Raw genomic sequence first — 72,089 nt, forward strand, 5'->3', positions numbered from 1 at the left:
ATTTCTTTCAATTTATAAATGGTTTTACTTTGTAAACACCATTTCAAAATATATTTTCTATTTTAAATATACAGTACAAATTAAAACAGCATGGAAAAAGACAGTACTTTGCAACAATGTCTTGTGACATCACTATAGTTCTGCTACTCCTTTCTGCAATCCTCAAATGCAAGAATTCTGAGTCCTGAACATTTCTGCCATTGTTTCGGTGGGAATTAATTGGGTCGCAGTATCTTCCTGAAATGATGAATTATTTATTTCAGTTGATGTGAGTATTCATGTTTTGTTTGATTAAAGGGTGTGACCTCAGACCATGATGAAAGCATTATATACACAATAAAATGCAATTTACACTTAAATAAATAAATCTTTGAAGCCTTCTTAGCTTCAGATAAGGGATTGTGAACCAATTTTATTACATTTTATTTGCTCTAGCCACAGAAGAATTCACATTCTGTATTTGTAATCCATATATATATATTATTTGCTTTGCAGTTGGTCAACTGTTCACTTAATAAAACGGAATGTGCTCTGAATCAAATAGGCAAAACATTCTGTGGCTGAGGATTACAAAATTATAAATAACTATGCTTCTAATAAAAAATGTCAAGGTCTTTAAATAGAATTAAGGCAATACATGACAAGTGTTTTTCAGAACTAAACTTGGTTTAACAAAAATAGAATCAAGTGCAAAAAGTTTTTATTTATTATCAGATTCATTTTTGTGTAACAACTGATTGATATAACAAAAAAACAAACAAATAAATAAATAAAAACGGCATGCTGGAAATTTTATTTCATTTTATTCCCCAAACTCCTAACTTCACATCTCTTAGACTAAGTCCTACAGCCCTTGCTATAAACACTATAAAGGTGCTATTTACAACAAAAGTAACCAACTAAACAATTTGCTTTTACTTTTAAATTTTATTTATTTGTTTAATTTTGGTGATGTTTACATAGTTGATCAGGGTAGGAAGGGGTGAGGATTAGGGGAAAGCGGGTGAGGCCATTGTTTCCAAGATTTCTTTTCTTGCTCCTGTATCTTGGGGAAGGGGAGGAGTCATAAGAAGAGAGACCACACCCAGCCTCCCCAACACCCTAGTGCCCAGAGATGGGGGAACAGCCACCCAGTGTCATCCCAGGGTCCCTAGTATGGCACGTGCTTAATGGGTTCTGCTCAAGTGGTTTCGATAGTTCTGAAATGCTGTTGATTTCCTTGCTCCAAGAATCAGGAAATCCTTCTAAGGTCCACTGGCTGACAGTCTACCTTAGAATCTCCAATCACCCAGATATTTGTTGTCAATGCTTGGCTGGGGAAATTGACCAGTTTGTTCTGCCTTCCCTACTCTGCTATAGTACCAGCTGTCATCTGCAGACCCTAATGGACTGCCATATCTGCCTTGTGCATTTGGGCATGCCATCCAAGACTGTCTTAACCACTGAGGAGGCCCAGTTCTGACACATGCACTCCACACTCAGACAACAGATCCTGCTTTTATCCCCATGGCTGGAGTTGAGTTCAGTGGTTCAGTAAGGGGCAAAGAATCCCCAAAGCAACCTTGTCTGAGGTGATCCCAGACCTGACTCTGGTATGTACTTGCCAGTACAGGGTCTGGTTCAGTCCATCACTCACACCAGCCTACACACCGTGGTAGTTTAACTGCTGAGTCATTTCTGTCTCCAGCCCCATTTCTTATGTAAACCAACGGATGTTGTGACACAGCCCATCCCTACCCACCACACACTTGGCCCTCACATACACCAGCAGGAGCTGTAGTCTAGTCAGAGTGACCCCCAATAACACCCACCAGGCCCACCCCCATTTCTGGTTCCTGTGCTTGCCAGCAGCAGTTGGTCTAGTCTGTCCCACATTGCATTCAACTCTGGTACATATCAATGGGCATTGGAGCCTAGTTCAGTGCAACCAACCCCACTATCCTGCCCACACTCACGCGAGTGGGTGTCACACAATGTTTAGCCAGGCCCAACCCCAGCCCTGGTTCTCATGCTCACTAGTAGGAGTTGAAGCCTATCAGAGAGGTGCCCACAGCTTCCCTACTGAACACACTCCCAGTCATGGATCTTATACTCTCCAGGTGGTTCTGCAAGTCTAACTCGACAGGATTTTCCACCAGTTGCAGCACTTGCTAGCTGATGCTGCAGCAAAGCCTGACCAGCCCGAACCTACTCTGGCCCATGCCTGAACCAGCAGATACAATCAGTTAGCCCAGTCTGGCTCTCCTCCCAACGGAGCCCACATGCAGGCCAACAGGCATGTACATACAAACAGTATGTTTGCAACAAAAACAATTAAACAATTTGGTTTCCTAAAAAAAAAAAAGAAAAGAAAAACTAACTTTTGCAGAATTTTCCAAAACAGAAACAGTGTGCCTTCACATTTTGAATGTTGCCAATGCTCTTCAAATATTTGTGTGATCCCAAAAGTCTCAAATATCCAATGTCATATCTACCCACCCACAAAAACCAAAACCATCATAGATATCAACAGAAAAGTCAGCAGTAAACAGGTAGGTGAACAACAATCATTTAAAATTTGTTTCCCAATCAATACAAAACTAAGACTAGCAAGAATTAAAAAGTAACTATTTTAAACAGAATGTTAAATTTATCCATTTTTTTTAGACATTTAAAAATCAATTCTAGGTTTCAATATGAAGTAAATATGTTATGGGACTGTATTTCCCAAGATGCCTAAACTTAGAAAATATCACCAGACTCTTCATACACTGGTTTAAATTATAAGACAAATTAAAAAAAATGTTAACCTAGGAACAGGCTTTGGCTTTGGTGCAGCACTTAACATTGCAGTGCCTACATTTTGAGTTCCAGGTCTATATACAATTCCAGCTTCCAGCTAATCCCCATCCTGGGAGCAACAGGTGGATGCCTCAAGCACTCAGGTCCCTACCACTCTCGGGGAGACTCAGATGGAGTTCCTGCTTCCTGGATTCAGCCTGAACCAGCCCTGATTATTGGGAGCATTTAAGGAATAAACCAAGAGGTATAAGACTCTATCATTCAAATAATATAAAAATAAATCAGTTTTTAAAAGTATAAATCTGGGCCTGGCACGATAGCATAGGAGCTAAATCTTCACACTGCATCAACTGTGATCCTGTATGGGTGCCAGTTCATGTCCCAGCTGCTCCACTTCCCACCCAGCTCCCTGCTTGTGACCTGGAATGCAGTAGAGGATGGTGCAAGTCCTTGGGACCCTGCATCCACATGGGAGACCCAGAAGCTGCTCCTGGCTCCCAGCTTTGGACCAGATCAGCTCTGGCTGTTGCAGCCATCTGGGGAATGAACCAGTGGATAAAAAATCTCTCTGTCTCTCCTTCTCTCTGTAAATCTGCCTTTCCAATAAAAATAAAATTAAAATTAAAATATAAAGTCAAATAAACAAACCTTTGAAAGTGTAAATCTGTAAAGTTATATCTTTTTCTTCAGCTGGCAGGAAGTTTGGTTATTATTTTCCTATCATTTCCTGCATCTAAATTGTTGCAATAACTGAGCAGGCACAGGTTTAGGAAAAGGCAAAGATCATTCTTGCTTCCACTTTATCTACTCCAATATCCTGAATAATTTTAAGTGACTTCTTTGTTTTCAGGTTTACAGCTGTCGTATTACTTTTTTTTTTGCTGGCCGTATAGGAACAGTTCTCCATGACTGACATCTGGCTCTAATCCATGGCACCATGGGAACTCTGGCAGACAGAGGTGCCAGAGCAAAAGCGTTAGTAGTTACGGACTTGAAAGACAACAGAGCCGACTGCAGACCAGAAAGAAGCAAGTCAATTCATGGTACAACCAGATTCCTCTTGGCTCTCAGGGCATTTTCAGTCACCTTTCTTCTAATTTCACCTAAGGACCAAGCCATACGGGATGGCCAGCCTAGAGTTCACTGTCTGACTTAACCTATAACAAATAACCCAAACAAGGCTGGGGAGTCAGTCCTAGAAGTTTCACAAGTAATGAAAGGAATTTTAGACATAACATCCTCAGAGGGAGGTTTCACTACTTCTAAAGCTCTAGGCTTAAAATGGTAAAAACAATATTACCGGGCCCAGCACGGTACCCTAGTGGCTAAAGTCCACACCTTGCATGTGCTGGCATGCCATATGGGTGCTGGTTCTAATCCTGGCGGCCCCGTTTCCCATTCAGCTCCCTGCTTGTGGCCTGGGAAAGCAAGAATGGCTTTGGGACCCTGCACCTGTGTGGGAGACCTGGAAGTAGCTCCAGGTACCTGGCTTTCAGATTGGCTCAGCTCTGGCTGTTGCAGCAACTTGTGGATGGAATATCTTCCTGTCTGTTCTCCTCTCTGCATATGTGACTTTACAATAAAAATAAATCATTGTTTTTAAAAACAGCATTACTAGTTATCACAGTTCATTGATGTTCATGTCTGTTACATTAAAACTGAGTATGCACTGCTTATATATCTTCTTGTATACTTTAACTCATCTCTTAATTGTTACATTACCTAATACAATGTGCATTCTATTTAAGTAGTTGTTATTCTTAAATAGTAACAGTTGATAATGACAAGGAAAAAAAAAGATCTGAGCATCTAATACAGACAGAACCATCACAGGTCTAACTATATTTTTCAGTTGGAGGTGAGCTGAATTCACAGATGTAGAAAAGGTGGCAGTCCATGTAAAGCACCCTGAAACAGAAGCCAAGTTACATGCTTGCCCTTTTTCACTCCCTCTAACCACCAGATCTGTTCTTAAGTAAAAATGAGTCAATGTTTTTACTTCTAGCTGATACTTCTTATCTAATCTTGAAGCCAAAGAGCCAGCTGACACTCTAGAAGGGAAGTAGCCTGCTGTCCCCAGAAGGAACTGAATGTCCAGGGTAAAAAGTCACTGCTCACCAGTGATAATCCATCAGAGGCCAGAAAGTCACTTGTTCTCAGAAGGTCATCTGCGGTTTTCTAATCTGCTCAGTCCACACGCTCTGCAGTGGTTTGGATGTGGTGTGTTCTGTAAAGTTTTATGTTCTGCAGGCTTGGTCCTCAATGTAACAGCATTGTCTGAGCCAACCTAAATTTGCACCGTACTGGGAGATCAAGGCACACTGATGAGTGCAGAATAGAATGTACCTGATTCAGATGCTTGAGTCAGCAAGCTCCATGTCTTACATGCAAACATTTAACCAAAAAGAATAAAAGTTAAGTATGTTCACAATCTAATATGTGACTGTATTAGTCATCTTTTTATCATGAACTACCCACAAAAGCTAATTTTATAAATAGAAAAGGCTTATTGGCACTATCTAGAGGTTCACCCAGCATTGTGTGGCCTCGATGTGTGAGTATCTGCTGAGGGTGCTCCAGCTGGCAGAATCCTAAGGCAGTACAGAGCACTGCACAGCCAGGAGTGGGAGTCTGTGCCTGTGTGGTCTCTCATGAAGCCATGAGAACTTCATCATGGAGAAGCCACTCCAACAACACAATTCACTCTAACCATGTTGCAAAGGCCTCACCTCCATACAACTGGATTAGCTTCTGTCATTTAGTGCCATTAAACTTGAGGCCAAGCTCTTAACATATGGGCCTTTTTTTTTTTTTTTGCTATGTTACAAATTACTTTTTTTAAATTTCATTTCCGTTTATGACACAATTTCATAGGCTCTGGGATTCCCCCAACCCTTTCACATCCCCTCCCCCCAAAATATGGGCCTTTGAGGGGCATTCAGCATCCAAACTATAACAGGGTAACTTAAAATGAAAGTTGTTGGGCCCAGCGTGATAGCCTAGTGGCTAGGTCCTTGCCTTGCATATGCCAGGATCCCATATGGGTACCGATTCCCATCCAGCTCCCTGCTTGTGGCCTGAGAGGGCAATCGAGGATGGCCCAAAGCCTTGGCACCCTGCACCTACATGGGAGACCTGGTAGAGGTTCTGGCTCCTGGCTTTGGAACAGCTCAGCTCCAGCTATTGCAGCCATTTGGGGATTGAATCACTGGATGGAAGATCCTCCTCTCTGTCTCTCCTCCTCACTCTGTAAGTCTGACTTTATAATAAAAATAAATAAATCTTATTAAAAATGAAAATTGCTAATTATATGTAATGAAAGCATTTTAAAAGAATTTTAGTTTTATTTTTAATATTGTTTACGTAGTTGAGAGGAATGCATGCCCATGTGGGCCTCTGATTACAGTGGGATTGGCCCAAATATGGAGGAAGGTGGGTGGGACTAATATTTTAGTTCTTTTCATTCTGTTTAAAGATTTATTGTTTTAAGATTTATTTTATTTTATATTATTTTATTTCAAAGTCAGATATACAGAGAGGAGGAGAGACAGTGAGAAAGATCTTCCATCCAATGATTCACTCCCCAAGTGACCGCAATGGCTGGTGCTGCGCCAATCCGAAGCCAGGATCCAGGAACTTCTTCCAGGTCTCCTACATGGGTGCAGGGTCCCAAGGCTTTGGGCCGTTCTCGACTGCCTTCCCGTGCCAAAAGCAGGGAACTGGATGGGAAGTGGAGCTGCCGGGATTAGAACTGGCGCCCATATGGGATCCCAGCACATTCAAGACGAGAACTTTAACCGCTAGGCCACGCCACCGGGCCCAAGATTTATTTATTTTCATTGCAAAGCCAGATAAATAGAGAGAAGAAGAGACAGAAAGGGAGATCTTCCGTCCGATGATTCACTCCCCAAGTGACCGCAACAGCCAGAGCTGAGCCAATCTGTAGCCAGGAATCTGGAACTTCTCCAGGTCTCCCACATGGGTGCAGGGTCCCAAGTCCTTGGGCCGTCCTTGACTGCTTTCCCAGGCCACAAGCAGGGAGCTGGATGGGAAGCAAAGCCGCCAGGATTAGAACTGGTACCCATATGGGATCCTGGGCACATTCAAAGCGAGGACTTTAGCCACTTGGCTACAGCGCTGGGCCCAGTTCTTTTCTTTCTATCCTCTTGTGTCCACAACAGGGAATGGGAGAGGGTTCCTGGCCATCACACTACATCAGCATCTGGAAATGGGGGACAATCATTTGATGACACCTTACAAACCTCAATGTGGGGAAGAACGTTCCAAGGGTGTTACTTGAATGGTTTTGATAGTTCTGAGACATTATCAGTTTTGTTGCACAAGGATCAAGAAAAGCTTTCCAACATCTATTAGCTGACCAAACCCACTTCAGTGTGCACCCATAGACCCAAGCTCTTGCTATAAAGCTTGGGAGGGGAAGTTCTCCAACCTGTTCTGCTTTCCATGCTCTGACAAGACATTCAACATCCTCTGCTGGCCTAGATGAGCTGGCTATCATGTCCCCCGTGTGCTTCTGCTATGCTGTCCACTGCAAAGGCATCAGGAACTAGGGAGGCCTAGTCCCACTCACGCATTCCAAGGTCAGACCACACATCCTGTGATTTTCTCTGTGGCTTGGCTTTGAGTCCAATGATCTAGTTGGGGAGTCCTCTGAGAAATCTCACCTGGGCTGACCTCAGACTTCATTCCTGTTTGCACTAGCTAGTGCAGTATCAGGTTCTGTTACCTGCACCAACCAACACACATACTGATAGATGAAGCTGCCTGGTCAGTTCTGCCCCCAGCTCCATCTCTCACATGAACTGACAGGAGCTGAAGAACAGCCCAGCCCAGCGCATCACAGGCCCAGTCTCACGCACACCAGCAAGTGACACTGCCCACTCAGGGTAATCCCCAGTATCTACCCTGTTTTTGCATGTGTCAGCATATGCCCAGTCTGTCCCTCATCCCATTTGGCACTTGTGCATACCCATGGGGGCTGCAGTTTAACACAGCCCAACCTGTCCCCAGACTCAGCCCTCACATATGCTAATGGGTGCTGCCACCTTGTCCAGCCTTGCCCGTCTCCATCCCTGGCTCTCAAGCTCACCAGTGGGAGCTGCAGTTCAGTAGAGGATGTCCACCATGCCCCCCACCAGGTCTGTTCCCAGGACTGGATTTTGTGCCTGCAAGGGGGTACTGCCAGGGGTTCCCAACATAATTGGCACCCAGTACTGGTAATTGTCAGTGAAGGCTATGGCCTAGCCCAGCTGGCCCACACCCAGGAAAGCAGCATTTAAAACATTAAATATATGGAGCTGGCACTGTGGTAAAGCTATCAGCCAGTGGGGTCAACACCCCTTATGGGTGCTGGTTGGAGGCCTGATTGTTTCACTTTCAATCCAGTTCCCTACTAATGTACCTGGGAAATTGGCAGAGGGTGATATAAGTGCTTGAGCACCTCATTCACAGGGGAGATCCAGGAGAAACTCCTGGTTCCTGGATCCTCGCTTCACATCGTAGTCATTTAGGGAGTGAACCAGTGGATGAAAATCTTTCTCTCTGTAAATCTGCTTTTCCAATAAAAATAAACAAATCTTGGCAAGGAGAGGAGGAAGGAGGCAGGAAGCACTCCAGCAGCTTCTCGCCTTGCCCTCTCAGACCCCTCAGCCAGGAAGATCTGGTGGGACAAGATGGAGATGGGGGTGAGGGGGAGGACTGAGTTTGGGACGTCACTCGGGAGAGGTCGCCAGATGATAGCTGAGACTGGAGTCCGTCCCTGAAGCTTGTCCTTGCATGGAGACATCGAATGGAGGACGAGGAAGGATACCCTGAAGCATGCCAAGCCTTCCTGCCACTATAGCTCCAGGTCTCATCTCCACCTCGCCCCACCCACTTAGCCCATCTTTCTTTCCCATCACTTCTTGGCCAGTGTGGAATCATTCTGGGCCCTCACCGTGCATACAGTGCCACTCATCACACGTCTTTTCAGGTGTCACTTCACTGCCTCATTTGTTTCCTCTTAATTATCAACCACTTCAGAAACTTAGTCACTAGAGAGGTGTTTGTCCAAGGAATTAGCTGTCAGTGGCTGTTTTCGAAGATTCCAGTCCTTGGTGAATATTCAGACTTGTCACCTTTCAAGAAGTTACTGGCCTAAGCTCAGTAACATATACCTCAGAGGAGGCACAGATTCCAAATCCATAGAGCTAGCAGTGGGATGAGAAAGACATGTCAAGAATAGAGTCCACATCCTGTAGGCTTGTCACAGTGTCCTGAAGAGTGGTCACTGCCTTCGCCTGACTCATTGAATTGATCACCAAGCGAGACCATTGCAGAGAATTGGGCTTGGGCTCCAGCATACTGTAATGAAAAATGTCTCTGTGACATGAACCTCTACCATCATTGCAGATGTCTTCATTAAGACTTTGAATTATATGCCATTTTTTCATTCCACTCTCATCTGTTAGGAAAAAAAAAATGTGTGCAAGTAGGATATTTTGGTCTGGAAACTAAAGTTCTAAAGTAGAATGGACCTAGATCGGGAGAAGCAGGCCGGGCTGGGACTGAAGATCTGACTCTGAAAAGAACACATTGACGCCTAGGAGTTTTAGAAATAAGGAAAGAGAAGGTTGAATCTAGAAGATGATTAAAGACTAGAATTACCATGTGTAGCATGAGAACAAATTTCAGGCCAGGAATTTAAAAAAAAAAAAAAGTGAAACCTTCAGCTAACCTTTTCTTTCAAAGTCCGCTTTCCTTCCCCCAGTTAAATGACGGCAGAGACAAGTCTGTTAGAGGCCAGGACCTCCACAGCCTTGACAGCTGCTGCTCTGGAGAACCCAGGTGGAGGCCAGCTGCTCCATGTGTCTGCAGTATCTGAAGGAACCGGTCATCATTGAGTGTGGACACAACTTCTGCAAGGCTTGCATGACACGCTGGTGGGAGGACCTAAAGAGGGACTTCCCTTGTTCCGTGTGTGGGAAAACCTCCCGCTACTGCAGCCTCTGGCCGACCGGCAGCTCGGCAGCATGGTGGAAATCGCCCAGCAGCTCCAGGCGGTAAAGCGGAAGATCCAGGATGAAAGCCTCTACCCCCAGCACCATGTGGCCCTCAGCCTTTTCTGCTATGAGGACCAGGAGGCCCTATGTTTGATATGTGCGATCTCCCACACGCACCGGGCCCACATTGTGCCGCTGAATGACGCCAGCCAGGAGTATAAGGAAAAGCTGCAGAAGTGCCTGGAGCCGCTGGAGCAGAAGCTACAGGAATTTACCCGCTGCAAATCCTCGAGAAGAAGCCAGCCCAGCTCAAGAGAATAGTGGAGAGTTGCCGGCAGCAGATCCTGCCGGAGTTTGAAGACCTTCACAGGTGGCTGAAGAGCAGCAGGCGTTGCTCTCACGGCCAGAGAAGGAGAAACAGGGCATCCTACAGCAACTGTGAGAAAACGCAGCTCACCGCTGGGACAGGCGCTGGGCAGGCGCTGGGACCTCGCCCAACTAGCTGCAGAGGTGGAGGGCAAGCGCTTATAGTCCTCCTTTGAGATGCTTAAGGATGTCAAAAGTACCCTGGAAAAATGTGAGAAGGTGAAGTCCATGGAAGTGACTTCAGTATCTATAGAGCTGGAAAAGAACTTCAGCAATTTTCCCCGACAGTGTTTTGCCCTAAGGAGAATTGTTGAACAGCGAATAGCTCCCAACTCTGGCTTCTCCCGCCAGCAGATGTGATCCTGGACCCCGAGACTGCTCATGCTAACCTAGTCCTCTCTGAAGATCGTAAGAGTGCCAGGTTTGTGGAGACAAGACTCTGTGACCTCAGGAACGCCACGGAGCTTCACCTTCTAACCGTGTCCTGGCTACCGAAGGCTTCATCTCAGGTCAACACTACTGGGAGGTGGAGGTGGGCGACAAGAACTACTGGGCAGTGGGCGTGTGCCGGGACTCATGAGCCAGAAGGGCGAGCTGACTCCACTCCCTGAAACTGGCTATTGGCAGGTACGGATGTAAAATAGGGACAAATATGCAGCCAATACCACCCCGTTGCATATCAATGTAAAACCCAAGAGGGTAGACATATTCCTAGAATATGAGGCTGGCACGCTGTCCTTTTATTATGTCACAGACTGCTCTCATATCTACCCACTTCACCGACACCTTCCCAGAGAAACTCTGGCCACTCTTCTACCCAAGCATTCGGGCGGTTGGAAGAATACTGCACCACTCACCATCAGGTTTCCAAGGGATTGGGAGTGACTGGGTGGGACGTTGGAAAAACCGGGATAAGTTGGGGTCCAGAATACAAGCGTTCCTTCCTGCGCCCTGCAGGAATGGTTTCATGTCAACCCAGTTGCTGTTGGGAATCATCTCAGAAAACTCTGGTTTCCTTGATGATTTGTGGGCAGGAATGGGTCTGAATGGGCTGCAGTGAAAGCACAGCTGTGCATCCCTCCTCACTGTTAGGATGGGAGCTGGTTCCCAGGGGCTTGTTTCTCCCTGGAGTTCATCAGGTTTTCTGTTGCACAGAGATGGGTTGGCAAGGAAGGAGGAGCTTTTACTTAAGCAAAAAAGTCCAGGAGAGGCGCTAACTTGTTCAAACTGGAGACAGAAACCAAACGTCATGACATCCTCCAGGGGGCGCTTCAACCCAGGACAGTCTTGTTTCCTAAGGAAGATGACAGGTCATGCACCTCTAGACTGAATGAAAGATGAGTGACAGCTGCTGTCACGCATCTGGAAGTTGAGTGGTTTCAAGGATGGAGACTGGGCATCAAGAAGAGTAAAATGAAGGTCAGAACAGGAGACACGAGAAGTCCTAGAGGCAAATGAAAAGGAAGAATATTCCTTCTACCTTCTGGTCCCAGAGTGGGTTTGAGGTTATGAAGGGCAATGGCCAGAAAAACTAGAAATGTAGGGAGAAGGGGCAGGTGAAAAGACAAGAGGCCCCAGACCTCCACCTCACCTGCTAGCAGAGTGGGCTGCTCGCTGGCTCCCTCGGGGTGGGGTGGCTTGTCTCTAAGAAGTCATTCCCCCTGCTACTTCCTAGAAGCAGGCTGGAAGAGAGTGGGTAAGACAAGTCTACCTTTCCCCAGTTTTCCCCAAGGGAACGGGCAAGGAGCAAGTTGGGCATCAGAGAAAGGGGATCAAGAATGGCAGCCGGCAGCTCCTCCCAAGCTGTCAACCCTGTCGGTAGGCAATATACAAGCCTACCGAAGGAAGAAAGGTAATGGAGACTCTCACCCCTAAGGACAGGGTAGAGGAAGGTGGTGTGTGTGTGAGTGTGTAAGAAAAAGCCAGGGAAGCGACCTCCTTCAGCCTTTGCGCATCTGGCCTGTGTTGTTGTTCATGCAAGGCAGGCTTTGGTTTGTCACTACCATCTTTCACCCTTCACCAAGGTCCATTGTCTGACAAAGTCCACCTCAGTGCACCTACTCACCCAGACATTGTTGCCAAAATTCAACGCATTCTGTTCTCCATATTCTGACATGGCACTTGCTGTACTCTGAAGGCCCAAATGAGGTCGCCATCTTGGCCCCCCCAACGTGCACCTGGACATGCTGTCCACTGCACAGGCATCAGCAATTGAGGAGGACCTGTTAGGAGCCACAGATTTATGGGCCTTAGACTTGGCCTACCTGACAGCCTGTTGCATTGCAAAGCCTGCCTTGGGCAAGCAGGGCCACAGCAAGCAGGATATCAGGCCAGAACATTCTGTGTAGAGCAAGCAGAACAGAACCTCCACCCTTGTTCCTGTTCAAATAATTAGTTCCTCCCCTGTTTCAATATAGATGATTAGTTCCTTCCCTGCTTCAATGAGGATAATTAGTTCCAGGAAACCCCTCCCCTTCTCCTCCTCCTCCCCTAGAGAAGAAGGTATCTATATGAGTAAAATAAAGAGCAAGAGGCACTCTTTTCCACCAAGCACGTGTGTCCGTGTGTTTCTTGGGCCAGCAGCACAGCATTCCCAGTCCACCCTCAGGCTTTGAGCGTCGTGTCCTGCAGGTCCGGACAAGGACCAGCCCTCCAAGCTCAGACCACAAATTCTATCATTCTCCCCATGGCCAGAGTTGAGTTTGGCCCAGCCAAAGTGACATGTTGTTAAAAAATCCTAACCTGTGGAAGGAGACCAGAAGGGGAAAAAACAAACTCACACACACACACAAGGAATAGTAGCCTCTACAGGTACTATCAACTATCTAGAGGGTGGGTTTTATGTATATTAAACAGATGAGTGTGTTTCTATGTAATTTATTTGTGTTTGCATTACACATACAGTTTCTCTTTCAATGTTAGGGTTAGCTATATAGTCTCTGGAAGAAATATTCTTTTTCATGGATCATTGAGGTAAAAGAATACCCATGTTTTCTTCTGTAGATACAAGAAATCACATTTTATCTCTTTTTCACTTCAAGTTTTATTTCTAAAGTGTATCTTCCTAATATGAAGCCATGACATTTAACACAGAAATGAATTCGAGTTTACACACTAACCTTCCATTTAAGAAAGTAAAAAACTCCATCAAACAAAGCCCATGAGGACGGGCTGGCCACAGGAGCACCTCAAGTGAAAATACAAAGTAGGAAGAAGTAAGATCACAGTCATCTGGGAAAAACAAGAGCCAGAGCAGCAGAGGCAGAAGTGCAGGCCATCACCACACTGGTGCCCGGACAGCCAAGTTCCAACAATGGGCACAAGCTGCCAGCTGTAGTCTTTTCACTGGATCTCTCCTGGCAGCCCTGAGAGCTCTGCCTGGGCTTGCAGCGCTTGGAAGAAGTCATTAGAGGACCATGCCAGAGGGAAAGAATGCATGTCCAAAGGAATGAGTCACCCACGGGGCACTGAAGAGTAGATGGCACACAAACAAAGTAGCTGCAAGAGGCGACAGTTCCTTCTCTAAAAGCTCTTCACTTACTTGGACACTTGCTGAATTTGCGGCTGTGCCATGTATATCTAGACTTCACACGTGTGTACGTTTGTGCCTGTGTATTCTGCTTCTCTGCCTGTACTTCAGGTCTGGTAACCAAGCTTCCATTACAAGCCAAATTCGTGGTGCCCACTGGGACTTCATTCAGGTTAAAAAAAAAAAGGGGGGGCATTCTGTTCTGTTCTACATGCTAGTGTCATTTCTAGACTGTTTTACTGGTACCTCAGTCAATTAAGAGCTTCCTTGTCCCATTCCCACAGCATAGAACACTGACTCTGAGTAATAAGTAATTAGACATAAATTCTACTGCCATAGTGAAGTGAAGAGCTTTTTTACTGGGTATAATTATATGCCAAGCAATAATGAAGTATTAACTATTATGCACACTAATAGTGAATTCAAGTTTACTGTATTGGTTTGATCATTTGGAAAGAAAAAGAATTATCATTATATTATTTATATCATTGCATATAATGATGAACATTCTTAACATTCTTAAACTATGTGTTAGGCAAAATTCAGTCAACTGTTTCAAGAGCAAAGAAAAATTTGTTTCTATGATACAAGCATAATTATAAGAAATCAGCAGCCTAATTAGAATTCACAAGAATCAATGAAAGATTATAAAGAATTACATATAATAACTCAGTATTTCTTAAGCCAACATTCAGCACATGTGTATTAGAAGGACTCTTCCCTCCGAAGAAAAACACAGAGATCAAACCTAACAGTGGAAGATTTGGATGTTCTGTGAAGTTAGAAATAAACAGGAAAAGCCTCTGACTGCAGAGACGCAGAGGGAATGGAACATACGAAACAGTGCTTAGCAAACAGGGCGACCACAAATGTAACTGGCCTGCCACTGACAGGCTTGCTTTGCACCTACTGCTTCCAGAGTGACGAACAATAGTGCCTTCTTTCAATTTCCAAAGTTTTCCAAAGTTTTCGGATTTAGATGAGAAGTCAGAAGTTCTTCCCTGTTAAGGGACACTTTGAAACCAGACACCGTGCTTAAAAGAGAGGTGTTGAGATTCTGTTAAGCACACAAGAGTGTTCTAGCCAAAATGGTCAACTACCATCTGTGCTTCTTATATGCTAGCGGAAGTCATAAAGCTCTGATCATTCAATGAAAGGCAGAAGACTTGGCCATTAATCCTATCTAGGAAAGTACAAGGAAGCCTATCTTCTGTATGGACTTTGGGTGGCAAAGAAGTCACCTAGACGAAGCCAGTACCTCAGTCTGTGGGTAGTTGTGGAGTCTAACTTCATTCTGTCTGCTTGATCCCAATGACTCAAAAGTCAGATGTTCCCGTTGTAACTTATCCAGATATGGTGAAACCCATTCAGTCTAGGCAGAAGCAAATGTAAAACTACCCTGTAGGTAAGATTCTACATAGTGAGAAAACAGAAGAAACTCCCAAGCAAATCCCTAGTGAAAATGAATTTACAGTTGAAGATTACAATCTGAGGAACCAATCAGTGCAAGAAACTACTAACAGACATAACAAATAGGAGAACTTGAACACCAAGAACTAGCAACAAACAAATAAAAAGGACATATAGTCTAGTTGTAAAAACACTTTGAGGGGGCCCGGCGGCGTGGCCTAGCAGCTAAAGTCCTCACCTTGAAAGCCCCGGGATCCCATATGGGTGCCGGTTCTAATCCCGGCAGCTCCACTTCCCATCCAGCTCCCTGCTTGTGGCCTGGGAAAGCAATCAAGGACGGCCCAATGATTTGGGACCCTGCACCCGCGTGGGAGACCCGGAAGAGGTTCCTGGTTCCCGGCATCGGATTGGCGCAGCACCGGCCCATTGCAGCTCACTTGGGGAGTGAATCATCGGACGGAAGATCTTCCTCTCTGTCTCTCCTCCTCTGTGTATATCTGGCTGTAATAAAAAAATGAATAAATCTTTAAAAAAAAAAAAACACTTTGAGGGGTCAGCATTCCGGTCCAAAGGATAAAATCATTGCTTTCAACTCCGGAATCCCACACGGGTGCCAGTTTGTGTCCTGGTTGTTCCCTTTCCAACCGAACTCCTAGTTAATGACCTGGGAAAAGGAGCAAAAGATGGCATAAGTGTTTAAGGCACCTACTACTTCCTGTGGGAGTTCTGGAAGAAACTCCTGGCTCCTGGCTTCAGACCAGACCAGCTCCAGCTACTGTGCCCATTAACAGAGTGAACCAGCAGATGGAAGACCTCTCTCTCTGCTCCTCTTTCTCTATGAATCAACCTTTCAAATAAAAATAAATAAATCTTAAAAGACTCAAAAAGAAGGGATAAAACTAAGCAGCATCTTTATTCCTTATGAAATGATCCTATTTGATGTCATAAATTGAAATTTTTGAACCCTCAGAAGGAAAATGTGGGAAATGGGCCTATCTTGAAATACAACGTTGAAATCATTTTAGAATTATCCTTTATGTAATGTGAAAATAATCATTGAAGATGATGATTATATAGAAAGGACATTTGTAATGCAAAGCCATTTTCTTAAAGATTTAAAATTTTTTTATTAGAAAGAGAGACGGAGAGGAAGATCTTCCATCTGATGATTCACTCCCCAAGTGGCCACAACGGTCAGAGCTGAGCCAATCTGAAGCCAGGAGCTCAGAGCCCCTTCCAGGTTTCCCACATGGGTGCAAGGTACCAAGGCTTTGGGCCGTCCTCGACTACTTTCCAAGGCCACAAGCAGGGAGCTGGATGGGAAGTGGAGCAGCAGGGATTAGAACCAGTGCCGATATGGGATCTCGGCAAACACAAGGCGAGTACTTTAGCCACTAGGCTACTACATTGTGCCCACAAAGCCATTTTTTTAAAAAGATTTATTTATTTTTATTAGAAAGTTGGATTTTACAGAAAGAAGGAAAGACAGAAAGATCTTCTGTCTGGTGATTCATTCCCCAAGTGGCTGCAATAGCCTGAGCTGGGCCATTCTGAAGTCAGGAGCCAGGAGCCCTCTCCAGGTCTTCCAGGCAGATACAGTGTCCCAAGGTTTTGGAGCATCCTCCACTGCTTTCCCAGGCCACAGTCAGGGAGCTGGATGGGAACTGATGCAGCTGGTACACAAACTGGTGCCCATATTGAAGATCAAATATGAAACGGACACTGGCAGGCCAGATACAACCAGATCTGCAACAGCCTGCATAGAAAACAGATTTGCTTATCTCCAACAGCCCAGAAAGTCAAATTTCTACCACTAATGACAAGCTAGGAAGCTAAAGAGTAAATTCTGCAATAAGTGGCCTCAAATAATTAGGACTTGGCTAGTAATTAAAAACTTTCTTAACTTTTGTCCACACATGCAAATATGAACTAACCAAAGAAAACCAAACAGTACCCGTAGCCAATCACATGGCATGCTCTGACTCCACTTAACGCTACTAAAGCTTGCCCAGGCCAAGGTTCCCAACTGGGCCACACCCAAACGCTCCTGCTCTTCCGCCTGCACTGCATCCCTGCCAAAATAGAACGCATGGGGCTGACTCTGTCTACAACAACCTTTAAATCAACAGCCTCTGATTTAGCATTTAGTTCCATAAATATTTCATAGAAAGCCAATAGTTAACAATTAATGGAGCTCTTTTCAGGAAGTATTATTACATCATTTTCCATAAAAAAAAATCTAACTGAATTTCGCAGTAAATGTAACAATGCCTAATCACATCAGTACTGTTACTGCACTGACTTTACAGCTGAAGGACCTAGGGCTGTGAGATACTGAGTAACTTGTTTGGTACTCGGATAGTAAGTACTTAAGCAAGGATTGACATGAGCACAGTCTGATTTCCAAGAGGATAAATCTTCACTGTCATACCAAATTAAGTGGAAATATGGAGATTGGTGCCGCTTTTCAACTGCTTTCATAAGAAAATGTAAAACACAAAAATTAACATTTCGTGTTATTTCAAGCTTACACTGGCACAGAAGAGGAAGAGAACTTGGAATTCCTTTCTTTTTAGGGATTACACAAGTGAGGCTCAGAAGAGAAAGGAAACTTTCCCAATATTAGACAGCTAGTGAAGAAAGTAAGATTAAAGCCCAGACTGCTGTCAGCCCAAACAGCCAGCAAGCTTCACTGGGAGACAGACATTTGCTGTAGAAAGATTCGGAACTCCTGAAAGACTTTAGGTAATAGAGTAATGGCAACACATTCCAACCACACATTCCATAACACAGCTGCATACAAATCCTTCCTGCAGATAATGAGCCAAATGCTATTTAAGAGGCCCCTTAATTTCAACAAATATTTATGGAGTATTCACTAGCACTAGACACTTAGGTTTTATTAGTGAACCAAGCCAAAGAAAATTCTGTCATCTGTTTGCATTCTAGTGGGAGGAAACATGTTTTACACAATAGCTATAATAAGCAAGCAAATCATATGTGAGAAAGTGGTAAGTGCTGTGGTAGAACTCCAACAAGGTAATAAGATTAGAGTGCCATTAAGGGATAGAGAATAGGCTATGATTTTAAAGAGAGGAGGAGTCACCTTCATCAAGCATGTAAGGAACTTAAACACACGTATGTTGGCAAGAATGTCCTAAGCAAATGAACAGCCAAGGAAAAATTCCAAACAAAGGGAGGCAACGAAGGGGAGAGGAAACATTGATACTAACAGGTAAGAAAAATTTAAATCAGTGGGAAAAAAAAAAAGAGGTTGGGTGCCCATGCATTGTCACACAGTAGATTAAGCCATGCATTTATGCGTGTCTCCTTTCAGAACACAAGTTCATCCCAGTAGTTTCAATTCTAAACTGGATCCCTGCTAAAGCTTCTAGGATGTTATCAGAAGATGTTCCAAGCACCTGGCCTCTTGCCATCCAAATGGGAGATCCAGATGGAGCTTCCAGGCTAATAAAATATCAAAAAAGTGAGCATATTTCTGTCTCCTTTTTTCACAGTTATTTATGTATTGAAAAGGAAGAGAGGGAGAGAGATCTGCGAACCAACCCTCAACCAGGACTCAACAGCTGAGGCTGGACCAGGCCAACAGAGAGGAGCCTGAAACTCCATCAGGCTCCTCATGTGACAGATACCAAGGGTACTTGGGCCATCTTCCACTGCTTTGCCAGGTGCAACAGCTAGGAGCTGAATTGGAAGCGGGGCAGCCAGAACTCAAACCTGTGCTCTGACAGGAGATGCCAGCTTAATCCAACGCACCAAAATCCTGGCACCCAGTGCAGTTTTTTTCTCAGACTTTAACCATGTTACAAATATCAGAATGGACATGGTTGACAAAGGGCTTGCCACCCTAGTCTGTTTGCCAGTTTAATCAATTGTGCAGAAACTGCAGGTGGATTGCACGTTAATGATTTGAATCATAGGCCTGAGGTCTCATCCCTGGAGACTTCACTAACTTAATGGTAGCAATGTGTGGGAGGGGTGGGCATGAAGGAGAGGAAGTGGTGTCTGGACACCACTGTTTATGAGGAGCCCCTGGGGGCTTCTAATACACAACATGGTTAAGACCCACCATTCTGGCATTCGCCCAAAGTAGAAGACTTTGTTCTCATTTCTACTTCCAAGGAGTTTGTCCCATGTGCTCCTAAGTGTTCCTACTATAATTTTATAAACACCTGGAACCACAAAGCCCCCTGGCAGAGATCGTCAGACACTTGTCCAACTTGTTGGGAAGGAAAGGTGGGCAAGGCCTGCTTTGTGGCTTAATTCATGAGTGCCCAGCAAAGCAGACCATCAGAATGTCAGCCGATGGAAAAGTCTGTGTTAGTGGATGAGAACGCAAGACGAATGACAAGAGATTCATGTAATAACATGGTAGACATTAATTGCCTAACCAAAAACATTGGAAGATCAAGTTTGCGTGACATTCCACTTCAAATTGTGATAGAAAAAGCCTGTCTCCAACTTCACTGTTAAAGTCTACTTCATTTATTTGCACTTGGTATACTTTCGCCACATAATACTTGTTAATGAATGAATAAACGAATTTAAATGAAATTAAAACCAAAAATACAGTAAGTTCCAACCATCTCCATTCCCTTCAATATTTTTTTCTAAAGGCAACCACTTTTATCTTTTTAGTTTCTTCCCATTTGTAAATGTTATGTTAATGCTGCTAATTCCTGATGTATCAATGTTAAATTTTGCAAACTTCCTGTCGAAACACATAAGAACTTCACTACATTAAACCATCCCAAGTTTCCCCTACCAGCCACACCTAACAAATTAGGTCACTATTGTTAGCTTTCAATGGATTAAATTTGAAGTTTGATATAACACACTTGGTACCTCTTTGTTTCATCAGGTAAAAATTCCATATAATTTATCCTTCTCATCACCTCTCTTACACATTATCATGCTTAATATTATAATGCAAATGTACCCATGAAAATTCTCTTTAAATTTTTAACTTATAAAAAGGGAGTAATCATAAAGGATTCCTACTTTGTCTGTAAGCAGACTGCAAACCTGAAACTGAGTAAATGTTTATCTGGGATCAATGAAAACACTATGTACTGCTCAGGTAAGTTTTATTTTTCCTCCACCCTACTGGATTCCAAGTTGCCTTTTTGTTCCTGATCAGTATTTCTTCAATATTTCCTCCCCCACAACCGTCTGGGACCCAGAGCCTCTTCCTCTTTAGGCAGTTCCCTTTCTCGCTTGTCGTACATCTGTCCTCGCGTAACTTACCTTCACGGGTTTTCTGAGTTAGTTCTACCATTAGATTCAATCTGCTCCAATGTCTTGGAAAATTTCCTTGTCCTTCCAGTCTACAACCTCAGGTAACATCCTAAAAAAGAATATTTGGGAAGTAGAACTGTCAATTTATGTTTAATGTCTTTTCCATCTTGCCCTGCATATTTCTTCAATAGGTTTTGACAGAATTCTAAGTTCAGAGGCACTGCTGTCTCCTCAAATCCTGTCCCTTTGATAAAATACTGTGGCCAGCCTAATTTGCCTTTCTTTTTTCTTTTTTTTTAAAGATTTATTCATTTTATTACAGCCAGATATACACAGAGGAGGAGAGACAGAGAGGAAGATCTTCCGTCCGATGATTCACTCCCCAAGTGAGCTGCCATGGGCCGGTGCTGCGCCGATCCGGTGCCGGGAACCTGGAACCTCTTCCAGGTCTCTCACGCGGGTGCAGGGTCCCAATGCATTGGGCCGTCCTCAACTGCTTTCCCAGGCCACAAGCAGGGAGCTGGATGGGAAGTGGAGCTGCCGGGATTAGAACCGGCGCCCATATGGGATCCCGGGACTTTCAAGGCGAGGACTTTAGCCGCTAGGCCACGCCGCCGGGCCCTAATTTGCCTTTCTTCACGGAGAAGTTGAATTTGCACTCTGGAAGCCTCAGAGTATCCTTGCTATCCTCAAATGTATGATATATCTATATATACATCTTTTCCTTTTTCCCACTCGGTTCTCGCATCTCCCTTCAGTTCTAAAATTTCTTTGCTTACTAACTACATTTCACTCAAGCACCTCCTCTTTTTTTTCACTTTCTGGAATTTCTATTCTGAGGTTAAAAACCTAGATGGATTCCTGACATATCACTAGCCATATTTTCTGTCTCTGTCACTATCTTTTTCCCTCTTGTCTAGTAGTAATGCAAAAATAATCTCCTATGATTCTACAAAACATGTAATATCCTGTAAGAAATTCTTTTATCCTTCAATTAGCTATCCTTTATAACTCAACCTGCGATAAACCAAAAGAATAAATCCTATCTTTTTTTAGTAAAATGCCTGCCTGATATTCTGTCTCCTGGTTTACAGAAAAACAAATCTCATTTTAAGTCACCAGTACAGCTACTGCTTCCAAGTTTGCAAGTATTCAGGCAGGCATCCCAACTCTTTACCATCTAGATACAGAACTGAACTGATGGGAATTCCAGGCTGACACAGAAACAAAGGTCTTCACTGTAGTAAAAGTACCAGTGGGCTGAGAATAACACATCTGAAGGCACCTGAGCTTCCCAATGCTTCAAATTAATTTTACAAAATTCTAGAGTATTTTCTTTTTTGAAAAAAAAAAAGATTAATTTAATTTGTCGAAAAGGCAGAGTTTGAGAGACACACAGAGAGGCAGAAAGTCAAATAGAGAATGATCTTCCATACGCTGTTTCACTCCCTGGAGTGGACAAAGAACGATCTTCTATCTACTGATTCACTCCCCAGATCGTGTCACTGGGCAGGGCTGAGGCAGGGCTGAGGCAGGCTGAGGCAGGACTGAGGCAGGCTGAGGCAGAGGCCATGAGCTTCCTCTTGGTCTCCCACCTGCCTGCGGGGGAAGCAGCACTGTTGCCATCCTCCTTTGTCTCCCCAGGCCATTAGCAGGGAGCTGGAGCAGCAGTGGAGCAGCCAGGGCTTTGTACTAGTGCCCCCACAGGAAGCTGGCATAGCAAATGGCAGGTTTTACCTGCTATTCACAACGCCAGCACCTAGAGTGTTTTCTATAATGCTCTGAGGTATTATCAGATGACTGTCTTTTCTGATGCAGTTCATTCTTAGATTTGCATAGTTTATGAAATGTAAATTTATTCTGAACAGTTTACATTAATATTTGTTTGCTTCTCAAAAAGCAAAAACATGTTCTCTTAATTCAGGTTGCTATAACAAAAATATCACAACCTGGGTGTTTTAAGCAAAATAAATTTGTTCCTGGAAATTCCAAGATTAATGTAACAGTTTATTTTGGTCCCTAGTGAGCACTCTCTTCCCAGCTTTTCCTGTCCTCATAAAGAGGAGAGAATGAACTCCAGTGTCACCTCCTCCTCAAAGGGACAGGAGCCTTATCACACTGGGACCATTAGGCACCTCCTACAGCCATCTGTGACCTCAATTGAATCCTTACAGACCCTATCCCCCAACACAAGGGGGGACGAGATTGTGCCCATAGCACACATTTTACAGAATTCTACTTCAAGAAATGTATAGTATTGTTATTGATACTAATAAAGAAATATTTTCAGCAATTCATAGGGGCCATACACTGTGGTGATTTCTAAGTTTTTTCAAATATAAACCTCACAACCAATGAATTTCTATTATGTTTTTAAAAACTTGGTTGCTTTTTAAAGATTACTTATTTATTATCTGAAGGGCAGAATTACAGAGATACAGACACACAGATCTGTGAAGCAGTATACGCAGTCCCCACCAGGCGTGTCATTCCCAACAATCACCAACCCGAGACACACATTTGCTCTGCAAACAGCTGTAGCAACAGCACTGCGCTAGCTGAAGCCAGGAACTTCCTCTGGGTCTCCCACAGGGACACCCTGACCCAAGAACTTCGCGATCTGCTGCTGATTTCCTAGGCCATTAGTAGTGAGCTGTGCTGAAGTGGAATTGGCAGACCTTCAATCAGCACCCATAGGATATACGAGCATTACGGGCAGCAGCCCAACCCTCCACGCCACTATGCTGGCCCCTATTATGCTTGCTGCAGATGAGGAACTGATGTTCAGAGACATTTTCCATAATCATACAACTAGCACAATGGAGGTGTGAACACACACAGTCCTCTTAGCTACACCATAGCTTAACACATAAGAGACTGGTACACTATATACCAGGAAGAGTTGTTAGGTAGGGAAACTGGAAGCAGATGAGACTGAAAACCCAGAAGCCACCATGAAGTGTGAGGTAAGTCCCTAAATACAGTCTTGCGGGTGCTAACAGGACTGCGTTCCTATCCTACAGGCCAGGGAGTTGTGGATTACATACCAATCTTCATATTCACCAACAACATCAGTCTGTCTTCCCACAATCTCACACAAACTCTGGATTTTATATTTAAATAAGACTTTACTTCAAAATAAAAATATGAAAATTCTGATATGCCCCATTTGTAGTCACTCTGCCTGGTTTAGTTCTAAGCCACTGGGATAGGTTTTGCTGCCATGCTGGTTCAGCCCTGACTTGGGCTCTCCATGTTTCATATCTGAGTGCCTAGCATTAAAACCTCACCTGCACATCCCATCCAGCTTCCTGCTAACAAGCCTGGCAGGCAGCAAGCGACACAAGTGCTTGGTTTTGCACCACTCCAGTGCAGCGCCTAGCTCCTGGCTTCAGCTTGGCCTGGCGCAGGGGTTGCAGGCATCTGGGGAGTGAATGAACGCATGTGAGAGCCTCTCTCTCTCCATCACTCTGCTTTTCAAATAAATAAATGCGGATATGCACTGTGAACCACAGAAACAATGCCATAATGTTAACTAGAAATGACAAATCATCAAATGTAAAACGTGGTAAGTCCACTTCGTTATTTGACTTGGAAACTGTTTTACGAACACCGAAAGTGCAAACAGCCTTAAAATGAAAAATGTATAGAAAGCAGTTACCTATGTATAAACATTCTCTTATATATTTAGAGTTTCTATTTCACTTATTTATATTCATTTAAGCTTTCTAGATCGAAATGGAGTAACTTTGAGGAATTGGGGTTTTTAAAAATTAGTATCATGGGAGAAGCAATGTCATGCTACATTTGCAGAACCAATATTAAAAATGAACGAGCTCAACACTTCATAGTTGAAAAAGATAGGATTTTTTAAGAATGGAAAATATATTTAGGTTGTACAGTTAAGGAGAAACTTGAGCAAGTTTTTGTGAACTTGAAAAAAAAACTGTTTAAAAGCATAAACTTATCTTTCAGCTCCAAAAAATCATTAGGGCTTGTTTGGGAATGCAGAAAGACACCCTCTGTGGAACAGTATATCCAGTCCCCACCAGGCGTTTCATTTCTGACCATCACCAAGCCGGTACATACTGACTCACTCAGTGCTCACTCCAATTGCATCACAAGCCTTTGGAGGGACAGGAAAAAAACCATGTTCTTGCTCTTCGCTCTCCTACAAACCGCCCTGCAGGGCATGAAGCCGGCCTGCCTGTAACGTGCCAGAGATGTAGATAATCTTCACACTCCTGGACCATCGATAGCCGCGTTGGGTAAGGACGGGAAATGGGCCCCCTATCATCAGAGCTGCCCAGCACGGAACCCCTGGAGGGATGGGGCGAGGCACCTGCTGTTTGGTGAGTTCTCCCGGGTGACTGAGATACGGGGTCAGGGACGCGCGGCGCCTGAAGCTGCAGGCATCTGCACCCAGCCCGGCGTGAGGAAACGCGCTGAGGTGGGTGGGGGGGTGCTGGGGCGGGAAGCCCGGCCTTTCCCGGGATCCTCGGCGAGGCCGCCAAGGCCGCACCGGACGCAGCTCCCCGCTCGTCCTGCGAGCATCCGCCCGCCTCGCCAGCCCCGACGGGTCCCGCCCGGCTCCGCAGCGGTCCGCGCCAGGCGGCCGAAGCCTCCTCTCCATCGGGCCCGGCCCCTCGCCGCGGACGCGGCGCCACCAATCGCAGGCCTCGTCAGCCGCCGCCGCACCTGTGAGGAGGAGCCCGCGCGCCTCGGCCGTCGCCGTCGCCGCGTCCCCGCCCCGCCCCGCCTCCGACGCGGCGCCCCGACATCACCCGCCGCCAGCGCCGGGCTCCCCGCAGGCGAGGAGCGGAAGCCGCTCTCCGGGGGCCGGACTCGGGCGCGACCGAGCCGAGGGGCGTCCGCTGGCACGGCCAGGCGCCGCGGCCGGAGCTCCGGGCCGAGACCCGGGGAGCGCGAGAGAGGGAGGCGGCCCAACCGAGGAAGGCGGCCCCGCCGAGGAAGGCGGCGGCCCTGGCGGCTGCGCCGGGCGGCCCTCGCGCATCGCTCCATGCCGGTGTGGTGCTGCCGCTGCTCCCTGGCCGGTCATCTCAGGTGACTTCCCCGCCGGGGACGGGAGGGGGAGCGTGCAGGGGACCGTCCCGCCGGGTTCTGCGCCTCGGCCTCCCCAGCCGGGGGGCTCCTGGCTTCAGGGAACCCTACTCCAGTGTCCTCCTTTCCTCTCTCCCTGTACTGCGCGGGTCACGGGACTATGAGACCAGCTAGGCCCGGGGCGAGTCGGTTACGGCGGGCTGGGACGGCCATTTAGTACAAAGTTTTAAAAGCAAAGGTTCCATGAAGGGCTCTCCCTTATTATTGTTATAACTGCGTGCAAGGATGGGCGGGAACTAGTGTTAACGATCTAGTTATATATAGGTTCTGACTTAAGATGGTATGTGAATGTGTTGCAGAAATTTGAAAAATGACAATTTTGCACTCACCAGTGAAGCTTTCAGGGGGTGATACAAAGTATCCAGTCTTAAAAGTGAACATGTGTTCTAGATCGAGCATTTCCATTAACAGGGAGAAAGACCAAAAGGACAGTAGAAAGATTTAAAAAAAAAAAACTTATTGGGGAAGGGGGTTCAAATAATCTTAGTGGAGAGACTGTTAATGGTTTGCTGTCATAGAGATGTTCTAGAATGGTGCTGTGTGAAACTTACTTACGAAAAACCTGATTAACAGGTATAGCATGGCGGTCCAAACACAGAATTTAGGTAGTGCCTGAATTTGCATGAGAAGAATTGCTGTTTTCACTGAACTTTTAAATTCAACATTTCCTTCAGTTATATGCAACACATCTGTTATCAGTGAACACCACAAATGTTTTCATATCACATTACAGTGGGAACTATCTGGAAATACTGTGTGTCTTTTTAAAATAACTGTTAGTACGCATCACCGACCTTATTTACTGCAGTGGTGAAGTACATACTAGCAAAAGCAGCGAGTTTTTCCTTCTATGAGTGTCTAGGTAGGCTTCCTTGTAAATCCAGAGACTGGAAGACTTGATCCACCTCCCTCCTGTTGTAACAGCAGTTCTGCTGGTCGACCCTCTTGACTTTATATGAGTCTCCTAATTGCAAATGTTACACCAGAAATTGTTTTCACGTGCTGGGCTCCTGGATTTTAACGTGCATCGAGTTTCATTGTTTTGTTTTTCCGTTGACTGCTTTGTGGTGGTTTGAGAATGATCACATTGACGCTGGAGAGTTTGGGGAAGCAAACTTTTCTGGTGAAAAGCTGTTGAGCCGAAAGGCCTGAGACACTAACATGAGTTTCAGAAAATGCAATCCAAATGCTTTTCAGATTGAACTCAGAAGGGGACGGAGTGAAATTCACTCCTTTCCCCCAATGGAAATGCCAGGCACCACATGCTTATCTCTACTCAGATTTGGGGTAAGGACAATACCAACAAGTTTTTGTTGTATTGTCCTTTTTTTTTCTGGAGGTTCAAAAAGGTCATGATTTATTTATTTATTTAAAAATTTATTTATTTTTATTGGAAAGGCAGATTTTACAGAAAGACAGAGAACCTGCATCTATTCCCCGAACAGCTACGAAGGCTGGAGCTGAGCTGATCAGGAGCCGCAAGCTTCCTCCAGATCTCCCACATGGGTGCAGGGGCCCATGGCTCCAGGCCTCCTCCACTGCCTTCCCAGGCCAAAAGCAAAGAAGCAAAGAGCTGGGTCGGAAGCGGAGCAGCGGGGACACGAACCAGTGCCCATATGGGCTGCTGGTGCCACGAGGCTACGGATCATCGCCAACCCTTTCTACTTTGTCCGCAGGGACAGAAAAGAAGCTTGTTACATTTTCTTTTTTTTCCTTTTATTTTTTTGTAAGACTTATTTTTATTTGAAAGGCAGAGTTACAAAGAGAAGGAAAGACACAGAGAGATTTTCTGCCTGCTGATTCACTGCCCAAATGGCCACAGAGGCTGAAGCTGAGCCGATCCGAAGCCAGAAGGCAGGAGCCTCATCTGTGTCCCCCATGTGGATGTAGGGGCCCAAGGCCTTGAGCCATCCTCTGGTACTTTTCTAGGCAATAAGCAGGGAACTGGATTGGAGGTGGAATAACTGGGACTAAAACCAATACCCATATGGAATGCAGGCCCTGAAGGTGGAGATGGCCAACCCCAGGCCATTTTCATTGTGAAAACAGTTTTGTCTAAAAATTAAAGAACTTGCTAGCTGCTTTTGGAATATGTTTCTAATTTACTAATGTTGTGCTTTGAATAGTTGCATTCAAAACACACTTCTTTGTTTTGAAAATTTATTTTGTATTTGAAGGAGTTAGAGGAGAGCTCTTCAGTTGGCTGGTTCACTCCCCCAAATGACTTCAGTGACCAGAGCTGAACCTGTCCAAAGCCAGAAACCTGTAGCTTCTTCTGAGTCTCCTATGCAGGTGCAGGGCCTACACACTAGGGCCGTCCTCCACTGCTCTCCCAGACTACAGGCAGGGAGCTGAATGGGAAGTGGAGCAGCTGGGACATGAAACAATGCCCACATAGAATACTGGCACTGTGGACTGAGGATTAGCTTGCTGCACTGCCCCAATAGCCCCAGAAACACAGATTTTAAAACAAGTTGTAACTTCTCCATTTGGGAAGTTGTTCAGTATCTGAGGAGTGAGGTATTGTGAGGAAACTGGCCTCTGACTGTCCGTACTTACTGCTCTGAAAGATGAAAAGTACCACCAGCTGCACGTGACTCTAGAACCCTGCCTTACAGTGGGTAGTATCAGTTTGGCAATGATTCCGAAGACTTAAGAGGTTAGGTAGGGAAGCATTTCCTGTAGAGAACTAGGGCTGTGGTGTGGGAGAAGTGTTACCCAAAAGGCCCGTGTCATCCCTTTGATCTTGCTTTGAAACAGCAAACAGTAATGTTCCAGAAACAGTAAAGTAGAAGAGGTGTCACATAGGCGTTTAACTTGATGTCTGACAGTAGGGTAACTGTTTTTGCATGTGTTTAAAGTACAGGTTTTACTGCAGTAATTCTTTAAAAAGTAATAATTCGTTTACAAGAAAAGTGCAGGGCCCGACATGATAGCCTAGTGGCTAAAGTCCTTGCCTTGCATCAACTGGGATTCCCAACCAGGGGCTGGTTGTAATCCCGGCTGCTTCACTTCCCATCCAGCTCCCTGCTTGTGGCCTGGGAAAGTAGTGGAGGAAAGCCCTGGGACCCTGCACTGGCGTGGGAGACCCGAAAGAAGCTCCTGACTCCTGGCTTTGAATCAGCCCAGCCCTGGCTGTTGTGGCCAGATGAAGAGTGAAACTTCTCTGTAAATCTGACTTTCCAATAAAAACAAATCTTTTTAAGAAAAGAAGTGCATGAATTTCAACATCTTTTGCACCAGGATGAACTTACCTTATAATTCTATTGTCCATGACATTTTTGAAGTCCCCTGCTCTTTCTTATGTGTAGTTATGCATGATTTGTGGTTTATTTGTTTCTCCAGTAAAGGAAAAGTTAAGTTTTCATTTCTCAAAATAAATTGTCTTCAGACTGCAAATCTAAAATCAGAGCTACCACTGTCCTGGAAGTGTGGTATAGTTTACTTTAAAACATTTTTAGCAGTCATAAATAAATTAGGTTCTGAATTTTTAGATTAGTGTTAACTGAATGCTGTAGTATCATTGTTGATTCATACTTTTTCTTTGTTTCCCTCTGTTGATTTAGGGTTTTTCACATCTGTCAGAAATACTTTCAGTTTATCAGATAGCAGGTAATTTACCACACAGATTACACTTACGACTTTTTAAAGTACAAGCAATTTACTTAATATTGTGCAAAGCTAGATAAGCTAATGGGTAGAGTACTTAAATGGTCTAAAAATCATACTGTACCTGAATCCTGGGGTATACCAGAGTCAAAGCGTCTAACACACACACTTTCTCACTTTCTCTTACACACAATCACTGGACCCAGCAAATTTACCGGTGTTGCACTATGAAAGAGCAACGTGTAAAAATTAATTGTAGGGCCCGGCGGCGTGGCCTAGCGGCTAAAGTCCTCACCTTGAACGCCCTGGGATCCCATATGGGCGCTGGTTCTAATCCCGGCAGCTCCACTTCCCATCCAGCTCCCTGCTTGTGGCCTGGGAAAGCAGTCGAGGACAGCCCAAAGCCTTGGGACCCTGCACCCGCGTGGGAGACCCGGAAGAGGTTCCTGTTTCCCGGCTTTCGGATCGGCGCAGCACTGGCCATTGCGGCTCACTTGGGGAGTGAATCATCGGACAGAAGATCTTCCTCTCTGTCTCTCCTCCTCTCTGTATATCTGACTTTATAATAAAAATAAATAAATCTTTGGGCTCGGCAGCGTGGCCTAGTGGCTAAGGTCCTCGCCTTGATCCCATATGGCTGCTGGTTCTAATCCCGGCAGCTCCACTTCCTCTCTGTCTCTCCTCCTCTCAGTATATCTGACTTTGTAATAAAAATAAAATAAATCTTAAAAGAAAAAATTAAAATAAATAAATCTTTAAAAAAGTTAATTGTAATTCTGTATTTCCAGTGATGAACAATCTGAAAAATAATGAAATATTTACAAGTAAACATGTGAAGTTTAAAACAGGTATGTTTAAAGTTAGAAAGCATGTTTGGGGAAGTTAAAAGAAGCATAAGTACAGGTATCCAGTGCATATTGGCATTTGGTCAATGATGGGGACTGCATGTACAACAGTAGTCACTTAAGTGTACTGCCCAATGACATAGTCATGTGGCTTTGTGTAGGTATACTGTGATGTTTGCACAAGAGGAAATTGCCCGACTTATTTCTCAGATTACTTGTGTCTTAGAGTGACACATGGGAACCAGCATTGTGCCTTAGCAAGTAAAGCCAGTGCTTAACAGCACCAGCGTTCCAAATGGGCACCAATTCAGTTTCTGTCCTGGCTGTTGCACTTATGACCCAGCTCCCTGATGGTGCATGTGACATAGTAGTAGGTGATGGCCCAAGTGTTTGGGCCCCTGCGCACAAGTGGGAGACTTGGAGGAGCCCCCTGGCCTCAGTCGGTCCAACTGTGACCCATGGGGCCTTTTGGACTGAACCAGGGCACTCTGTGTCTTTCAAATACGTAAGCATGTGGAGAAACCTGTCCTGGGCACACCCTCTGGAAAAATGTCAGGGCAGACCAGAGTGTGGCTGCTAAGAAAGAGCAGCTGCACCTGCGTCCAGAGGCAGTAGCTGGAACTAACCTAAAAAGGGTGGAGTGTGAGACTGGTTTTTTCCCCAGGGCAGAGCAGCAAAGGATCCACCTCCAAGGAGTTTAGATACCTGTGGGTGGAGGTTGATTTCATTGGTTCGGGAAATGTGCCTGTATTCTTCAGAACTCTGCCTGTTGAAGGGTGAATGGAACTCTGAATGTTATATGGAAGTTGAAGTAACTGACCAATTATTTCCACTTACCACTTCAGAAATCAGTGAGTTGGCTTGAAATAACAGGTTTAGGGCCCTGTGCAATAGCCTAGTTGCTAAAATCCTCACCTTGTAAGCTCCAGGGTCCTGTATGGGTGCCGGTTCAGGAGCCAACTGCTCTACTTCCTTCCCTTCCAGCTCCCTACTTGTGGCCTGGAAAAGCAGTGACGGATGATGGCCCAAAGTCTTGGAAAATTGCGCCTGCATGGGAAACCCAGAAAAGGCTCTTGGCTTTAGATTAGCTCAACTCTGGCTGTTGCGGCTACTTGGGGAGTGAGACATAGGATCTTTCTCTGTGTATCTCCTCTCTGTGTATCTGCCTTTCCAGTAAAGAATAAATAAATAAGAATAAATCTTTTAAAATGATCTATCAGAAATGTATCAAGAATAATTATAGACACACCCACTAGTAGACACATTTAACACTTATAGATATGACAGTTGCTGGATATCATGAGAAATCAGGGATTCTGACTTCCTAGTTTTATTGCTCAACTAGCAGTGTTTTTGATCCCATGGCTCAGAGCTGCTACAAAATTCTTTCCCTGCCTGGCTGTGTTTTAAATCTGGCAGATCCCCTTTTCACCAAGGGAAATTGGCTTGAGATCTACAAAACATGCTGCCTCTTAAGTTAGGCCATGCCTACCAACCATCACCTGGAATACAGTCCAGTCCAGGATATCTCAGCTCAGTGTATTTCTGCATACTGACCTCAATGAAAGCCCTGGACTTTGGTAGGTAACCTCTCACATTCTTTTTTTTAACATTTTATTATTATTATTATCATTTTATGATACGTTTCCATAGGCTCCTGGCACTTCCCTTATCCCCTCCCCAATTCCCTCCCCCCCAACTAATTCCTCTATATCATTACTAAAATATAGTTCTTCATACACAGTCATATGTCCATCATTGCGGGCATGGACAATGGCAAAGAGTCCAGCATCCTATTGTCAGGATATAGTGAACAGTTTCATTGTAAGTCCATCTTTGTCTGGAAGTAGAAATGTGTACTACATTCTATCACATCTGGATGTTAGTCTCCATTTTATAGCTACTGTACATCTCCTTAAATGAAAAAATCGTAATACAAAATCAACAATAGAATGAAGACTAGAAATTTACAATGCTATGAAGTTAAATAACATGTTACTAGATATGACAGTCTCCATTACACAGCTACTATACATCCCCTTAAATGAAAAGCCACAAAACAAAATCAACATCAGGGAGAAAAAAGAAATTAACACCATGAAGTTAAACATGCTACTAAATGACTAACGTGTAGCTGAAGAAATGAAAATCAAGAACATTCTTGAAGAAAATGATGCCACTGTATGATCTACAAGTCATTGAATGATTTAATCAGAAGAAAGTGTTTTGAAGAGATGAAACTAACAGAAAACAACAAAATCCATGTGATATAGTTTCTGATTTTTGTTGGCGAAGTGTGTCTCTTCTAGACAATAAATAGATGTTGTTTTGTGTTTTAATCCAGTCCACTAATCTATGATGTTTGATTGAGCTTAAGCCATTCACATTCAGAGTTTAATATGTATGGGTGGTACTTTGGTCCTGTCATTTTAGGTATGCGTTGTTCCTTGGTTTAGTCTTCTGTTGTCATTTCGCTGGGATGTTCTTCCCATTTGCCTTTGGTTTTGGTAGGTGCTATTCCTCTTCTCTGTCAAGAGAACATCTTGAAGTATCATTTGTAGGGCAGGTTTGGAAGAGGCAAATTTTTTTAACTTTTCTTGACTGTGGAAGAATTTTATTTCGTTTTCAAAGACAAAAGAAAGCTTTGCTGGATATGTTATCCTAGGCCGACAATTTTTTTCTTTTAGAATCTGTAATATATCACTTCATTCTCTTCTTGCCTGTAGAGTTTCCTGTGAGAGATCTCCTGTGAGTTTGATTGGCATTCCTAAATGTGTCAATTGATTTTTTTCACGTGTACATTTAAGGATCTTTTCCGTATGTTCAGTTGAAGAGAGCTTGATTATCATATGTCGTGGTGAAGATCGCTTCTGATCAAGCCTGTTGGGAGTTCTGTGCCCTTCCTGGATCTTGTTTCTCAATTCTTTCTCTAGATTAGGGAAATTTTCCTTTATTATTTCATTAGATATATGTGCAAACTCAGCTTCTCTTTCTGCACCTTCTGGGACTCCCATAACTCTTTCATTTGGCCTCTTAATAGTGTCTTCCAATTCTTGAATACTTTTTTTGGCCTGATCCAGCTCTGCTTCCAGCTTTTTGTTTGCTTCCCCCTGATGACAGGAAATATCTTTCAATTCTGAGATTCTTTGTTCTGCTTGCTTCATTCTATTTTGGAGACTCTCCATTGTACTTTTAATTTGCTCTGCTGTGTTCTTAATTTCTGATATATCGACCTTGATTTGTTTTATTGCTTGCTTAAATTCTTTGAACTCTTGTGTGTGTTTCTCATTGTTGATCAGAAGCTTTAAAATGAGTCTTATGAATTCTGAGGCCCCCATTTTCTCGATGTCTTCCTCAGTTAGCTCTGAGGTTGGCATAGGGTTTTGCTCCTTTGCAGGGGAATCTTCAGTAATATTCATTGTGCCTTTGTCTCTTCTTTTGCTCTTGGTCATTGCACTTCTGGTTAGTAGAGTCTTCTCCTTGGGGCAGGTTTCTAAGCTGTGTCACCCACAGGTCTACAGTGCGATTTTACTTGCTGCGGTTGGTACACAACTCTTAGCTTGCAGCCACTTGTGCCACTCCCTCCAGCAAGTTCCAGGTCTGGGTTCTTATGTTAGATTTCCACCGTAGTCTCCAAAGCCCCAGCTCCTGGCTCACCACTCTCCACCTCCTGTGATACCATGCTGAGGCTGCACCGTTGTCTCTGCAACCTTTCTCCCACTTCTAGTTGGAGCAGGTCCCAGGATTAGAGAGACACCAGGTGTCCTATATAGTTAGGTTGTTGGTGGTGCTGATCTTGCTGGAACCTGTTGGATGTTAGGTCTGGGTGCCACATGGATCTATTTTGACCCATACAATGCCACAGTCGGTATTATTTTCCTGCAGGACCAGTGCAATCCACTGAGCTCAGTGAGTTCTCAGGTGCTCAGCACATGTGCAGTTCACTGTTGTCCCCTGCAGTCCTAAAGCTATTGCCACAGTGTACAAAATGGCGCTTGACGTATCACTACTAGGGTTCTTGATCTACTGGCAGTCAGATCCAAGGGCTACCCAGACCTGCCTTGGGTGGAACCTGTAGAATGCCACATTGCTGCAGTTCACTGAGTCAGAAATGAGTTCACCCCCAGCTCAGCGTATGCTCAGTCCTTTCCCTTGCCTTTGCCTCCTTATGCAAAATGGTGCCCAATTCGACTCTTGGGGGCTGACTGTGCTATGAAATCCACCCTGTTCTCGCAGTGCCCAACTGGGATCTGCTGCTCTGTCTCTGCTCCTGGTCAAATCAAACGGACCAGCAGGACAGAGAGTTCTTTGTCTGGGTTTACCTCCCAAGCTCCCAGTGAAAGTCCCTTCCCACCTGGTTGGTGGTGGAGTTCCTTTGCTGGTGGAGTTCAGATTGCCATTAGTTGAATGCTGCTGGAGTGTTGTGTCCACTGCTTTCCTGTGTCTGTCAGTCTCCAGGTACCCCTCTGCTGTTGTTCTGTCCTCTCATATTTCCTGAAATATGTCCTGTCTACTTCATCCTGATTAAATGTTTTTCTGTCTGTTTAAACGTGTCCTTACCCTATTCCACCATCTTGATTCTCAACTTCTCACATTCTTAAGTTTTGCTAAAGCTTACCATATATTGAAAAAGAATTGCAACCTTTCCAACAGCAATAGTATTAATTGGGTTGAGCAGCCAGGATTTGGCTTTTAAGGAGATCTTTTGGAATCACTATTGTTACAGAGCCTATTACAATGCATACCAGTTGTCAGCTTGGGTGGGCTGCTGTGCTATGGTTTAGCTAAACACAGTGATTAATATTGTTGTATAGAGATTTTATAGATGTGATTAACGTCTATTAACTAAGTAAAAGAGATTACACTTGGCAAACGAAGTGCCTCGCAGAATCCCGACTCATAAAATAAGCAAATACAGGTGAGAAAATAGAAAATTGAGCTAGTAATATGAATGTGTTCACACTCTGACAACTGAAGCGTGGGTATAATTAGGCCTTACTTTAGAAGTGAATTTATTAAAATAATGAACACCTGTATACTCTAAATAATATAGTTTTCGATGATGCATTATAGACAGTTGTTAGAAGAGTGTTTTCAAACCATTGATAAGAAGGGATCTAGCTTTTCACCCAGTTCAGTGTACTTAACATTTTCTAAAATAAAGAAATTACTAGAAAAGTGAAACTCAGGACTTTGACATTGAATTACATGCCACAAGATTGAAATTTTCCATATATCTTTTGGTGACTTTATTATTGCTCCAAAGTAATCAGTATACCTCTTATTTATCCTTCCTCCCCACAGTAATCACATTTTATTTCAGAACATTTGCAACCTATATTTTCTGTTACTGTCTATGAAGATATAACTACAACCTGTGCATTTGTAAGTGTAATCAGATGCATTTGGTGCTGTGAAAATAAAAGACCCAGGCTGCTGCAAAGCTGGGCATCTGCTGCTTCTGTCCTCATTTTGGTGGCTGGGCACCCATGAATTTCTCTCCGTGATAAATAAATTCAGTTTTGCTGTGAATGCGCTTCCTGTCTGTTCTTTGTTTTGTAACGCTTTTCTAACAGGAATGACTTCTGGAATAATGCTTTATTTTGTGAACATGTAGGTTTGCTAAAATTAAGTTTTTGGAGAAGCAGTGAGAAAGAAATTGGAAGTCAACATTATGATCTGTCCTTATTTTAATACATTTTTGAGAATAAAAATGTATGAACTTCATGCTAATACCAGAGTGCACAATTTATGATCTGGAGGTGCAGCAACTTTTCCTTAAACTTTGTGATCATGCATTGTATTTAATGTACTCATTTTTTAGTCAATAAAAATGGAGAGAGGAAACTAGCCATTCCGTAGAAGTCTCAGAGAATTATAAAATCCCTGTTGCACTGCTTTATCTTGGGTCATAAAAACAGCTTCCTATTTAGTAGGAACTTGCCTGTTAGATACTAATGAGATAAGCAGCTATTTAAAATTTTTGTCCTTGAAAGTGGTATAGGTTGATAACAGCCTGAAGTACTGATTTGAAAGCATTCATCATAAATTTTTCTCTGTGGGCTAAATAGCGTCTGAGTAAAGACCAGTTTTTACAAAGGCAATATTGACATATCCCTTGTCTTTTCCCTCAAGAAACTATAGCGACAGTGAAACTGAAGGAGAGATTTTCAGTTCCCTAGTACAATATTTTGGAGATAATTTGGGGCAGAAAGTTAAAGCGATGCCATTAGTCGAAGAAACATTGCTCGGAGACTCATCAGTGACTTTGCCTGTGGTAATAATAGGTAAGTTATTGCATTTTCTCACTTAAAATTACTTTTGATCCTCTATGCATTGACAATTGGTAAGTTTCTAGAATTGTACTCAGAAAATAGTAATAAGTATTCTTGTGTGATAGGTTAAAATACCCAATAACCAAATCTTTGGAAAGATCATTTGTTCTATCTGATGTTAGAGTCTGTTAGAATGCAGTGCCTTCCTATTAAAGGACTGATACTGTGTTGTTCGAAATACTGCCTGTCAGCTGTGTTAGCCGTATGACCAGTGGCCTGATAGTGATGATAAGCAGTGCTCGAGCACTCTGTGTGTATCACTGCACTGTACTTTGCAGCCCTCATCCCCGATACTTGGAGGTAGATATAGGGAAGTGAACTCAGAAGTTGAGTGAAATGTACAAGTTAGTGACCAGTAAGAACTCAATTAGCATTATAATGCTCTATAGTATATTTGTAATTAACCATAATATTAATATTATTTATCCTTTGTGTCACCTCAAAAGATAGGGATAAGATATATTCGTAATAGGCACAAAACATTAAAAATCATGGTATTAATATAATTAATATATTCAAATTATAATTTATAATTGCTGGCATTGAAATATTTGTCATGTATTTTATATTTATATATTCAAAATCAAGTCAGAAAATACTAAAGTGGGAAAATAAACCAAAGGAGCAAATTGCGGGACAATAAGTGCCGTAGTGGTGTCTCAGTTCCTGTGTGTCTGATTGTTGGTTATGTAGTTAGTAGGAAGAGTGCTTAAGCTGTGTTCTCCAGCATATGGGAGAGAGCAAGAAGGACAGCACTGTTTTATATGAATACTAATTTATATAAAATTGATTCAACTGTTTTTTTGGGTGCATCCCAAGCATTTTGATGTTTATGATTTCATTTTCATTTCTTCCAAATACTTTGTTTTCTCTTGTTGAATTCGTTGCTGACTCATGGATTACACGGTGACATCGTTTCACCCAAGAGATTTTTGTGTTTTCTTTTTGTCACCCATGCGTGGTTATTCAATGGCACGTTTTTTCGATCCCATGGTGCTGTAATTTTGTTGTTGTTCTAATTCATACTGGTTGTTGACCTTATCCCCATGGCTTATCATTTATGGGAATATATAGTGATACAGTAATAGAGACTACCATATCCAGATGTGGGGATACAATGCAATGTGCATCCCTGCTTTCAAATCAAAGATGGACTCCCAGTGAAACTGTTGGAAATGTGTGGACAGTGGGATGCAGAACTGTCTGACATTGCCTGTACCAGCACTGTCAGGGCACACTTAAATAACAGACTGATGGAATCATGACTCCTTATGAAGGACTATACTGTTGAAGCAACATAGGGAAAATCTGCCAGAGGGGTGGGATATGGGGGAGGAATCCCAGTCTCTACAAAATTGTACCATAAAATTCAAAAATCCAAAATAAAAATTTAACAAAAAATATTAAATATTATTATATAGCAGATTTCTTCTGGGGAATTTGATACAGGTGCAGTTCTGAAGTAGCAGAATCTTTCATCATCTGAGATAGATCTCAGTGACTGTATGTCATGTTTCATTTTGTATCTTACATTCAACCCGGGTTGGCCATCTTGAATGTTTTAAAATACGTGGAGGAACTACACCTTCTTGTCTGGCTAGGTTGTAGGAAGAATAGAAAATAGAAACTACTGTTACTTGTTTTTGCCTGCCTCTCTGTTCCCTGAAACAGTCTATCCCTGTTTTGTCTCTGCTTACCCAATCTGTGAGTAGCTCATTGTAGTATGTATGGGGCATTTACTGTTGGCATAGCACCATTCACCTGGGTATAAAGAACTGATGCCCTAACACATCTATTTGGTTGATTTTGTAACAAACTTGTTGGCCCTGTGTTATTTTTCTGTAGGTCAGTCAGCACAGGTTTAAAATCACGGTGTCTACAGGCACAATTTTGTTAATGGTCAGGAGGCTATGGGAAGAATCTGTTTCCTTGCTGTTTCTAACATTTGAAAGCTGTTCACATTTCTTGTCTCCTGGTTCTTAGGCAGCTCAGAACCAACAGTATTATTTACTTTGTAAGTATCCTCCGTAGCCAGCATCTACCTCTCTCCGCAGTTGAGAGTCTAGAGGTTCTCTGTTCTTCGGGGCCTCCTCTTGCTCATCCAGGATGCTGCTCCCCATCTCCACGTTACTAATCTCATCTGCACAGAATCACTTACTCAGGTTTAGGGCTTACTGCTGAGATCCCTTGGATGCTGAGAGCTCCTTAGTTTCTCCTTGCACTGCCGTTTTTGTTCATTGTGTTTTGAGTGTTCCATCATTTTATTCTGAGAAGTTTAGGTCGTCCCTCATATCCTAATTTCCTCTATTTGTCATTTTTAATTTTAATAATACATTTTACTTGTTAGAACAATTTACAATTACAAAAAGTCCAACAGAAAGTTCTCTTGTTTTCCTTCTCTTCCTCATTCCCCATTTCCCCCGCGGTTAAAATTAATGCCTTGCATTTGTGTGGTATCTTGGTGTGAGTTGATGAGTCGGTACTGGTGCATTATTGCCTTAGTCAGCTTTTTTTTGTCATCATAATGAAATACTTGACATAAACTTCTTACAACAATTTTGTTTAGCTCAGTTTTGGATCCTCTAGGGCTTGTCACTGGTCCAGTTCTCTCTCTCCCCTCTTACTCTGTTGCATCACATCAAAGTAAATTACAGTGCTGGGAGCATGTGTTGAAGCAAGAGATCTTATCCCAAATGTTCTAGAGCAGGAGGGACTAGGCTTGCTCATTTTACAACAGTCCTATTACAAGAACTACGAACCACTAGTCTGATCTACCAAGGGCATGCCCCCCCACCCACCTCCAGTGACCTAAAGATTTCCCATGGGCCAAGACGCTCATAGGATGCATAGTTTCTCAATTTAGTACTATACTGTTGCATCCACTCAACCACTAAAACAGAATGTTACATTCACCAGTGACAGTCACAGCAAAGTTTTATTATAAATGAGAGGCAAGGCAACCGACTGACCAGCCAACTGGCCAGCCGGGACCAACACCCCTTACTGGAGTGTGGCCCCAAGCGGTACAATTACAAAGTTTTTATAGGGGCAATCAGACACGGCTTCAAGAGGGGTACAGTTTACAACAGCTGGAAAGGTCAGTGAGGAAGGTTCACGCATTCTTGCTTATCTCAGCTTGCCATCCCCTGTCTGCTCTCCTCCTGTCTGGCCTCCAACCTTGGTGCCACCTGTGACAACCAGACCCCGATCTTGAATTATCTTTGGGTTAATAAGACTGGGACCTTGCTTTATGGGGATTGGGTCTATTGGCACTAAAGGTCGCTTTGGCCACTAGGCCTGCAAGCTCACACAGTTTGTTAGCCCAGCAAGTAAAGCAGAAGTTACAAAAGCGAAAAGTATTGCAATTAGCAGCGAGCCATGTTTACTCCATTTTGATTTCAACTACAATACTAGGGACCAAGCCTCCAAATTACACAAAATCTTAGAGCCAGGTGATACAGCCCACATACAAGCAGTAGCTGTTATTATCTGAATTATGTTACTCATATTGGAGTTCTCTCTCCACGATATATAGTTCTGTGGGTTTTGATGAATGCTGTGTGTCTACCATTACAGAATCATACCAAATAATTTTCATTGCCTCAAAACTTTGTTTTACCTACTCATTCTCTGCCACAATCACTATTCTTTCTGCTGTCTTGCTAATTTTGCCTTTCCCTTGTTCATTGATACAGTGTGTGGCCTTTTCAGGTGGACTCTTAACAGCAGGCCTTTATAGTGAAGAACCTCAGTATCAAAATCCCAACCATTTGTTCATGGCTCATTGCTACTAAGAAACTGTGTGAGCTTGCAGGCCAAACGGCCTATGTGACCTTTAGCACTGGTGGGCCCCAGTTCTTATTAATCAAGGCCCACCTAAGTCTGGTTATCTCACAGGTGGGCTCCAAGTAATTAAGTGCTGCTTCCCTTAGTTGCTGGAGGCATGGGCTGTCCAGCTGACATAGGTAGGAATTGTGTGGTATTTCCCCTCACCCTGCAGGCTCTTTTGAGTTGCCCCTTTTCCAGCTGTTGTGGACTGCCCCTATAAAAACCCTATGAATGTGCTGTTCAGGGCCACACTCTGTAAGGGGTGTTGGTCAGCCAGCTGCCTGCTCGCAACCCAGAACCCAGGTTCGGATGTACTGAGCTTGAATTAATCATCCTTGTGCACTTGGATCGACTTCAGACTCCTGGTGATTTCTGGGGAATCTCAAAATCTGGGCACAACAATAGCTCATTTCATTTTATCCCTGAATAATACTCCATTGTATGAATGTACCGTGTTATCTGTTCGGTTTTTTTTTGTTTTGTTTTACATTTTATTTATTTAATTGAGAGCCAGTAAGGGAGAGAGAAGTGGATCCTGATGGAGATCTTCACTCTGCTTGGTGACCCCTTAAATGCCTGAAAGAGTTGTAGCTGAACCAGCATCCCAGTCTACCCTCACATGCTTGAGCCCTCGTCTGCTGCATCCCAGAGTTCACATTTTCAGGAAGCTGAATTGGAAGTGGATCTGGACTGAAACCCAGGGACTCTGATAAGGAGTGCAGTTGTCCCAAGCAGTAACTTAAACACTGTGCCAAACACCCATCCTTACTACCCACCATTTTGAAGGATATCCTGGTTGCTTCCAATTTTGACAATTATGAATGAAATTGCTCTAAACATTCTGTGGCGGTCTCTGTGAAACATAAGTTTTTAGCTCATTTGGGTAAAACCTAGGAGACTGATTGCTGTATCATATGCTAGGACTATATTTAGATTTTAAGAAGTTGCTAGACTCTGTTTCAACGTGACTATATAATTTTGCATTCCCTCTAGTAGTGAATCAGAATTTCTGTTGCTCCACATCCTTGTCAGTACTTGGGATAGTATCTTTTTTGGGTTTTTACCATTGCTATGGTGTGTAGTGATATCTTGCAATTTCATAATATATCATGTTTAATGTTTCATGTGATTGTTTTCCATCTCTACATTATCTTTGTGTAGGTATGTGATCAGCCCTGTTGCTGAATGTTTTAGTTGGATTGTTTTCTTCCTGCTGTATTTGAAGAGTTCTCTGTATTTAAGATGCATGTCCTTTATAAGATATGTACTTTGTAAATACTGTCTTCATTTTCTTAGTCTGGGTTTTAAATTTTTTAACATTGAAATGTGCTTTTCTTTAAATTTATGTTTACGTGAAAGTGCGAGAGAGAGCAAGTGAGAAAGAGAGATTGATTGATTGATTGATTGATTCCATATCACTTTACTCTCCAGAAGCCCACAAAAACCAGGGCTGGGTTAACCAGAGCCAAGGAACTAAATCTCATTGTGAGTTTTCCATTTGGTGACAGGTCCTCAAGTACAGAGCCCTTATCACTGCCATCCAGAATATGTTAGCATGGATTGGAAGTAGAGCAGCCAGGAATAATACAGAACATTCCCAAATTGGATGAAGGCATCCCATGTAGCAGTCAAGACTTGCTAGGTTCAGTGGCAGCTGAGAGAGAGAGAGACAGATTTTTATTTCAGGTGGTTTTATTCATCGGAGGAGAGTCTGGCAGCCTGCTCCTTGGCAGGAGATAGCCCCTGACCACTTCAACATGGCAGGCTGTCTGCGTGAAGGAAATGGCTGCCCAGCATATCCAGCACTGGGCTCCTATACATCTTAGGTGTGGGGAATGGGAGAAGGCAGCAGCTCCTTGGTTTGCACGTGTGGCTGACCCTTAGCACTGGGTGCTTATGGTGGGAACTGACAAGTTGTTTTGGCATTCCAGACCTTTCTGGATGGGAGTGTCAGTTTGACTTTCACAGGGTGGTGGAGTCATTTCTGCTCTGTCCAACCTAACAAGACTAAAAAACCCTTCATAATTGGAAGTAATAAAGCACAGTTCAACCAGAAGTTCAGTTTGGTTTAGTTAAAGTGTATAGATGTAAAGGAAGGCAGTATTTGTATTAAGAACTAGAATTGGAAAGAATAGAGATCAGGACATACAGAGAGTCTTGATAGCCAGAAACAAGCAGTTAAAGCTTTTAGAGTAGAGGAACATGTCAGGTAGACTGTTACCTAAGCTCATCTGAATGCAGTATGTGCAAGATTTGCGAGTGAGTAAATAGTATTACAGGTGAGAGGGTGTACGTGAGAGATGACTGACTGGATATAGATGACAGCATAATGTTAGAGGCAGAATGAATTTGAGATTTTGCTGCACATTAGACTTCCAATGGAATATGGCTTAAAGGAGAGGGCATCAAAATGAAGAGACTCAGGGGTTCACCTTGGAGCACATTGTGTTTACATTATTAGTAGGTTGGCTGCAAGACGCAACATACAGGAGAGTGGGATGTATTCCTGGAACGAGAATTTACTTAGAGAATTTACTTCTGAAACACAGAGAGATGAAGGCTTACGTAGGTGAGGCTTCCAAAAGAAAATAGAGAAGACAGACATCAGAATCTTGCCCAACATCTGGTTTTAAAAGATTGGAGAAGGAAGCATTAGCAAGGGAGAACTACCGTCAAAGTGGCAGTGGGTGGGGTATGGAGGAGTATCATGATGCATGACATTTCCCCTTGCACCTTTGTGTTTTTTTAATAGGAAATGGACCTTCAGGAATATGCCTTTCTTATATGTTATCAGGCTACAGACCATATTTATCATCAGAAGCAATGCACCCCAATACAATCTTACATAGTAAACTAGAAGAAGCAAGACATCTTTCCATTGTTGATCAGGTATTGCCTCTTGCATGTCAATTTCAGCAAGAATGTTTTCTGCTACAATGCATTTAGTTTTTACTTAGATGAACAATTTCTTGAAATTACTTTAAGTAATATTAGGTTCTTTATTAGAACTGGATTTCTGAAATAATTTTTGATGCAGTTTTAGTAAGTGCTAAATGCTTACACTAGTTTTTGAAAGTGCTTCCTGTTTGGGCCTGGCGCGATGGCCTAGCAGTTAAAGTTCTCCCCTTGAACACCCCTAGGATCCCATATGGCCATTGGTTCTAATCCCTGCAGCTCCACTTCCCATCCAGCTCCCTGCTTGTGGCCTGGGATGGCTCAAAGCCTTGGGACCCTACATCCACGTGGAAGACCTGGAGGAAGTTCCTGGCTCCTGGCTTTGGATGGGTGCAGCACCAGGCGTTGCTGTCACTGGGGGAGTGAATCATCAGTTGGAAGATCTAACTCTTTGTCTCTCCTCTTCTCCGTATATCTGACTTTGCAATAAAAATAAATAAATCTTTAAAAGGAAGCACTTTCAGGCCCGGTGAAATAGTGTAGTGGTTAAAGTCCTCGCCTTGCACGCCTGGGATCCCATATGGTCGCCAGTTCTAATCCCAGCGGCCCTACTTCCCATCCAGCTCCCTGCCTGTGGCCTGGGAAAGCAGTCAAGGACAGCCCAAAGCCTTGGGACCCTGTACCCGTGTGGGAGCCCCAGAAGAGCTCCTGGCTGCTGGCTTCAGATTGGCTCAGCTCTAGCTGTTGCCTTCCCTTGGGGAGTGAACCATCAGTCTCTGCCTTTCAATAAAAATAAATGAAACTTAAAAAAAAAGGAAACACTTTGTTTTTTCTTTTCTTTTTTGATCACCAGAACTACAGGACAGAACATTAGCTTATCATGTCCTCTGAAGTGTTCCAGGATAAGGATCTGCTTGCCTTTGTTGAAGCCCAGTCTTATCCTGTATTTGCCACTCCCCCTCCAAAAAATCATTTGATTACTCCAGGAACATCTGTCGGATACCCTAGGATACTATGTGGGAAGTGCTGAATTGGATGATTATAATTGGGATAACTGTTCTGAATTTTTCCAAACTCTTCCTTTTTTTCTGTTTTCCATTTAGGACTTAGAATACTTGTCTGAAGGCCTTGAGGGCCGATCATCCAATCCAGTTGCAGTGCTTTTTGATACACTTCTTCATCCAGACGCTGACTTTGGGTATGATTACCCATCCATTTTGCATTGGAAATTAGAACAACATCATTATATCCCTCACTTAGTCCTTGGTAAAGGTCCACCTGGTGGAGCTTGGCACGTGAGTATATTTTTTCCTGGAATTTTAATATATGTAAATTATTATGTTATCTTCATAAACCAGTAAGATTCTTAACTATTATAGTATTGTGATATGTGATGTTGGCCACATCTTAATGCCCTTAGTTGCTTACATGTGCATTGCTTAGTAGTAATAAGCTAGGTTGGTTATTGAGACAGTCTCACTATGCTCATTTCTTGGAAAGGCAGTTCTGTCTCCACAGCATCATGAGACTTATATCTAAAGCATCCAGGATTATTCCTCTGCACAGTAAAAAAGTTTAAGATCACATGTTCATTTTAGAGTATACATATTTTCACTCAGTATTTTAAACCAGTATCTACTATTTCCGTACATTTTCAAAATCTTAAAGAAAAAATGTATTGTGAAAAAAAGAAATTGTTAGTTGGCTTGGCTGCTGTAACATAATCCCGTAGATTGGGTGACTTAAACAACACACATGTTATTTATCATGGTTCTGGAGGCTAGAATGTCTGAGATTAAAGTCTGAAACTGGTAAGGGCCCCCTTCCTCTCAAACAGTCACCTCATTGTGTCCACTCAAAAGAGAAAACAACCTCTCTTCTTGTTTTTACAATGCTACTAATCCCATGATGAAGTGCCTGCCCTCATGACTTCACCTAGCTAAATTAACCTCCCAGTAACCTCATCTTCAAACACCATCATATTGAGGATTAGAACTGCAAGTTAGGATTCTGGGGGGAATATAGTTCAATCCATAGTAGAGATTAAGCCAGAAAACCGAGATACTAAAGATTTGATTAAACCAATAACTATTACAAAGCCAATAGCTAATATTTTTTATGTGATCACAATTAATGGTGTCTGCTGTGCAGTATGTATTCATTTGTTGCACAAATTAAGTTATTAAGTTTCATGAAGGTTTTAACACTAAGTATCAAATGTTAGAACCAATTTTTGTTGGCTATTTCTATAGCAATGTTAATACATCTAAAGAGCTGTGTACATATAATTTATCAAGTGCCTGCTTCAGGATGTCAGTGGACATCCCTAGATTAAATATATGTCTAATTCTTTTTTAAATTTTAGTTTTTATGATAATATGCAGTAACTGCCAAAGTAGCAATGCCTTTTATTATATCTTAGCCTTATCTTTTATTAACTACCGAGGTTGTAAAAGTTCAAGTTCCCAATTATAGTACTTTTTTTTTTTATCACAACTTTCTGTTCTTTTAGTTGCATTAGCCTGTTTCTCACACTTCACCTAATCTTTAGTCATGCTCCAGGGCCCGTGCTTTACCATGGTACCTGTCTAGTAGAAGATCTAAACTTTGGTGATTTAGCCACTCTCCTTAGTTTCTTCCCTTAGTCCATTGTCCTTCTATTGTATGTTTGGCCCCCTAAAAAGTGATTCATCCAACTATCCACTTTAACTCTTTCAGACCTTCAGTGTAAAACATATCATCCCAACTGTAGCAAGTGTTCGGTAATCTTAGTTGGGCTCTAAACATCGCTTGATAACTCTTGGTTTCTTTATGAAGTTCCTCTTAGCTTTCTCTTTGTCTTTCCTGTTTAGAAATGCTCTTATTTTACAAAGAAGATGGAACCTAACAAGAGTAAACTTGTGCAATTTTGTACTCAAACTGACAATTTATCTCCATTCATGCTGTTTCTTTCTTTTTGTCCTATTAATAATAGGGGAGTAGCACTTCTCTTATCCATAGCTCCATATCATGTAGTTGTATTTTTTTGTTTGTTTTGTTTGTTTCTTGTGTCTTCAATTCTCTGCCAGAGAAATTGCTCAGTATGCAGACAAGCAGAAGTTATTTCTAGGTTTAAGAAAAATTAGGTGTCAACTTATCAGTTCTTCACTTTATAGCCAATTTCTTGCCTGTATGGACTATCTATGTGTCTTTGCCTCTAGTTACTTCGCTCATTCATGCCAGCTTATGTCACTGGTTTTTCACTGGCATTGTTTTTTGTTTGCTTGTTTGTGGGTAATTGAGTTTTTTGATAAAGGGGTTCAAAATTTCTTTTTACTCACCTCTGCAAAATTTGGGAGTGTTGTTACCTTTCTTATCCAAACAAGTTGTATTTGGTCATTGCTTTTCAGTTACATTTGTAGACTTTTTTCAAGTTGATTCTATAGAATTTATTTCAAGGGGAATTATTCTCTTCATACTCCATTTTCCCTGGCTTCTGGATTATCTCATCCTCTTGGATGGCTTGCATATTGACACTGATTAAGTCTCAATCAAAATCCCTAGTCCATACTGATCTTTATCTTAGATATGCTCTTCTGATCATTCCTCAGTTGTCCTGGCTCAGTATGTCTAAAACTATCTTTATCATCAGATGGCTTCAATTTTATAACTGCCGTGTAGTTATTAAACACATAACCTGAGAGTCACAGTTGACTTCTTTATCTCCCAATTCAAGATAATTATCAAATCTTCATTCTTATAAACATGCTTCTTCCTATCATAATTGTAATTTTGCTAATACTGGCCACTGTTAATTTGTATCCAATGCAAAACCTTCAAGTTTCATAGACCAAATTCATCTATTAAGTTTTCTTACCTTTTCTTTTTCTTTTGGTAATACTATTTTCTTCAGCATGCTTATGATAAGGAAGTTCAAGTTCACCTTCAAGAAAGTTGTAGTTACAGTTCATTGCTGTAAAGGGATGCAGATTAGTATCAGCAAAAAGAAGGGGTTCATGGGACAAAGTCAGGGGGAAATGTAGTGTATGCTTCCAGTGTATGCTCCTAGTGGAGTCAGATGTGACTATGCTTAGATCTCCCAACAGCAGTGTGACAAAGCATTTGAAGAGTTGCCACCGCTAAGAGCTCACACATACTGGGTGTCCACGGAAATTTTGTGACGTCAGTCATGTCCAGACCAGCAGTGCTCATATGGCTGACCTGGGCCTGTCAGACCTCTGCCTCCTTGTGCAAAAACTGGTAGTCAACATAATCCCATTGTCAGGCTACACTCAAAACCCACATTCTTTGCCTAGTGATCTATGTACCATCGCATATGATGCCTGACGGGGCCTAGCATATATTAAGCGCTCTGTTACAATTATTATGATAATATTCTTCATTTGCAATACTGAGCTATGTAAGAAGAGTCTAAAGAATTGGTTGAAAGAGACGATTGAGGTCTTTGGGCTAGGAGCCTTCGGCCCTTGCACTTGTCTTGTTTGGAGTTGAGCAGAGCAGAAGCAGGTTGAGGGAGCTTGCAGAGCTCTCTTCCCAGACGGCAGCATAAGCTGCACCACTGAGGTTTCTCAGGCAACCATTTGTAATTCTCCCTTCTGAAGAGATGCTGCTGTAGCCAAGCAGCCTGCATTACAGAAGCATACTGATGGGGGAAGTAGAAGGGAGGGTGATTTTTGTTGCTAGTTTTTGAAAATTTGTTTACTATTCAAAATGAAAAGACATCTAGAGCTTTGGTAATTAATGAACATTTATTTTAAAAAGTGAAAATACTGATTTGTTCCCTTAACATGCAGTCTGCCTCATGTTGATCATGGGCCAAATGTATGAATATTGTGTAGGCATTGGTGATACTGTAAATTCATATGATATATAATTATATGAAACAAGACATACAATGGATAGTACCAAAGGCTGAAGTATAAAAAAGCTTATTGGAATAAAGTTTTGGAGGTTATTTATACAATCATTTGTCTTTATAGTCTGAACAGTTGTACATTAGGTGGATTTGGCTCTTTAAAAAAAATCAGCGTTAGAATTTAACTGTGTTCAACCAAAATGCCCATCAACAGAGGATTGGATAAGAAAGCTATGGTTCATCTACTCCATGGAATACTACTCAGCTATTAAAAAAAACAAAATGCAGTTCTTTGTGGCCAAATGGGCCAAACTGGAAACCATAATGCTAAGGGAAATGAGCCAATCCCAAAAGGTTAAATACCACATGTTTGCCTTAATTTAAGATGATATGATGTTATGTATAACATGTTATGTTTTGAATGTTATATGTTGTGTATAAACTAAGATTGAAGTATAGGTGAGGTGGTCACAGAAGGTGACTGGGAACTCGCATTTACTTTTAACATGTTGGTTACTCATTACTATGTCAATTAATTCCATAATGATGTAAATTTTTAAAAAAAAAAAAAAAAGAATTTAACTGTGTTGTTTGACTGCACTTTCAATAGAATATGGAAGGCTCCATGTTGACAATCAGCTTCGGAAATTGGATGGAGCTACCTGGACTTAAATTTAAGGATTGGGTGTCCAGCAAACGAAGGTAAGAAACTGAAACTCTTGTTCATTTTTAAAACATTTATTGTTTTTATTTATTTGAAAGCCAGAGGGAGAGACAGAGAGGTTTTCCTGTTACTGGTTTACCTCTCCGACGCCCACAGCATCTGTGACTGGGCCAAGCAGAAGCCAGGAGGCTGGAGCTCAGTCTTGGTGTACCCAGAGTGTAGCAGGGCCATGTGCTGGAGCCATCATCCCCTGCTGTCTCCCTGGGAGCCTCTCAGCAGGAGGCTGGAAGCAGAAGTACAGCGAGACTTGAACCAAGGCGTTCTGATAAAAGGATGTGCGGCATCAAAACTGCCCTGCCAGATGCTTGCCCCACATTGACGTTCTCCGGTATGTAGTGAAAAAGAAATGGTGGGAAAGTAGCAAAATATTTGTGAACTTGTATGGATATCTTTCAAATAAAAATGATTCCCTGAAACAATTACAGTCTAGTTTCCCTTTCAGAGATGCTAAAAAGCCAACCACTGGGTGGTTTCCTGTGACTTGTCATCGCCCCCTCCGGTTTCTTTCTCATCCCGTGCACACAGCATTTTGTGCACGTTCACAAGTGTACATGTCACTTCGTGTGTGCCTACCTCATGTGACTATCTAAAGTGTTTGGCTTTCAGGGTCTATTGTTTAATAAGTTAAAGTGAAGTATACTATGGTACATAATTTTCTACTTGAGCTTGTAAGCAAATATTTAATGTTAAACTTTGTGAGTTTTTTACTTGTTTTTTTTTTTTTTTTTGGAGGGTGGGGAAAAAACCCACAATTTAAAAAGCAATATTAGGAGGTCTGTAATTTTAAGCAAAGTAAATACATTTGGGTAAGAATTACTAGTTCAGAGAATGCACTCTAATTCGAGTATTAATAGAAACAAAACAGGAACTTAAATAACTTTTGTTAGAACAGAGATATAGGGCCCAGCACAGTAGCCTAGCAGCTAAGGTCCTCACCTTGCAGGCTCCAGGATCCCTATGGGCGCCAGTTCTAATCCCAATGGCCCCGCTTCCCATCCAGCTTCCTTCCTGTTGCCTGGGAAAGCAGTCGAAGACAGCTCAAAGCCTTGCACCACGTAGCATACCCAGGTGGGGTTCCTGACTTCAGATTGGTGCAGCTCTAGCCATTGTGCCCACTTGGGGAGTGAATCAGTGGATGGCAGATCTTCTTTTCTGTCTCTTTTCCTCTCTGTATATCTGACTTTCCAATAAAAATAAATCTTTAAAAATAAAACAGAACAGAGATATAAATAATTACTCGATTTCCTGCTAGACAAAAACCTTGCTAACTCATGAAAATTTTCCTTAATTTGAAGAGATTTAAGGAGAAAAAAATATAGGTCATCATGGGTAACTAGGACTGAGACTGTCAAAAATTTGTTTTATTTAAAAAAGGAAGTACATGTATTCAGTTGAAACAAAATTGCAAAAATCAGGCAGTCTGTACAAGTTTTTGTTTCTCATAATTAAGCAGCTGAAATTGCATAACACATTCTTGGTGAGAAATGGAAAGTTTTATTTTCATGCCAGAAGCATTTATTTTTTAAATTACACATATTGCTTTAAATAACATGTAAAAAAAAAATCTTAGGATTGAGTTCTAACTATACTTTCTAATATTGAAGCCCTAGACAAGCAACTTTAGCAGTTAATTTCCTGGTCTGTATTATGGAAATAATAGTAGTAACTATTCTGTGGATTTCCTGTAAAAGTCACACTAGACATTCTACATCTTTTAGATTTACTTGTTTATTTGAAATACAGAGGGAGAGACAGAGCTCTTCTATCCACTGGTTCACGCCCTTTGTAGCCAGAGTGGCCAGGGCTGAACCAGGCTGAAACCAGGAGCTTCAGCTAGGTCTCCCCCATCTTGTGCTGCTTTCCCCAGCCAGTAGCAGGGAGCTAACTGGAAGTTATCACAGCAGTGACACTAACCGGTACTCTCCCACAAAGCTGTCCCCAGCATTTATGTCTTAAATACAACCACTAGATTCAAAAGAGAAAATTCTGTGAACTTCCAGTTTCAAGTTATAATCACTTATGCCAAATGGTTTTATTTTGTTTGTTTTAAAGATTTGTTTATTTTTGGGCCCAGCGGCGTGGCCTAGCTGCTAAAGTCCTCGCCTTGAACGCCCCGGGATCCCATATGGGCGCCGGTTCTAATCCTGGCAGTTCCACTTCCCATCCAGCTCCCTGCTTGTGGCCTGGGAAAGCAGTCGAGGACGGCCCGATGCGTTGGGACCCTGCACCCGCGTGGGAGACCTGGAGGAGGTTCCAGGTTGCTGGCTTCAGATTGGCACAGCACCAGCCATTGCGGCTCACTTGGGGAGTGAATCATCGGACGGAAGATCTCCCTCTCTATCTCTCCTCCTCTCTGTATATCCGCCTTTCCAATAAAAAATAAATAAATCTCTAAAAAAAAAGATTTGTTTATTTTTATTGGAAAATCAGATTCTCAGAGAGAAAGATATTCTATCCACTGGTTCACTCCCCAAGTGACCGCAATGGCCCGAGCTGAGCCAATACAGAGGCAGCAGCCAGGAGCTTCTCATGTGGATGCAGAGTCCCATGGCTTTGGGCTGTCCTCGACTGCCTTCCCAGGCCACAAACAGAGCCAGAAGGGAAGTGGAGCAGCCGGGACACGAACAGCACCTGTATGAGATCCTGGAAGATGCAAGGCAAGGACTTCAGCCACTAGGCCACTTTGCAGGGCCCTGGACAAAGAGGTTTAGAGACATTATTGTCTTAAATTAAAATGGGTAATGAAGCTGCTTTAAACTGCTCTGTATGAGTAGGAAACCACGTAAAAGGACTACACTGTGGTGTAGTGAGTTAAGCCACCGCCTGTGACACCAGCATCCTAGATGTGCAGTAGGTTTGAGTCTTGGTGGTTTTTCTCATTTTGCTCTCTGCTAACTCGTCTGGGAGAGCAGCATAATACGGGCTACATGCTTGGCCTCTGCAGCCCACAGGGGAGACCCAGATGGAGTTCAGGCTTCTGACGGTGGACTAACCCAGCTCTTGGCTAGTGCAGCCATTTGGAGAATGAACCAGCAGATGGAAGATTTTGTTCTCTGTAACGCTGCCTGTCAAAAAGAAAAAAAAAGCAAAATATTTAAATGTACTAGGCATATTATGATTTTGATTAGTAGAAGACAGAACATTCTTTTAGTCATTAGGAAACAGAAAGCTACTCAGTAAAACTCATGTTCTCATACATTAGACCTGTAATAACTCAACAACTATTCAGTGGAGTACAATCATGAAATATAAACTAATTTTTACCAGTTTTTAATACATTTATTTAACAACGGGTTTTGAAGTAGGCAATGAATGTCCCTGTAGTCACAAGCACACATTAAATGCCATCTGTCCTCAGAGGACTCCTGCTGATAAAGCTAACTCATTAACATTTTTTAAAAAAGAAAACCAGGCCTCCTCTGTAAAGCGTTAGGACAGTTTAGAAACAGGCAAGTTAAAAATGTATAAAAGCAGTTACGGCGCAATAGCGTAGCGGTAAAGGTCCTCACCTTGAACGTGCCAGGATCCCGTATGGGTGCCAGCCCAAAGCCTTGGGACCCTGCACCCACCTGGGAGACCCAGAAGAGCTCCTGGCTCCTGGCTTCAGATTGGCTCAGCTCCAGCCTTTGCGGCTGCTTTGGGAGTGAATCATCAGACAAAACATCTTCCTCTCTGTCTCTCCTCTCTGTATATCTGCCTTCCCAATAAAATAAATAAATCTTTTTTTAAAATTACAAAAGCTTGCTACAGGGAGAAGATGTAATAATCATGGAGGCTAAAAGTACTGTCCTCAAAGAATATTTCTTTTGCAGGAACCTAAAAGGAGATCGAGTTATGCCTGAGGAAATAGCTCGCTACTATAAACATTATGTGAAGGTCATGGGCCTTCAGAAGAATTTCCGAGAGAATACTTACATAACCTCCGTATCAAGACTCTACAGAGATCAAGATGACAGTGATGGTCAAGATGGAGATGTTTCAGCAGAGCATTTGCAGATAGAAAAGTCAAAATTCATCAAAAGAAACTGGGAGATCAGGGGTTACCAGCGGATAGCAGACGGTTCTCATGTTCCCTTCTGCCTCTTTGCTGAGAACGTGGCTCTTGCAACCGGGACACTAGACTCGCCTGCCCATCTGGAAGTTGAAGGGGAAGATTTTCCCTTTGTGTTTCATTCAATGCCTGAATTTGGAGCCGCTATAAACAAAGGAAAGTTGCGTGGCAAAGTGGATCCGGTGTTGATTGTAGGTTGTGGGCTTACTGCAGCTGATGCAGTGCTGTGTGCTCACAGCAATCATATCCCTGTGATTCATGTGTTCCGTAGACGAGTAACTGATCCAAGCTTAATTTTCAAACAGCTCCCCCACAAACTCTATCCTGAATACCATAAGGTCTATCACTTGATGTGTACTCAGTCATATTCTGTAGACTCCAGTCTTTTATCGGATTATACCAGTTTTCCTGAGCACCATGTGCTTTCCTTTAAGTCGGACATGAAATGCATTCTTCAGAGCATCTCTGGATTGAAGAAAATATTTAAGCTGTCTGCAGCAGTAGTGTTGATAGGTTCTCATCCTAATCTATCCTTTCTAAAGGAGCAAGGATGCTACCTAGGCCATAACTCAAGCCAGCCAATCACCTGTAAGGGTAATCCTGTGGAAATAGACGCATATACCTATGAGTGTGTTAAAGAAGCCAACCTTTTTGCACTGGGCCCCTTGGTTGGAGACAATTTTGTTCGATTTCTAAAGGGAGGGGCACTTGGTGTTACACGCTGTTTAGCTACAAGACAGAAGAAAAAACAGCATTTATTTGTTGAACAAGGAGGAGGAGATGGGATCTCTTAAAGCAAGTTTATAAATAAATGGACAGTTTACCATTAAAGATTTTTAATAATGGTTTTGCAGTGTACTGGCTTGAATTGTCTGGACTTGAATTAACTAAAGCCTCAAGCTATATAGTAAATTCATTTTTCAAAGTTACCATAACTTGGTGTTCTGATTTATATATTAATGCATCAAAGATGTTACCTTTAGGCAAACAGAAACACTGCCAACTTGATGTACTTTAAGCTTTCACTTAAATATTACTTTCTCTCAAGGTGTGCTTTCCTAATGGTCATTTTGGGGGCAGGGTTGTTTCTTATTTGATTCAGAAATACTACCACAGTAAATCTATCAAACCACACAGTCATTAAATGAGAAGTTGTCTTCACTATATATTGGAACACTTTGCTGCTCAAAAGATGATTCAGGGCCAGCAGCATCCACTTCATATGTTACTTGTTAGCCATGGAGAGGCTCAGGCCCCACAACATTCTTGCTGAATCAGAAGCTGCATTTGTAGTGAGATCCCCAAGGGTTATATATGTATGTTCATTTAAGTTGGAGACACTCTGGCTTAAGTGGAAATCAGATAATGTATATATGCTAGGGATGGCGAAAGGGCAGGAGGTATTTACAACTCAGGTTCTATTTATTTTGAAATTATCAATTATATTTATTAAGAAATGTAATGGCCTTCTAAAAATATTTTTATTGTTGGGACTTTGACACGTACTTCATACTCTTACAGTAAGTTGAACATTCCAGCAGTGTGGGTATATGCCTTGGCATCTAAGAAACCAATACATTTTTTCAGAGACTTTTTTCTCTGATCACTGTTAACATCACATCAATCTGGTTTTGCAATTCAATAAATTGTGAATGGAACTATTTATTTGTGTGAGCATTGAGTTCATTTCTATCATTGAAACTAAACTAAGAATGGTAAGTACTTATGAAATTGTAATACTGTTTGGATATTTATAATTTTAAGAGCTTAAAATAAAAAATACGAGTTAAAATTTTCATTCCCAAAATGATTATTAAAGTTTTCTTTCCTTTTTTAATACTAAATTTTTGTATTATTTTGTATTATTTAATATTAAATTTTTGTACAGCTCTGGGGTTTCCCTTCCCCTCTCCAAATCCCACCTCCCTCCCCCCAGTGATTTCCCCTAAATCATTACAATAGCACAGTCCCTCATAAACAGCCATAAGTCCATCATTCTGCAGGTCAACTGGATACTGACACTGTAAGTATGGACAATGGCAGAGAGTCCAGCATCCTGTTGTAAAGATAATATTTAACAGTTTTATTGGGAGTCCATCCTTGATGTAGAAGTAAGAGATGCATACTGCATTGCATTTTCACATCTGGATATGATAGTCTTACTGTACATCCCCTTAACAGCCATAAAATAAAAATTAAAGGAAGAAAAAAGAATTAACAACAACATGAAATTAAATAACATGCTACTGAATGACCAATGTGTCACTGAAGAATTTTTTTTAAGAGATGTATTTATTGTTATTACAACGTCAGATATACAGAGAGGAGAGATAGAGAGGAAGATCTTCCGTCTGATGATTCACTCCCCAAGTGAGCGCAACAGCCAGTGCTGTACTGATGCGAAGCCAGGGACCAGGAAACTCTTCCGGGTCTCCCAAGCGGGTGCAGGGTCCCAAAGCTTTGGGCCGTCCTCAACTGCTTTCCCAGGCCAGAAGCAGGGAGCTGGATGGGAAGTGAAGCTGCCGGGACCAGAACCAGAGCCCATATGGGAGGGCGAGGACTTTAACTGCTAGGCCACGCTGCAAAAAAAAAAAAAAATTGAAACAAATGATGCTACTGTATGATCTATGAGTAGAAAATTAATTAAAAAAAAAAAAACTTTTGAAACCCCCTGAGATGTAGCAAAAACACTACTGAAAGGGTATTGATTTTACATTTTGCATAGAAGGTTGACATATCCAAGATAACGTGTAATATTGTTTGACCACGGGAAATGACAAAGTAGTTTACACAATGATAGTTGCACTAACCTGTTGTAATTGTCTTGATTTGTGTTTAAGTGTGCTTAATTTCTATTTTCATATACATTGCCAGAAGTTTCAGTATAAAAAAGTCTTCTCCAGTTCTCTTTTGTAATTGAATATGTCAGTCCACAGTCATATCATGGTAGTTATTTCATCTTGGAATGTATTCCTCGAACCTCTGATTCTAATTTTTCACAGAATTTTAGAAAGTGGGCCTAAAGGGGAACTATTTTGGATATACTTTGTTATGCTGTGTGATCAGTTAGCTAGGATCAAATTTATCTTAAGTATAATGGTTTAGAATATATTAGCTTTTACTAAATTTTTTCAGAAGAATTCTTACACTCTTGATAATGGCATACCTAAGTCAGTTCAATTTGAACTGTAATCCCTTTTCCTATAATGACAGTGATTTTCAAAAACTATTTGCACACCTTATTGAAATGGTCTTACATCTTATGACTGCACTTGAGTCAATGATGTAATGAGGAGTCACAAAGACAAGGATGAGTGCACATCACGATACAGAATGTTTGCTAATTCTTCTTTTATTATGTTTTTGGATTTAGTGATACAATGAAGGTTGCCTTGAATGCAAAGAAAAAAAAATTGCAAACTTAGTCTTAACACAATGCAAACCATTTCTTCCTTATTCAAGTCTAGCTTTGTATTTGGGCAACAGACAAGATTTAGTTACAGCTTCAGTGTTATTTTTTTAAGATTTATTTTTAAATTTTTATTGGAAAGACAGATTAACAGAGAGAAGGAGAGACAGAGATAAAGATCCTTCATCCCCTGAAGTGGTTCACTCCAGAAGCGGCCACAAAAGCCATAGCTGAGTTGATCAGGAGCCAGGAGGCTCCTCCAGATCTCCTAAGTGCGTGTAGGTTGGCAATATTTTAGGCTGCCCTCAACTGCTTTGCCAGGCCACAGTCAGAGAGCTGGATGGGAAGTTGAGCATCTGGGACACCAAATGGCACCCATACAAGTTCCCTTCGAATGCAAGGCTAGGATTTAGCAACCAGGCTATCACGTTGGTCCACAGTTTCAATGTTTGAGCTAACCTGAGTATATGAACCTCATACAGCTTCACTTTTTGAAAATGAAGAAATTTTTATCAAGCAATATGTTACCATAGAACCACATTTTACTTAATGCATGCAAAAAAAATCAATCCTCAAGGTATGTAAACATACTATGTAGAACCTAGTGCGGTAGCCTACTGGCTGAAGTCCTTGCCTTGTACCTGCCAGGATCCCATCCAGTTCCCTGCTGATAGCCTGAGGAGGCAGTCGAGGACAGCCCAAAGCTTTGGGACCCTGTGCCCAAGTGGGAGACCCGGAAGAAGGTCCTGGCTCCTGGCTCTGGATCGACTCACCTGTGGTCGTTGAGGTCACTTGGGGAGCGAATCATCAGATGGAAGATCTTCTTTGTCTTCCTTCTCTCTGTATATCCAAAAAAGAAAAAAAAAATACTATGTAACCTTACAGGCAGTGGTAAAAAAAAAAGTCCTAAATAAATATTAGATAAAAGTAACTTGTGCTAAGTCCCTGCTTGTGAAACACTGAAGATCTCAGAATGAAACAGAATAAAGATTGAATTTAACTTGGTTATAAGGGATGCTCATGGCATAAAGCCACTTAGATCACGTCACAGTTACATCAGTTCAGAGAGTCTTAAAAGCTTTACTGTATACACTCCTGGAAGGAAAATGAGGCAAGAGGCTTCAGGACTAGCCTTACAACATGGAATTGAGGATCAAACATAACCTGAATTCTTTTTTTTAAGATTTATTTATTTTTATTACAAAGTCAGATATACAGAGAGGAGAGACAGAGAGGAAGATCTTCCGTCCGATGATTTACTACTGAAGTGAGCGCAACGGTCGGTGCTGCGCTGATGCAAAGCCAGCAACCTGGAACCTCTTTCGGGTCTCCCACGCGGGTGCAGTGTCCCAATGCATTGGGCCGTCCTCAACTGCTTTCCCAGGCCACAAGCAGGGAGCTGGATGGAAAGTGAAGCTGCTGGGATTAGAACCGGCGCCCATATGGAATCCCGGGGCGTGCAAGGCAAGGACTTTAACTGCTAGGCCATGCCGCTGGGCCCCATAACCTGAATTCTGAATTACCCTGCTGCCCATGCAATTTGAAAAAAAAAAAAAAAAAAAAAAAAAAAAAACAAAAACCTTTGAGAAGGAGCTGGTTAAATAAATCCAAGAAAGACCACTGATAAACCACAGGATGATTGGAAAACATTCTTCAAGGACCAGCACTATAGCTTAAGTGGCTCATCACCTACTTGCAAGTACCTGGGTCCTATATGGACACTAGTTAGTGTCCCAGCTGCTTCATTTCCCATCCAATTCCCTGCTTAGGCCCTGGGAAAGCAATGGAGGATGGCCTAAAGGCTTGGTCCCTCACACCCACATGAGAGACCTGGAAGAAGCTTCAAGCTCCTGGCTCCAGGATTCGGATCAGTTTGGCTTCAGCTTTGGGTCAGTTCAGTTCCAGCTGTTGAAACTATTCAGACAGCAAACCAGCAGACAGAAGATCTTTATCTCTCATCATCTCTGTAAATCTACTTTTTGATAAAACTCTTAAAAGAAGTAATGCTTTGGCACAGTAGTTTAGCTGCTAAAGTCTTTGCCTTGCATGAGCCAGGATCCCACAGAGGCATCAGTTTGTATCCCAGCAGTCCCACTTCCCATCCAGCTCCCTGCTTGTGGCCTGGGAAAGCAGTTGAGGACAGCCCAAAGCCTTGGGGCCTTGTACTATGTGGGAGACCAGGAGGAAGCTCCTGGCTTTCTATCGGCACAGCTCCAGCAACTGTGGCTGCTTGGGAGTGAATCAATGGATGTAACATCTTCCTCTCTGTCTCTCCTCCTCTTTGTATATCTGACTTTCCAATAGAAATAAACAAATCTTTAAATATAAATGAACAAACAAACAATGGTTTCCTGATTCTAATCAGGGTAATGAGAATTGGACATACCTTTCTTTTTTTTTAAATTTTGTTCCTAATAGTTTGGAAATGTCTCCTTTTCCATTTTTTTTTTTTATATTTTGACAATCTTTACATAGTTAGGGTAAAAAATTTCAAGGGCTATAGGAAAGTGGGTAAGACTATTATTTCCATATTGTTTCCTTCATGTATCTGAGGCAAAGGGGGATATTGAGAGAGAAGCCCCACCCAGTCTGGATGTGGGGCATGCTCTGAGATACTTGCTCAAGTGGTTTTGATAGTTCACCAGTTATGAATAGCTGCCAATCTCGCCACTCCAAGCATGATGAGGTTGTTGAAGAATCCACTGATTGACATAGTCCATCATAGTCTCCATTTGCTCAGTATTTCGCTGCCAACATATAGCTGAGGTGGTTGATTGACTTGTTCTGTCTTCTGTCTTTTCTTGGTTAGGGTTCTGAGTCCAGCATTTCAATTAGGGAGATCCCCAAAGAAACTTTGTCTGAGGTGTTCCCAGACCAGATTCTTGTATGTACTAGCAGGCACAGGACCCGGCACAGTCCATCACCCCAATCAGCTGGTGGTTGCAATTGCTGGGTTGGTTCTGTTTTCAGCCCCGACTTCCTCTGGAACCAATGGGTGTTGCAACCAGCCTGGTTCTGCCCAGCACACACTCGGCCCTTGCATAAACCAGCGGGAGCTGCAGCCTAGTCAGAGCGACCCACAATAACCCCCACCAGGCCCTCCCCCTCCCGGTTTGCCAGTATGTGTAGCAGACTTGGACTTACCTTTCAGTGTAATGAAGACTAGCTGTATCTCAATTTTAGGCTCAATGGATAGCAGTCCAGAGTTAACTTTTTTTAAGAAGTGGGGTGTGCTCTGAAGTCATTTCCCTTGTGCATGTGTGTGTGTGCACACGTTGGGCATTCTGCAAAGTAATAGAGAGCAGAGTGGATGAGAGAAAACATCACAGTCGAGGGCTCCTACGGGAATTCACTAAGCAGTGTACTTCGAGGAAGCCTCACAGAAGACACTCCGGAAGTTTACATGATTTCCTGAAGTATGGAATAACACTAAACTGAGTGACAATCCATGCACCCAGTTAAAAGTCAGCAACTGTTAGATTATAGAGGTACACAGTTCTAGCAGACAGAGTTTAGGACCATCAGTAGAGCTAGAATGTAATGAACACCATAGACATTAGATTGCTACCCTTCAAAAGGCCAGACCTTGAGAATACAGTTACTCTGATTCTCCCTAAATTTAACCATTAGCAGAATCCAGCAGCTCTGCCAGTAAATTAACTTCCTGTCTGCACCACTGCTAAGGACAAAACTCAAATTCAAGACAGCATCCACAATTTTTCTTTTAAAATTTATTTATTTTTACTTATTGGAAAGTCAGATAATCAGAGAGGAAAAGAAACAGAGAGGAAGTTCTTCCATCTAAAGTTCATTCACTCTCCCAAGTGGCCACAGCAGCTGGAGCTGAGCTGATGCAAAGCCAGGAGCGTCTTCCGAGGTGCAAGGCCCCAAACTGTGGGCCATCATTGACTGCTTTCCCAGAACACAAGCAGGGAGCTGCATGGGAAGTGGGGGCCACCTGGACATGAACTGGAGCCCATGTGGAATCCTGGTACATGCAAGGCAAGGATTTTAGCCACTATGCTACCATACTGGGACCAGAATCCACAATATTTGCTCTACCATATGAAGTTCAGCATGCTAATGAAAATATGGCATATGAATAGATAAAAACCAAGAAATGAACACAGTCTTGTAATTGGTAGAGGTGTTAGTAATAGCAGATGAGCATGTTAACACAGTATAGGGATAAAGATGTTGAAAAAATTCAGAAGTTTGAAAAAAGAACAATTGGAGAAATGAGAAGAAACACTAAAGAATGATGATAGTGCAGCTGAACAACGCATTCTGAAATAATCCACTCAGGACACTGCACAAAGAGCCATCCCAGAGGCTTCATTAATAGTACTGCAAACTACAACACAGACTGGTAGAATGACTTAAAAGACCACTCATACATAATGGCATATGGGAAACTATCAAGCAGCAAACATATACTTGGAATCCAGAGGGAGAGGAAAAGAGACTAGGGTGAGAACCAACTATCAGGAGAACTAAAACCTGGAAAAGTGTTACATTTTGTTTAAGAAACAAAAAAAGCAATCAGCTTTGAGTCTCTTCCAGGTGCCCAGCTCTGGCCTTTTCAGCCATCTGGGCGGTGAACAGCAGATGCAAGCTCTCCGTCTCTCTACTCCCTGGAAATCTGCCATAAATCTTGCTACATACACAGGCAAAAAATGTTTAAATAGCAACCAGAAAACAAACCACAAACATGATAAATACAACAGAAGCCACATTTATGCAGTCACAATTGTTTGAATTGGTGTGCTGGTTCAATAGCTAAATCCTCACTTTGTAAGTGCTGGGCTCCTATATGAGTGTTGGTTTGTGCCCTGCCTGCTCCACTTCCCATCCAGCTCCATGGGAAGACAGTACAGGGTGACCCAAAGCTTTGTGACCTGCACCTGTGTGGGAGACTTAGAGGAGACTCCTGGCTTCAGGTTGGCTCACATCTGGCCTTTGCAGCTACTTTGGGAGCAAACCAGCAGACAGAGCTTTCTGTCTCTCCTTCTCTCTATAAATCTGATCTGCCTTCCCAATAAAATATATAAATAAATTGTAAGAAAAAAAACAGGCAAATTTTAAACTGTCATACAAAAAAAGGACACTCAGAAACAATTATAATCAAATGACCCAAAAAAACATGTAATCCAGACAGTCTAAGTGTCTTTATTTTAAAGTGCTGAAGTAAAAAAATAATCTGATAAATTCGAGCCAGCCTGGTGCAGTGTGTTAAGCTGCTGCTTGCAACACCAGCATCCCATAGTGCAGGATTGGTTCAAGCTGGCTACTCTTCCAATCCAGCTTTTTGCTCATGTCCCTGGGAAATCCATGGGCAATGACTGAGTTCCTTGCTCCTGGCATGGGCCTTGCCCAGCCCTAGCCTTGATGGGTATTTGGGAAGTGAATCAGAAAACAGAAGTTCTCAATTTCTGTCTTTTAAATAAATAAATAAATAAATAAATAAATAAATAAATATTTTTAAAGCCAACCAAGTTAAATTTCTGTATCCAGTGAAAACGAACTTCAGACAAAGGTGAAACGTTTCCACATAAGTGAACACTGAGACAATTGGACACCATGAACTGGCACTATGCTAACAGCAAATTCTTCACTTAGCAGGTGCATTATACCAATAAAATATGTACCGAAGAAAGGGAGAATGGCAACAATGCTAAATAAAAACTATGAGTATTTTTGTTCTAAAAATATTAAAAATCCAGTTGACTGCAAGGAATAATATTTGATCAAAGAAAAAATTTTTTAAATTCTTAATTATGAGATTTGAGATAGAAGTAAAATATATGACAATTAACACAAATGAGTGGAAGGATACTTCTCAAAATATTTTATTTTTAATATTGTTCACATAGTTGAGAGGGATGCATATCCATGTGGATCTCATTGGGGCAGACAGGATCAAGGCCTGGAGGAAGGTGAAGGGCACAAATGTTTAAATTCTTTTTTCTCCGGTGTCCACAGGGAGGGAAGAGGAGGAGGCCACTCTTGCTGTTACTACATCAGCACCCAGGGACGGGGAGCAGTCACTGATGACGCCTTAGAGACCCTGAAGTGGGGAAGAGTATTCCAAGGGTGTTACTTGAGTGGCTTTGACAGTTCACATTGGTTTCATTGCACAAGGGTTGAGGAAATCTTTCCAAGGTGTATTGGCTGATCAAGCCCACCTCAGTGTACACCCATAGACCCAGGCACTTGATGCAAAGCTTGGGCAGGAGAGTTCTTCAACCTGATCTGCTCTTCCATGTTCTGATAAAACATCCTCCGCTAGCCTAGATGAGCTGGTTGTCATGGCTCCCACATGCATCTGGGCATGCTGTGCTCAGCAACAGAGGAGGCCATCCTGACACATACCCCTTAAAGTCGGACCACACACATTGTGAGTTTGCTTGTGGCCTGAGTTTGAGTCCAGTGGTCCAGCTGGGGAGTTCCCCAAAGAAAGCTTACCTGGGTGAACTCAGACTTCATTCTTGTCCGTGCCAGTTAGTGTGGAGTTAGATTCACTCCAACACCTGCACCAGCCAGCACAAATACTAGTGGATGCAACTGCTGGTTAATATCATCACTAGCCCCATCTCTTACTTGAACTAATGCATGCTGCCCATGTGCGAGGAGCCCAGGCCAGCCCAGCCGAACACAGGCCTGGTATTCACGCAAACCCTAGTCAGGGTAATTCCCAATAACTCCAACAAGGCCCACCCCAAGCTCTGATTTTTGCATGTGCTAGATCGGTCTGTCCTGCATCTGATCTAGCTCTTGTCCGCACCCATAGGCGTTGCAGCTTACCTCAGCCTGATCCACCCTCACACCAGATACACACATAATGCCGATGGGGGCTGCTGCCTTGACCAGCCTGGCCTGCCACCAGCTCCAGCTTTTATGCTCACCAGTGGGAGCTACAGCCTAGTGAGGGAGTACCCACAGTTCCCCTTTAAGGCCTGTTCCAAGCCCCAGATTCTGTGCTTGCCAGGGTGTACTGTGAACCATACTGATATGACATACCCAATTCCCGTATTTGTCAGTGGATGCTGTAGCCCAGTTGGTCCGCATCCATTCTTGCTCTCCTGTGTGCCAGCAGGTCCGGCAGCCTAGCACAACCTGGTATGCCCCCACATAAGCCCACCACCCACAGTCCTAGCTCTCATGCCTACTTGTGGAAGCAGTGACCCAAAAAGAGAATTCCCAAAGTTCCCCAACCAGGCTGGATCCTAGCCCTGGGTCTTGTGTGTGTCAGAGGGTGCTGTGGTCCAGTTTAAAATGGCACACCCCATTCTTGGCATTTGCCAACAGGTGCTGCAGACTGGAACATCCTGGCCCAGCCCCAGTCCTCTCATTGGGACATGCAGCAGGTTAGCTCAGCCTGGCCTACTTCAATCTCTCCAGTGAACTGGCAGCTGTTGCAGTTCATTCTGGTTTGGCTTACACCCCCTCCTGGCTCTTGCTCATGCCAGTGTGTGCTGTGAACTGGCCTAGCCCAGTCCACCCCCAGACCCAGCTCATACAAATGCCAATGGGTTTTGGCCTGCCTCTGGCCTGGTTCTTACGCACAGTAGCTGTACCCTAGCAGGAGAGTTCACCAAGTTCTTCTACAAAGCTCTTTCCCAGCCCAGGATCTCACTTGTGCTGCTGGGTGCTGCTACCCAGACTGACATGGCTGGTCCCTAGTCCTGGCACTAATTGGTGTGTGCTGCAGCCTAGCCCAGCCTGCCCTACACTCATTCTGGCTCTTGTAAGTGCCAGAGTTGCTGGAGCCTAGCCCAAACTACCCAAACCCAGCCCACATGTATATCAGTGGTTGTTGCAGCCTTTCCCAGCCTGGTCTACCACTAGCCCTAACTCTTGCATTCACCAGTGGAAGCTGCAGCCTAACAGGGGAGTCCTAAAGGATCCCCTTCCAGGCCCATTCTAAGCTCCTAGACTTGCATATCCTGTAGGTGCTTCAAACCAACCTGGTATGGTCCAACTGCACTCTCAGCTCTTGCTTCCAGGTGTTGCAACTTAGCCCAACTGGATGCAGTCCAGACCATGTCTTGGCTCTTGTGCGTGCCTGTGGGTGCTAGGCCTGCCTCAGCCCCGCCTGCCCACAACCCTGGGCCACACAAATGCTGATGAGTGTTGCAGCCAGCCCCAGTGATCATGCTTCCAGGAGAAGCTGCAGCCTAGTACAGGAGTTCCCCTACCTGTCTTCCTTCTAGCCCCAGATCACATGCATGCCATTGGATTCCACAATCCTGTTTGGCATAGTGCGCCCTCAGTTCTAATACATATTTTTTTAGTTCTGATATTTTCTTGTGCCAGAAGGTACTGGAGCCTGGCCCATCCTGACATCCTCCCAGCCCTGGCTCCAGTGTCAGTTGAGTTACATAGTCCAGCCTTCCTTAGCCCATCAACAGTCCCAGCTTTCTGCGCAAACCAGTGGTTGCTACAGTCTCACAGAGATGAGCCTAAGCCCCCTGCAGATTCTGCCCCTACAGCCAGTTCTCCAGCATTCTGGTAAGTGCTGTGGCTCACCTCCAGCCCTAACACTCATGATTAAGTACTTGAGCCTAGCAGAGACAGGCATGACTTCCAGCTTCAGCTTTTCCATCTGCCTCCTAACGACAGGTGATGCAGGTTAGCACAGCTCATGTCTCCCACATGGGCAGGTGCCTTCACTTAATCCAATCATGTCCTCCAAACGCCCCCTCAAAAGAACCTGGTCTTGGCTCCCTCGCCTATCTGTGAGTGCAGTGACCTGTCTGTGGAAGATCTCACAAGTCATTACTTCCCTGTCAAACATGCCCTCAGGCCCTCCCAATCCAATGTGCTCCCAGCTGCTTACTTCAGCAGCACATATACCAATATGTCTAGACACAATTCCCTGGGCAATCCGCAGTTCTCCCCCAGCTCCCAAATCTGAGCTTTGTGTGCCCCAGCCTCGTGTTCCCCACATCCACACACATCTTTTAAAAAATATAAATAGGTGGGCTTGGCGGCGTGGCCCATATGATCCCATATGGCTGCTGGTTCTAATCCCGGCAGCTCCACTTTCTCTCTGTCTCTCCTCCTCTCAGTATATCTGACTTTGTAATAAAAATAAAATAAATCTTTAAAATATGTATATATATATATAAAAATAGGTAACTTTGCTGACATACTGGTATAGTTAATACAAATTTGGCATTATCCAGCCCCAGAGTGCCCGCCATCCACTGGCTCTTTTGCTCCTGGCAGAACACTTGCCTAGGTACAATGCAAGCTAGCCAGTTGCCTACAGCTTACAGTTAGGATACTTTTTAAAGGTGTATACACATCATATATGAAATAGCATGCCATTAACTTATGAAAAACTGTGACTATTAAGAAAAATAAGCTAAAAGCCAACAGAGGAGATAAAATAGAATACTAAAATGTGACCCCATGGAAGTCAGAAAAGGAGAAGAACTCAGCGAGACAGAGAAAACAGGAGTCTGCTAAGACTGATTCTCGGCTGCATCAGTAACTGTGTGCAGGTGTGGATCAAACATCACTATTTAAAGACAAAACACAAGCATTTTCAAGATGGCCAAATAGAGCAGTTCAGCATTTACCTCCACCAAGAAGACCCAAACCAGCCACATGTCAAGGTTGAGTGCCAAGGGCCAGCACCTGAATACTGTAATGGGACGGTGGGTACAGAGCAGGACTCCAAGACACAGCAGCACAGAAGAGGGGAATAAAATCCAGGTAGGCAGCTGACTCCTAGCCCCAGAGCCAGTGGGATTCCCTCCCATGGGGGAAAGGCCGAGCAAGGGAGCACCAGCAGAGCCCACCAGTGTGAACCCCCAAAGTGGGCAACACCTGCGCGACAGCAATCCAGTCAGCACAGACCAGAAGCTTGGTAAGGAGGGCTCCCTTGGAAACACAGCAGCTTTGCCCCAGAGAAGTGAGATCCGTGTCCTCCCCTGACCCTCAGAGCATGCAGGCTGAGGCAGGGAGGTGCCACTGTTAGAAGCCATGCTATGCTAAGACAGAAGATTCAGTGTATCTTTCTCTCATAAGCCCCGCAAACAGTCCTGCATGAGGAAGACTAAGGCTCATAGGTCCAACAGAGCAGGGGTGACCCTAGCATCACAGCTCACAGTTGCTGCACATCTCAGTCCAAGCACCCTAGAAATAGGAATGCCTGCCCTTTTATACTCTCAGATCATCCCCTGCCCCCTTTGCCACTTCCCTTGGCCACTCAAAGCATTACTCAATGCTGCTGAAACATGTATATACTGACACTCAGGGGTCCTGTGTCCTGTACAATTTCCCCTCCTCCTTTGGTGGGGACCAGGGGGACCCCAGTCAAGGGACCAGCTGTGATGTCCCACTCCAAGAGAGGACAGCTCTGGCTACACACTCCAACATGAGGCCCAACAAGCAGGGGATGCAGCTAGAGGCAGAGCCAGGCAGAAGGGGATGATGCCAGCAGACTAGGGCCAAGCAGAAGCTTCACCCACTGTGGCTGGGCTTCCTGTGGACCTGGGAAGATGTTGCAGGCTGGATGTGAGGAAGGAAGCCCTATGTCTGCCCAGGTGTGCTGGCAGGGCCCTGAGGAGTCCTCCCCGTGGGATAAGGAAGGGCAGCAGCAGGCAGCAGTGAGGGCTGTAGCAAGCCAAGGAGGCTGTCAGTGTCTACCGTCATTCTGTACAGTGGTCTGTTCTGCATAACTCAGATGAGGCTCCCTGCCTCCTACATGTCTCCCAGCACCTCCCCGGGGACCAAAGTTACCTCACAGGAAACTGGAGAACAAGGCCAGCAACACCCCACCAGCAAGCACAGAAGGCAGGTCAAGTCAGCAGTTAACTTTGGGTCTATACATAAAAAAATCCTACTCAATAGCAAATGTTGGCTCTGACCGAAATTCACTCTGTGGACAGAACAAAATTCATAGCTGGCCCTGACCCCTGGCTGTATCCTCCACCCTCCTTGAAGCTGTGTTTCAGCTGTTTGGCCCAGTCTCACAGTGCCACGGGGTACAGGTTCCAGAAACCCCTGCAGATACAAGAATCTACAAATATTCAAGTCCCTCATCAGAAATGTTGCATTTGGTGCCAATGTCATGGCATAGTGGGTAAAATTACCTCCTGTGGTGTGGGACCCCACATGGGAGGCCGTAAATGTCCCAGCTGCTCCACTTCTGACCTAGCTTTCTGGTAATGACCCCAGGAGAACCAATATAGGACGACCCAAGTGCCTAAGCCCCAGCACCCATGGGGGTAGACCCAGAGAAAGCTCTTGGCTTCAGCTTGGCCCAGAGCTGGCTCTTGGGGCCATTTGAGGGACCAATCAGTGAAGAAAGAGTGAGCTCTCTCTCCCTCTTTGGAACTCTGGTTTTCAAGAGAAGCTGAGTGGACCCCAAGCTATGAGTGATTCCAATGGAGCAGTGACGGGGGGACAGCACGAACTGTCAAGAACGTGTAGGATGAGGGTGTGCCATCGTTAAGGATGGTGCTGGAGCCACAGCACCTAGGGGCCATTGTCATTGGGACATCTTTGCTATATAGATCCCTTGGTTGGTAAGAGGCTGGCAGCTTTGCTTTGGGCAGCTCTCCCAATGTGGGTCAGGTCTAGGGGTAGGCCAGGCTGGGCCAGAGCATAGCACCCACTAGGAGATGTGAGAACCAGGATGGGGTATAGGACAGGCTGAGTTGGATCACAACACAAGCCAGTTCACATTAGTGCCAGAACTGGGGGTTAAAAAATATCTATAAATACTATTAACTATAAATAATGATCAGCAGTGTATACATAATCATGATTTTCATGCCTCTTTGTATGTTCTCTTTTCTATTTCACTGGCTGATACAAGCAAAAAAAAAATAGTGACTGAATAGCAGGATCCTCATTGCAGTCTAGGCTTTCATGGAATGCCAGCAGTGACTCTAGCTTTCAGCTAGGATTCAGGTGTCTTATGTTCAGAAATATTTAATCATCCTCATCAAAAACAGAAGGTAAATAAAATGTAAGATTTTGGTGGGGGAGGGGGAGAAAACCATGGGTGGTAGAGATCTAACTTGATTTAATTCTGGATGAATAGACAGTTTTCTGAGCACCACTTCCTGAACAGTCTGTTCTTACTTTTTTAAAAAAGATTTGTTTTGAAAGTCAAAGAGGAAGAGAAAAGAGAGGATCCCTCCATTCATTGGTTTGCCTCCTAGATGGCTGTAATGGTCAGCTCTGAGTCAACCCAGGGCCAATCCAGAGCCAAGATTCTCGTCCAGGTCCCAAACACTTGGGCCATCTTCTACCACTTCTTCCAGGCCATTAGCAGAAAGCTGGATTGGAAACAGAGCAGCCAGGACACTAACCAGTACCAACTTGCGATGCCAGTGTTATAGGTGGCAACTTTTCCTGCTATACTACACATTGTCCCCTTATCCTCCTTTTAAAAAACATGTATTTATGCAGGCAGGTACCATGTCTGCACAGGCTAATCCTCCACTCTGTGGTGCCAGCATCACATATGGGCACCAGTTCATGTCTTGGCTGCTCCACTTCCAATCTGGCTCTCTGCTTGGGAGGAAAACCAGTGGAGGATGGCCCAGATTTGGGGACCCTGCACCTAAAGAGAGACCAGAAGAAGCTCCTGGTTCCTGGTTTCAGATCAGCTCAGCTCTGGTCTTTGCAGCCACGTGGGTAGTGAACCTGCAGATGGAAGACCTTCTTCCTCTTGCCTCTTTGTCTCTATAAATCTGCCTTTTCAATAAAAATGAATAAATCTTAAGAAACGAAGGAAGGGGCCATGGCGTGCTGGCCTAGCGTCTAAAGACCTCGCCTTGAACGCATAAGGATCCCATGTGGCACTGGTTCTAATCCTGGCAGCCCTGTTCCCATCCAGCTTCATGCTTGTAGCCAGGGAAAGCAGTCACGGATGACACAAAACCTTGGGATCTTGCACCCACGTGGGAGACCTGGAAGAAGCTCCTCTCACCCCGCCTTCGTTTCGGATAGCTCTGTGAATTGTGGCGACTTGGGGAGTGAATCATATTATGGAAGGTCTTCTCTGTCTCTCCTCCTCTCTGTATATCTGACCTTGCAATAAAAATAAATAAATCTTTCTAAAAGTATGGAAAGGAAGGAAGGAAGAAGAAAAGACAAAAGGGAGACCCTAACATCCTTCTGCCTGGGTTCAGTACAAAGGGTCCCCCTTCAGTGAAAGAGTTACAGAGAGAGAGAGAGAAAATCCCCTTCTCATCACTGGTTCACTCACCATGTGGTCATCATGGCCAAAGTTGAGCTTCTCTACAGCTGGAGCCAGGAGCACCCTCCAGTTCTCTCACGTGGGTGCAGAGGCCCTTGGGCCATCCTTACTGTTTTCTCAGGCCACTAGCAGGAAGTTCAATCAGAAGTGGAGCATCTGGGGGCCCAGTGTGATGGCTCAACTGGCTAAATCCTCACCTTGCTAATGCCCAGATCCCATTTGGTGTCAGTTCATGTGTTGGCTGCTGTGCCTCCTATAAGCAGAGAGCTGGATTGGAAGTGGAGCAACCAGGACGTGAACTGATGCCTGTATGGGATGACAGCACTTCACGTGGAGGCTTAGTGTACTACACAGTGGCACTGGCCCCCATCCACTTTGTTTTAAAGAAGTATTCTAATTTTTTTAAGATTTATTTTTTATTGGAAAGGCAGATTTACAGAGAGAAGGAGAGACAGAGAGAAAGATCTTTCATCCACAGGTTCACTCCCCAAGTGCCTCAACATCCAGAGCTGAGCCAATGCAAAGCCAGAAAACAGGAGCTTCTTCCAGGTCTCCCACATGGGTGCAGGGTCTCAAGCTTAGGCCATCCTCTACTGCCTTCCCAGGCCACGAGCAGGGAGCTGAAAGGGAAGTGGAGCTGAGGCATGAACAGGCACCCATATGGGATCCTGGCATGAGCAAGGGGAAGATTTAACCACTAAGCCATCGTGCTGGCCCTACATGATTGTTCTGAGGATTCATTTTTGTGGCATAGTGTGTTAAACTTCCACTTGGGACTCCAACATTCCATATCTGAGTGCCAGTTTGAGTCCCAGCCATTCTACTTCTGATCTACCTCCTGGCAAGGCAGTAGATACTGGCTGAGTACCAGGTGGAGCTCTGGCCACCTGGCTCTGGTCTGGCCCAACACAGTCATTGTGGCCATTTAGGGAGTGAACCAGCAGATGGAAGATTTTCATTCTGAGTCTACCTTTCAAATACATTAAAATCATCTTTTTAAAAAATAATTAAATATTGAGCCAAATTTCTGAAATTCCCTTCCAGTTGAAAAAGAGTCCCAAATGGATGTGCAAAGCCTGCGGCAAGAGCGGTCATTTCTGCGGGTAAGTCCTTAGAGGCAGAGACAAGGTGGAGTCCCAGGGTTCCACGGCCTGGATCACTCTCTCATGGTTGGCCAGGTGGCGTGCTGCTGCCCCTGGGCTCCTGTCCCCTGCAGCCATGGGATAGACAGAGCAGAGCCTGGGAGGTGCCGTCCTTGGTTTTTTTTCATTCAGTACAAGTATTTTTGAGTGCCTTCTGTGTGCCAGGCCCCTAGAAACAGTGGGCAGTGAGACCTTCATGATTCATAGGGAAGGGGAAGAGAAAGTAATTCACACACCGGCACACGTACAGGTGTACTCTTGTTGGTTGTCTCCTCTCCCCAGTGTCCAGTTCTTGAAGGACTCTGAGTGTAGTTTCAGTCTGTCTGGCCTCATTCATTCCTCATTTGCCCTAAATAAGGCCATCTGACAACTCTTCTATGTGTGCGTGCCATCGCTGCCCAGTCACCATGGGGTATGTAACGGACATCTCACATGTCACGGGGCCAATCAGAAGCCTGCCGGCGCCCACAGACCTGCTCTTCCCACGGCCATTCCATGCCTTCCTGCTGCAGCCCTGTCTGAGGTCTCTGGGCACTCCTGGCTCTGTGTTTGCGCTCTTCCTACAGCTCAGTCCCTGAGCAGTTTGTGTTAGCGTCTTCCTGCAGCCCTGCTCCCCATCTCAGTGGGAGCAGTGGCTTCCTAGCTGCCCTGCCTGTCTCTGTGCTGTGCCCTCTCTCAGCACCACAGCCAGGGGCTCCTCTTAGAACACACACTGGGTCCTCTACTCGGAGCCCAATACTTATCCTATACACAGAGCCAACAATGTGAAGTTTTGGAGGGAGCCCAACATGTGGGGCTCCTGATAGAAAGCCTTTTTAAAAGGATGTATTTTAAAAAGATGTATTTATTTTTATTTGGAAAGCAGATTTTACAGAGAGGGGCTAGGGAAAGTCTTCCATCCCTAAATGTCTTCAATGACCGAGCTGAGCTAATCCAAAGCTGAGAGCCAGGAGCCTCTTCCAGGTCTCTCATGAATATGCATTGTCCCAAGGTCTTGGGATGCTGCTTCCCCAGACCATAAGCAGAGAGCTGGGTCAGAAGTGGAGCTGCCAGAATATGAACTGCCTCCCTATGGGATGCTGGTGCCACAGGGTGGAGGTTTAGCGTGCTGTGCTACTGCATGGTCCTGTTTTGTTTTTTGTTTGTTTGTTAATAGTTTCTCTCTCACTCTCTCTCTGTGTCATGTTCTTTCTCTCTTTAATGGAAGTCTACCAGACAGAGATCTGTCAGCTGATTCATTCCCCAAATGCATACCACAGCTTGGTTGGTCAGTCTGAGTCTCACACATGGTTAAGGACCCAGTGATGTGAGCTGCACCTGCTACTCCATAGCAGCAAGCTGACATTGGGAACAGAGCTCAGACTTGAACCCAGGAATTGTCATAAGGGACAGACCTCGAAGGTGGGTTAATTGCTCTGCCAGAGGCTCACCCCTGTGGTCCCTCCTGACTTCTCGTATTTTTTATTTCACATGTTATTTAAAAAACACCTAATATTCTGATACACTATCACGTTTTTGCTTCTCCTCTTGATGTTTTGCAAAGCCACCAGTTAATACAAGTGTAAGTCACTTGGTATGTTTGTGCAGTCGTCTGTATGGCATAGTGCGAGTCCCACAGCTCATTCATGCTCACGTAATTCACCTACCCAGAGCAGCAGAAGAGCTCACAGTCGCACTGGCCGGTTTTCCTGCACTTCTTGGCAT

The 72,089-nt window shown here is 43.6% G+C and overlaps 1 protein-coding gene and 1 pseudogene across 2 annotated transcripts; both read left to right on the plus strand.

Annotated features, from left to right (window-relative positions):
* Positions 1–9,554: 9,554 nt before the first annotated feature.
* Positions 9,555–11,033, plus strand: LOC101523160 (E3 ubiquitin-protein ligase TRIM39-like; annotated as a pseudogene).
* Positions 11,034–24,706: 13,673 nt separating this feature from the next.
* OSGIN2 (oxidative stress induced growth inhibitor family member 2) lies at positions 24,707–54,419 on the plus strand. Of its 2 annotated transcripts, none has more exons than XM_058668776.1 (6): positions 24,707–24,796; positions 36,057–36,208; positions 42,837–42,973; positions 44,083–44,274; positions 48,445–48,536; positions 52,371–54,419. In XM_058668776.1, exons 2-6 carry the CDS (start codon positions 36,145–36,147, stop codon positions 53,401–53,403), a joined length of 1,518 nt encoding a protein of 505 aa, XP_058524759.1. In that variant the 5' UTR covers positions 24,707–24,796; positions 36,057–36,144; the 3' UTR covers positions 53,404–54,419. The 2 variants fall into 2 exon arrangements, with proteins under 2 accessions (XP_058524759.1, XP_004598161.2); XM_004598104.4 differs by lacking the exon at positions 24,707–24,796 and adding an exon at positions 25,109–25,410.
* Positions 54,420–72,089: the final 17,670 nt, after the last annotated feature.

This window comes from Ochotona princeps, chromosome 9 (genome assembly GCF_030435755.1).
Source record: "Ochotona princeps isolate mOchPri1 chromosome 9, mOchPri1.hap1, whole genome shotgun sequence".
NCBI classification, from domain to species: Eukaryota; Metazoa; Chordata; class Mammalia; order Lagomorpha; family Ochotonidae; genus Ochotona; species Ochotona princeps.

Excerpts from the sequence above, each read along its gene's own strand:
- OSGIN2 (XM_004598104.4), top strand. The coding sequence starts at position 25,367 with ATGCCGGTGTGGTGCTGCCGCTGCTCCCTGGCCGGTCATCTCAG. Across the intron at positions 36,209-42,836 it reads TTTGCCTGTGGTAATAATAG|GAAATGGACCTTCAGGAATA; the intron begins GTAAGTTATTGC and ends TTTTTTTAATAG. Across the intron at positions 44,275-48,444 it reads CACCTGGTGGAGCTTGGCAC|AATATGGAAGGCTCCATGTT; the intron begins GTGAGTATATTT and ends CACTTTCAATAG.